At 40.6% G+C, this 72,089-nt stretch overlaps 1 long non-coding RNA gene and 1 other non-coding gene across 2 annotated transcripts; both read left to right on the forward strand.

Annotated features, from left to right (window-relative positions):
- The first annotated feature begins 8,079 nt into the window (after positions 1–8,079).
- LOC127220912 (uncharacterized) lies at positions 8,080–33,259 on the forward strand. The gene is made up of 4 exons (XR_007834411.1): positions 8,080–8,246; positions 25,520–25,641; positions 27,453–27,502; positions 31,006–33,259. It is a non-coding gene; the product is annotated as an uncharacterized LOC127220912 (long non-coding RNA).
- A 15,299-nt stretch (positions 33,260–48,558) lies between these two features.
- On the forward strand, positions 48,559–48,684 carry LOC127220944 (U6atac minor spliceosomal RNA). Its single transcript, XR_007834415.1, has one exon. It is a non-coding gene; the product is annotated as a U6atac minor spliceosomal RNA (small nuclear RNA).
- Positions 48,685–72,089: the final 23,405 nt, after the last annotated feature.

The following is a 72,089-nucleotide window of genomic DNA, read 5'->3' on the forward strand; positions in this document are numbered from 1 at the left end:
CTAGTGACTAATGAATAATTCAAATTCACAACCTTAAGGCCAACCCTGTTGTCACTATTCCCCAAGTCAGAATAAAGAGACAAGTTAGCTACTAAACCACCCCCCCCAGACTGACCTGTCCCTTATAAGCTATTTCTCCAGTGTCTTACTGAAACCTGAAACCAGCTTTCCTTCTCTTCCTTTTACATTCCTTTCTTGATAGCTCCTTGATTTCCAGCAACAAGAGAAGCTCCAAGAATGAACAAATACAAGGTGGGAGGATCAAGGCAATGAGAAAGGGATATGAAAGAGGAAAAGGAATAAAAGAAAGGCCAGCATATGCCCTCTCCAAAGTTAAACGTCCTAAAGGAATTTTTACTCCGTTTCAGAAGTGACTATGGAGTCTCACCAATTAAAACATTTAAAAGAAAAAATCCTTTTAGTTGCTCAATGTTAAGTTCTCAAAGTTTGTGAAATAAATGAGCAAATTAAGAGTACTTAGACAAGGCGATTACGGGAACATTGACTTCAGAAATAATAATTCGCTTTTATATTTTTTACATTTAAATTTGATGTGTATGTGTTTGCCTGAGTGTATATATGTGCAGCACATGTGTGCAAGAGCTTACCGAGGTCAGAAGAGGTCACTTTTGATAGAACTGAAGTTACAGATGCTTGTGAACTTCCATGCTGGGAACTGAACCTAGGTCCTCTGCAAAAGCACAAAGTGCTCTTTACCACTGAACCATCTCTCTGGCTGACTTCAAAAATAATTCTATCTTCTTCATTTGGTTTGGCAATACTATAGAAAATCTTTCCTTTGCTTGGCAATTTGGAAACTTTCTTTAGGAGGCAGACAAAATAAGTCTTTTATTCTTTTAGTATGGCACTATGTCAAATAATACTGAGTATTAAGGGCCGAATGTAGGATTTTTTAATGCTAAGCATGCATCTTACCACGGAACCATATTCTCAGTCAGGTCATATACTTTTCCTCTCATTAGTAAAGAATCGAGAAAACCAAGATACAAGGAAGCTAGGGAAATGAGAAGATAGTTAAAAGAAACAAGAGAAAGGACTAAATGCTCTACAGTTAATTTTCCCTAGATGCAGAAGATTTTTTTTAATTATTCTTTGAAAATCTCATACAGGTATTCAATTTATATTGATCACATCCTAACTCCAGCCCAAAGCTCTCCCACTACACCTGAACACATTTCCCTCTGCACTTCCTGCCCTATTTAAAAAAAAAAAAAAAATCCACTGAATCCAAGTAATGCTGCCCTTGGATATGCATATGGTTCATCTACTAGGGCATGGACCATGTACCATTGGTGTTCACTATATACCCCCCAAAAGAAAAGTGACTCTCCCTGGTAGCCAGCCATCAACTGTCAATCACTCTTCAGCTAGTTGTGGGGGTCTCAGGAACCACTCCCTGCCATGCTGTAATTTTTAACTCTCATGTTCTTATGCAGGTCTTGAGCAGATAACCACAGCTGATGTGATTTCATGTCTGCAACAGGCATGTCATGTGCAGGAAAACAGCATTTCACAGCACATACCCCTCCTCAGGCTCTTACATTATTTCCTTTCTTCCTCCACTGCATTCTCTGAGACTTGAAAAGCATGGTTGATAGAGATGTCACATGTAGGCTCACAGAGAACTCACAGTTGCTTATTTGGGGCAAGTTGAAGAGTCTCTCTAGTCACCTCTTCCCACAGCAATAAGAAGTTTCTCTTGGTAATGGGTGTCTTCTCTAAATAACAACAGACTTGTTGTTCACTCTTGGCCCTGAAGGCTGAATAACAGGTGTGGCTACCAAATGCCTGGAGGATTAAGGGAAGTAAATTTCTTTGCTCCTTTTATGTGATAATAGCAGTCTTCTGCCACATCCCCCCCCCCTTTGGTTGGGGTACTTGAGACTGTTGAAGAATAAACTCAGGCATTCAGTGTTCACTGAATTGCCCTCCTGACTCTGTCCTGTGTTTCTGTTTTCTCTTAATGTCTTTACCTACCCTTTCTCCATCCACACTCCCCCTCTCAGGTACAGCTGGGGCAAGTTGGCTGTACCCCCCAAGCATCCACATAAATGCCAGGTAGCAATGCAACATGCACCTGTAATATTAGTTCTTGTGGTGTATAAACAAGTAGATCCCGTGGGCTTAATGGTCAGCCAACCAGTTACTGAATAAGTGAGCTCCATGTTCATCTTGTCCTCAAAAAACAATGTGGAAAGAGATAGATGAAGACACCCAAGTCACCTTCTGGCTTTCACAGACCCATGTGCACCTCTTGAGCTCAAGCAGAGGAGAGAGAGAGAGCACGTGTGTGTGTGTGTGTGTGTGTGCGTGCACACACACGCGCGCGCGCGCGCACACACACACACACACACGTGATTGCCATGATAAACATATCACAGTAGTGTCTTCAGAATGTTGATTTTGCATATTATGATATCATCTACTTTAACTTGATGATAACTTAATAGTGAATCTACTGTTTTAAAAAGTTGTTAAAAATGAAACGAAAACATAGTTTTCAAGGAAGATCTTCATTGTGGATATATATATATATGTATATATATATATACATACATACATATTACTCTGAATGTTTGATAGGCATGGAAAGTGGTGTTCAAGTTGACATATTGTTCTCAGTTGAAAATATCTCTTGCTGAGCAGTGGTAGCACACACCTTTAATCTTAGCACTCTGGAGGTAGAAGCAGGCAGATCTCTGTGAGTTAAAGGCCAGCCTGATCTACTAGTGAGTTCCAGGACAGCCAGAATTGTTACACATAGAGACACCCTGTCTTGAAAAACATAGAAAAAGAAAGAAAAGTAAAAAGTATGTGAGAGTGAAAAAATGAGGAAGGCACAGAGAAAGAATCCAAATATATTGTTGGAAATGACTTTATTCAAATTAAGTACATAGTAGTCCAGATGAACACTTTGCATATTTCAACACATTTACTTAAAATTTAAAATTTTACTTTATTATCCTGTCATGATGTATAACTAGAGGATAGATTTTTCTTCTTAATGTTCTCTCTTTTGTCTTAAATTTTAAAATCTCCATATAAAAACTAGCCAGATCCATTTTCAAAATGAAATCTTACTAAAATGTTTTTTTAAGACTTGTCTCACTCTTAGTCCAGGCTGGCTTAGAACATGTCTATGCAGCCCGGGCTGCCCTTCAACTTCAAGCTATCCTACTGTGTGTGCTTCTGCAGCCTCCTGACTCAGAGTTATAAGTGTATACCACCACACCCAGCTGCTGCTGTGTTAATATTGTTATTATCACTTATTATTGTTATTACATTCTATGTGTGTGTTGACATAATATAATGGGTGTGCTGTTATTTTAAATATGTGTGTTTGGCAGAATCAATAATTTTGAAGAGAATTTCCCTATAATCTTAAGTTCTGGTATTTAACTTCATTTTTAACACCATTCTAATTTTCCATAATCCTAAAGTTTGATTTTTTAAAAAATGGCAATGAGCATGATGAACTATTAGTTTGGATTTCTTTTGTGGGGGATGGGAGTCAGTGGGTGGAACCTCACTTTATAGTTCTGGCTAACTTGAAACTCACTATGTAGACAAGGTTGGCCTTGAATTCCAGCTGCCTCGTGAGTGCTAGGATTAAAGGTGTGTGCCACCACACTCAGTCTGGATTTCTTCTAAAGGCATAAAAGCATGAAACAGGCATTATTAACAGTATCTCTAGGAACCACTTGACCCCTGTCAAGGTCTTTGGCTTTGGTGCAAATACAAATCTGTGCAAAGGGTTCCATACTGATGGTGAGCTCCATCTAGTGTACTCATAGCATCTGGTTCAGTTTATTAACCAAAGCTTTCTTTTTTTAATGGACAAGTTCATTACATGTACCTGTCCTCGGTTGAGCTTCTACTTAGAAGTGCCATAGAAGTGTTCACTGACTAGCTCTCTGCTCTGCCTTGGGTTTAAAGATGCCAGGATTTGGATTGCAAGAACCATGGTAATGTATATCTGTAACCCTGCCACTCAGGAATTGGAGGCAGGAGGATCAGGAGTTCAAGACTAGCTAGTACCCAAAGAAATGAGGACAGTCGGGACTGCATGTCAAAAAAGGAGAGGCTCATAAATTAGTGTAAAATTTTGTGGAGAAAAAAAAACGCATTTAGTGCAATGCCTAATGCTTAAAGGGTATTGAATAAATAACAAATGCTTTGCCTTCATGAATCAGACACCTTTCCGATGATTTCTTTATATTAAGTGAAATAAAAATAAAGTTCCAGCAGTTTGTCCTAAAAGCAGGAGTATACAGACAGGTGAATACTATCTTATGCACTGTTTTATGGTTCTTTAAAATTAATGCCTACATGAAAAAAAGAAATACTGTGTGTTTTAGAGATTGGGAACAAGATATAAGCGAGGGAAAAATCATCCAGACCAGATGGCCAGCAGGACATTGCCACTCCCTCGGGCTCACAGGAGTGATGCTGACCTTTGCTGCAGACCTCTTTTTGGTCTGGGGCCCTTGGTGAGAAAGAGAGAAAACCCAGGTGACCTAAAGTATGCTCTTCTGGCGGCCAGACCCCAATCTCAGGTCCCCATCCACTTAGGGCGGTGCATTCTAAATATGCCTTGGAAGCTCACAGGGGAGCAACCACTCTTCAAGTGACCCCAGAGATGGTCTGGCTGTCAAAGACAGGGAATACAGCCTAGGAAGTGGGAAGATCGATGTGGCTATACACTGGTACTTTTCTGGGGGGGGGCAGTCCCCCCTCCTCTTACTTCCTCCCTTCTCCTTCACCCCTCTTTCCTCTTCCCTGTCACCTTTCTCTATCTCCCCCTTTTGGTTATTAACGACCGTATGAAGTACTCGACATCCTCTCAGTGAATAGTTTGAAAACCAGAATTGTAGCCAAAGAGAGTTTGACTTCCAAGTCGCACTGGGGAGCAACCAAAGAAAATACTTTGCTCAGATCCTAGTCGCGGATTAAGGTGGAATAAGAATAAAGGACAAAACTGGCTGCAATTTTTTAGGATCTTCGGGCTTGAGTGGAGGACCCACCCCCTTCATCCAGCTAGTTTGAGACAATGTCAGGGGAGGGTGTGTGAGTAAAAGTCCGGAGAAAATATGTATTTGTATGCATATATGTGTATGTATTAACTTAAATAGTCCAAATGTGTTTCTCTACATCTCCCCTCATATAAAATCTGTAACTCAAGCCCAAGATAGCTATTGAAAGAAATCAATGGCTGACAGGTAGAATAGGGTAGTGCCACCCTTCAGAGCAGCTCGCTAAGAGTAGCCTATACCCTTTCCCAAGAGTTGGTGACCCTGAGACTGCCACAGGTCTCCAGGGAAGTTCATCATTCACTATCCTGAACTTCAGATTGATTTTTTTTTTTTTTTCCTATCAAAGTTTCCAACGAGCATGTTTGGGAATTACTGGGTTCTTTTCACAGATAGAGGACCTCCGGAAATAGGTAGGATGGACGGATACCCTGTCGTGAGGCTTTGAAAGTTAAATATGCATGCCTTTCTAAATCGTTCTAGGCTGCCGGGATTCTGAGCACAACTGTTCCGGGAAGGCGGTCCCTTAACCTTCGGCAGTGCCGCTTTGCTGCGTGTTACAAACTGATAGGTAAATTGTCTGGCCTCTACTGTGGCACAGATCACTAATGCCGGGTTATAGCAGCCGGGAACAGAGGGCCACTGGGAAGGAACAGTCATAGTTGACTGCTTTGGGCTATTATTGGTCGGAGCCATCCAGAATGTCTCAAGAAAGGTTTAAAGTGGCGTCAGCACGAGTGGCCTGTTGCAGTTTCAGAAGGGTTTTGGAGTTGGCTAACTCAAGTCCACCCTTGCTAAGTTCTAGTTTATAGAGAAAGGGACACTCAGCCTCGGGTAGAAAGCGTAGAAAAGGCAACCTGATTTGATAAACCCTCAAGCTCTTGAGGGCCCAAGGCCCAGGGGACTCCGTTTTTGCAGTACCTGGGCATAGCTGATTTCCTATGCCTAGTCCCCCAGCCTTAGGTAGGCTGTTTCCAATCCAGCGAGCCCCACCCTATGTGCCCCAAGTGGTGCCAAGAGAGGTTCAGCCCCCTTTCTTCTTTGGGCAGAGGCTGAAACCTGTGGCAGGAACTCTGATCTATCCCGGTTTGAGAGCCTCCGGATTTTTGTTGTCCTTTGATTCTGGAGTCGTGTATGTTTTGTTTACTCTGGGACAGCATAGGACTTCTGGGTACTTTTGGCACTATTACAGGCAGAGAGATATGTCTGTATGTTTTAAAATTGAGTTGTTGATTCGTTAGTTTACTGATGAAATCTTTTTCTTTTTCAATTCAGTTTAATCTGTTGGCACTGTGTTATGTTGTGACGTAGATTTAACCGTGGAACTTTCAAGCCATGTTCCGCTTCAACAGCTCTCAATCCTTCGTTGGTCTTCAAAGAAATACAGCTGTTTTAAAATATTCTGTGTCTGTGGGTTCATCTTTATCCCGCCTTTCTTGTCAGGTAAAGGTTTGCCCTCACAGAGATGTGACACCCAGTCCCTAGAGTTAACTACTCTCCGGCCTTTCACTGGAGCTACCGTCTTCCAGGGTGTGGGAAAGCTTGATCTCCGGAGTTCAGCCCCTCCCCCACCCTTTTTCGTTGAAGATGCTTCAAACACCGACCACCTGGAGGGGTGAATTTTCGCTCGTCTGACCTATGCAACTCGGTCCAAGCAAAGAGAAGTTTAGAGAGAAGCAATGCTGTCCAGCCTCGACCAATCCCGGGCTACTCTCTTCCTTCTCCCACCAAACTGTCTACTCTCTACCAGAGACGCCCCCACCCACGGCCTCTGATTGTCCCCAAAACGGGCCCTAAATACGACTCGGAAGTAGATTCAAGCGCAGCAGGACAAAAGCGCTCCAGCCCCTCTTAGTCCCTGAGGTGTGAAAAACGTTCCCAAGCAGCTTATGTCACCGCCTAGGAAGAGTAAACTCTTCACAGCCTGGTGTCCTGGTCCTATTGAACAGAACTTGAATACCCACGGGACTTTCCAGGCTCCTAGCACCTTGGAATGACCACTAATTCATACTTCAGCCTAGGGGGGAAGAATGGCCAAGAAAGAAGAAAAACTGGGCCATGCTCACAAACTCCCTAAGCGAGGAAGAGAGACTAGCTCAACTGCAAGACCTCAAGTGGGGTCAGAACACCAGTCTGGCTTGGGGGCTTTGAGCTGGAAGAGCCCGGTTTGTTTTCCCCGGGTCGGGTTGGGAGTTCATTTATTTAGATTTGCTTGTTTGTTTGATTTTTTTTTTTTTTTAACAAGAGTTCGACCTGAATTGTCAAGGTTCGTAGTTTGTATTTAACTTGTATGGTGCCAGGACAATCTTTTTCCAAAATGACTTCACCTCTTCACCTCGGCACTAGTTGGCTATAACTGATGAAATAAGCAGACCTGAGAGAGAGAGAGAGAGAGAGAGAGAGAGAGAGAGAGAGAGAGAGAGAGAGAGAGAGAGAGAGATCATTGTGAAAATTATTTTTGAAAAGGCTGTTTGATGTTTCAGTTGCTCCCATCTTGTCCAGCCTTGCTTGATTTAGGGATATGAACTTAGAAAAAACGTCGTTCCTTCTTTTGCTTTTTCTTGTTGAGCCAGTTAAGCTTTTCCGAGAACAACAACAAGAACAGATGTGGTGAACTTTCTCTAACAGGAGCTTTTAAGCTCTGTTTTTCTCTGGGTTCAGCAACCAAAGTTTTTTATACTCACTTTGCAAACCCTTTCTGCATAAATTTGCCTTAAAGAACGGTGAAGGCATGTGTGTGTATGTGTGTGTGTTATTCACTTAAGTTTTAGATGCTTCCGAAGACTTAAGGTCCTTGTTCTACACCCTCTTGCTGGCATGTCTTTGCCCTTAAATCGTGTACTTATGTTGCCCGCTGAAGCTGACGTTAGATTGGGGAAAATTAGGAGCAGCAACTCGGCTTTCTCTTCTATCCAGGCTGGCGCCGCTGGCTCACTCTCGCTGCATATCCCCTCTTGTCCACTAGAGGTCACTGGCCCCTCGCGGCTCGCCTCTCGACCTGCTGCCTCTGGCTTCTAGAGCTCAAATTAGCCTCCCGTTAATTAACACCCAGTCCATCAAGGCGGGTTCCTCCGTACAGTACTTGCAGCAGGGCTTATATAGACAACTCACACCCAGCCAAAGCAAACTTCCCCAAACCCAACACTTCCAGCATTTCCAAATTGGGAGACAGGCGCCAGAATAACCCGGGGCAAGGTATCGTGCCATCATGCTTTAACTTTTGTTGGGTGGGGCTTGCTAAGTTGCTGTGGTGAAGACGGTTTTCTTCGAGAACGAAGGTTCTGCCGGGCCGCTTTACGCCCTACCTCTAGCAGGCTGGGAGTGTGCTTCCTGGCCCCGCCAGCATACTACTTACAGAGACTTTCTCCAGCGCCTGTCGCTATGCAGAAGGTGGTTGCTGGTCTGCACTGTTCTGGGAGCATACAAGTGTACAGGGAGGGCATTTATTTAGACATTCCCAGAGGTCTTTGAAATTGGTAGAAGAAAGAAATTTACATGACGGTGGCTTTTCTCATGTCTTTTGACAGAGAACGGGGAAGAGTCGGGTAATGATGGGGATGCGCGCCACGAATCGACCTGGTTTCAGGGTGTGAGAGGGCCCGAAGTGTCTTGGGAAATTCTCTGGTTCTTGCTGCATGCACACTTTTACTTCTGAAATCTTCAGAAAATCTGAGGTCTAGCTTTAATTTTACAGTATTTTCAACCCAAGTCCCCCAAGGATTCCCCCTACGGCCGGGATGGGGGAGGGGGGACTAAGCCTTATCTCCAGGCCTCAACGAAATCTGAAGAACTGCTTGAAACGAAGCCCGTGTGTATTCCAGCATTAACTCTCCAGCTTGGTCGTACAAATTTGTAAATCTCCATGACATTCTCCTTTGACGTGTTGTTCTAATAGGTGGGTCACGTCTAGTATTCTTAATTCCTTGGGGGAAAATATTAGAAATCGTAATTCAGATCTAAATATTTATCTCACTTGACGTCTTTTGCAGTGATGGGTAGAAGGCATGGGGAGGCAGACTGTGAATGTCCCCTTAGATTAGGGACTGGGCTTTCTTTATCTGGTCCCCCAAAGACCTGGACATTCGACCTGTGAGAGGATGGGATCGCGAGTGGTCACTCACTACACTGCCTTTAGTGCTGAGGCAAGAAGCAACACGCTTTTGTGGTGGGAATAAGACTTCCCTAATGGAGCATTGTCCCTCCTTCCAGAGCAAGGGCAGCCTGGGTCGGGCTACTGACTCCATCTACGCGCTAGGCTGTGAGCACCAACAAACTGAACATCAATAGTAACGAGGAGTAGGCAGGAGGAGGCAGATTAGAGGTCTTGGGAGAAGTCCCGCAGCTAATGCAAAGTCCACTTTTCTTGAAAACGGAAGGGAGCGCTCCCCGAAGCTGGAACACTCAGGGACTTGGAACACCACCTGAGTGAATCCCGGGGCTTATAAACATTGTTTCACAAACCTAAATTTGGAGGTGGAAGGTCCTTGAAACATCCACTCCAGGACCTAGTTCAACCTTAATCACGAAAGAGCACCCACCCACAGCCCAACTTTGTTCAGCCACCACTTGCTTTTGGCGACAATACTATCAGGCCAGTGTCCCAGCACAGGCTCTGCAACTCGACCTCGCTCCAGTGTAGGCACAGGTGTCAGCCTAAGTAGGAATTATGTAATGGATTTGCGGGCCTAGGCTCCTACCAAAGGGAATTAGGGAGCATGAGGAGGCTTTCTCTTTTCTTTTCCTTTTGACTATGTCTGGTATCAGGTGTACGGGATCTGAGGCAGCAGGTGTGATCTGAAGGGAAAGAACAAGCGAAATGGCGGCCAAGGTCACAGTGCTTCGGAAAGCTGCCAGGAGAGGCTGGCATCTCCTCCTCAACCGCTCACCTGAGGATGGCTCACAGCCCAGGTGGCCTGGATTCCAAGGAAGAGAGGCAAAAGCCTGGCTGCCCTCCCTCTTGTAGATGCTGTGTGGGTTCTATCCGGGTGTCTTCTGTTAGTCTTTTGATCCCTTCATGTGTTTGATTGAGTGTGAGTATAGATGCAAAATCATACACACACACACACACACACACACACACACACACGCATATGGCTAGCATACAGTGACAGGGAGCCCCTCCTTTAAAAGAAGTGATAACTTTTGGCACGAGGTGCAGAGGCAGGTCTCTAATCCAAGAGCCCATTCAAGGCCTTTTCTAAGAGGCTAGGCCACGGGAGCACTCCCAATGTGGAATTCATTTCGGGCCAATTTTGGTTAACTGTAGAAGGGAGATTTCAAGCAGCGCCAGCCTGTGTTTCCTTGGGCAGGAAGGAAAGAGACTTTAGGAAGAATGACCTCAGCTCCAGAACTGTCAGTGACCTTTCCGACACCACATTGCTGCCATCCGGACTGGTGACAGCCACAGATATCTGAAACCTTAGATAACTAACTGAATCGTTTGAGCCTTAAAAAGTCACATGCTGATTTTGGGAAGTGGTCTTAATTTTTTAATGATAAAACAGAATAGCTTTTAAGAGATGACTATAAAATCTGAATTTGAAGCTCCCTCTTGATTCCTGAAAGGAGCATTCATTCAAGGTGACCAAAAAGAAAGGTTAAAAATGAGCACAAAGAGAACATAGCAGAAGCTCTCTGCCTGGCACAGAGGTGGGGTACACACTGGTGAGGAGATCACAGATGAGCTGTGGTTCTGGCTCCTTAATTCAGATTGGTGAATGTAGACAAAAACTTACAAGCTAGAAACACTTGAGTCCAAGATACACAAATGAAGCTCCATCCCTGTAAACTATTACCAGTTTACTGAGTTGCTGCCCAGAAAACTGGCAGTCTCTCTATATTGATATTTACATGACCCCAGCATGGCCTCAAGTGTTTGTGTTAATTATTGAAAGAACTAACATCAATGACTACCCGTAAACAACATTTTTACAGGTCTGTGAGAGATAGACAGGAAAAATGCTAACATCTGTGGGGAGGGGTTCAAATGGTCCCATTAAATATGCCATAATCCATATTGTTTGATGGTGAATATTTTTGCCTTCCTGGCTATTGCCAAGACTGTTGTTTTTTACAGGAGATTCACTGAAAAGGATCAAGCAACACCACTCCATAGCTACCCCTGTTTGGGGGACACGTATGAGTTTCTACATGAATCCCTATTTCAGGTCTCCTAGGCCAGCCAAACTGTGTAGCAACACTAGCAGAGAACAGTCCGACATGAATCTGCCTCCTCCCTGACAGAACTTGGAAAGAGAAACCTTTCTCCTCCTTCTCCCCTCCTCCTCCTCATCATCACCTTCCTCTTCTCCCCAGAATCAGCTCACATTTCCATGTCTGCCACTAAAGCCACACTCACAGTGCCAGCAGTACAAAGCCAATTGTGGCTTGGGGCTTTACTGACTGCCTCTTGAAAAGTTCCACACCTTGAAGAAAAGCAGGCTGCGCATCTTTGGGATGTCAGTGGCTATCTGTTATCTAAAGATTCCTGGGCTCATTTTGCAAGTCAGTGTGCCCAAATATGACATTGTGGATAAATTTAAAAGGAAAACCTGGAGGGCAGTTTATGAAGTTATCTGTCTCAAGTATAAAGAGAAGTTTTGTAAGCTGCTGTGATCTTAAACCCAACCACAGATAGCATTGCACTTTCCCTATGTATCAGACAACTGAAATCTAAAACTGTGATAGTCACACCATCTACTTCCTCTGACAGAGTCTCATATTTTAAAACATAGATAGTCAGACATCTAAAAATAATATCCAACAAGCAAAGCTGTTTAATTGTTGTACAGCTGTTAAATGGTGAAAAATAATGGTCTGTCCCCACCTTATCATTGTACTGTAGTCTGAGTGCTGTCCTTATACAAACACTCACTTCAAAATGTGTGGGAGATACAGGGAGGTGGACAACTTTTATCCCCAGATAGCCCCTGTCAGTGCAGGTCTGTGAGTCTGGGAGTACCAGCTTGGCAAAGACATCTGCTCTTGGCACAGTGATCCAATGGTACAGGCTAGCGTCCGGTCTTTGTGCTTTTCATTTGGTTCCCTTTTGCTGTTGTCCGGAAGAATCCTGAAAATTTCAGTCAGGGTGAAATCCTTTCATATAGTTCATAGGCAGCCAGTTCTGCTCAAGGGAAATGATTTTGTTTGCCTTCAACTAACATAGGTTTCCAAAGAACAAGTTCATTTTCCATTTTACTTCCAATCCTTGGTAGTAATAAATTAGCAACATTTTTTATCATTGTTATCCTGAAATAAGATCTGGCAGATAAAGGAGTCCTTATGCCAGATGTTAAAAAAGCTAATGTCCAGGAAATTCTTCCTGCCACAGGAAAGGTACAGTAACAATAGTTTCTCAACCAAGTATGCAAAAATCCTCAGTGCTGGGAACCATTTGGTAGGCTAGCTGCAAAGGACATGGCTGCCGAAACACCATAGCTATTATTGAGATTAAGCAGCTTTAAGAAAATATAATTGCTAATAAAAGGCTTTTCTCCACATCCCTCATACCAAGGCATGGTTTCCCTCACCCCTCTGACACTTTATGGAATGTCATTCACATGAATTGTAAGTAGAATTATGTGGAAGCTAGTGGTCTACTGTACAAGGTTGCATCTACAGGTCAGCAAGGAAGAGAATATGAGGGGTGACCTCACTATACTTAGGGACGGTTGTCTGAGAAAACACGTTCACGTGTTCAGATATCGATGTTGAAACTTTTCCTCTTTAAGAACGCGACACAATTTTTCAAACCTACCACGTCCACCCTCTGCGGTACCCCTGTGTTTGTGCACTAAAGGCGGCCATGAAATCATCGCATGGGGCTGGTTTAATGCATTTAACAGAGAACTAATGGGTTGTCTGTGGCAGAAAGCGTGTTCCCATTTCTAATCCCGTCACGTACTGAAACGGTTTTGTGCCAATCTGTGGCTTCCACCTTTATCCATCCTGCAAGCTCCTACTCAGGAAAACCTTCCCAGTTTCTGACCGCTGCCAAAATGTCCTGCTTTCTGGCTACTCATTTTCGGTCTATTTTCGTCATGTTTAATAATAATAACTGATCCTTGCAGTGCAAGATCTCAGTTGAAATGATCCTGTGAGCTCCTGCCTTGTTTCTTGCTTTGAAATGTAATCTTAACTACTCAATATATTTAATTTGCTCTCCAAGCTGCAGGAGACCAAAGATACTTTTGTGCTGGATTTTACCTTCTTTCCTGCCCAGAACGTGCGTTGTGCGGGTGTATACACACACACACACACACACACACACACACACACACACACACAGGCTCGCGCGCGCACGCACACACACACACACACACACACACACACACGGAGGAAAGAGGGAGGGGGAGAGAGAAAGAGGGAGGGAGGGAGAGAGAGAGAGAGAGAGAGAGAGAGAGAGAGAGAGAGAGAGAGAGAGAGAGAAGGAGAGAGAGAGAGAGAACTCCGCAAGAAAGAGAAAGAAGAGGCAGGGATGCTCTGTGAATAACAGAGACTTGGGGCTCAGGCTTAACCCCTGCTTTAGGGATTGGGGAAGGGGCGGGAGCACTGGCCCACCGACAGCAGCCGCTTTGGCCTGGGAGCCGGCAGTCCCGGTGAGGACGCGAGGATGCCCCGCGGGCCCCTGCACTTGTCTGGCACAAAACAGGCTGCCTAGGCTCCGAAGTAAAAGTTCTGGATGCTCGAAGGCACGGAGTAGCCACCTTGCCCGAGCGTCTCGCTGGCTGAGAGAGAGGCCTCCAGGGCTGGCAGAACTGGGAGGAAGCCCTCGTAGGGGGTCTTGTGGTGCTAGCTTTTGTACCGCCCCGCCTAGGCCAGTCGGGAGCTGACGCACTCGCTCCCCAGAGACGCTGGGGGCGTCGCACTGCAGCTGGGTGGGGAGCAATTTATTCCTGGCGGTCACATCCCACCCCATCTTCTGTTACTCCACCCTACCCCTCCCATCCCTCCACCTCTTCCTCCTCCTCTTCTACCAACGCCCGCACTATCTTCTGATTCTTTTTCTGCTCACCCTCCATTCTTCCTCTCTCCTTTTCTTTTCCACTCTCTCTTTCCCCTCCCCTACTCTCCCATGTCCCTCCCCCCTCCGAATAACCAAGCTTTTGCCTCTAAAAGTCACAGAGATGATGGAGAGAGAGAGAGAGAGAGAGAGAGAGAGAGAGAGAGAGAGAGAGAGAGAGAGGCCTGCGGTGACTGGAATGGAAGACAGGAGGGGACCTGGTACATCTGGGAGTGGAAACTTGATGCGATGCTTCTGGGCCAAGATTTGCCAGGGCCTCGCTTAAGGTGAGTACTCTGGGGGCCCAAGGAGTTCCCACTTGGAAGGCTCCAAATCCCGCCCAAATTTGAGAGACCCGCGGTAGTCAAATAGCGTTTAAATCTGGGATGGGGTGAGGGTCGAGAAAGGTCTACCCCAAAGCGGGTGCTGCAGCCTGCCTCCTAGCTCCTAGCTCCGGCTCCTGCCCAGGGTTGCTTCCCAATCTGCCCAGGCAGCGCCTTCCAGAGTCTCTTCCGACGCCTACTTTCCTGCAGCTCCCCTCCTAACAAACCCGCGTTCAAGGGACACTTAGGCGTCAGGAAGTGGGGAAGTCAGCCTCTCTCAGACCCTGAAAAGTAGTTTGGCAAGGTTGGCACTCTCTGATTCTATGGTTCTCTCGAACCTAACCCAGGATCCCTAGGTAGTGCATAATATTGTTATTTTCCCTTTTAAAACGAATGACTTAAACGAAAATTCGTATGTAGTCAAAAAGATTATTGGATCACTATGACTGATCAGCTGCTGCTGACCTACCAATAAGCGTTTTTAAATATACACGTATATTCATGCGTGCCCCCTGCACGCAAACACACTCGGGGGGCTCTGAGTAATGAATCAGACAGCTCTAAGTTACCAAGAATTAAGAGGGAATCTAAAGGGCTTTTTAAATGTTATGCACGTATGTTCCATTTGTGTGCAGATTGGGGGGGGGGGTTGGTAGCTGAAGGAACATTCGTTAGCTGGGCATTTTCTCCGTGCCTGTGTGTTGCGTGTGTTGTCAGCTGGCTCTGGTTTCTAAGCACCGAGTGTTGCCAAAGGCTGGGGCCAGCATCCACCATCCACCTCGGCACCCTAGTGGCAGAACAGGACTCATTTGTTTGGTGCAGAACGGTGAGGACCTGGAAGAGGCTGGAGTGTAGTTAGGTCGGCCCCCTGCCATCTATTACACCTGCGGCAGATGGCTCAAGTGGTAGAGCGGTTTTGTTTGCCAGGATCAAGAAGGGAGGAGGAGATTCAGCCTCGCCCCACTCAAAAGAAGTACGTAAAGAGCCAGAGAAATGAAAGAAGCCACGTCCATGCCATCAAAAGCAACAATGCTGTCCCCTCCCCTGAGTTATTCTGGGCAGTTAGTGACCTTGATGCCTAGCCCCAACAGATACCATGGCAGAATTTTACGAATGTATTTTTGATCAAATGTTTTCTCTACACACACACACAAACACACACACACACACTCACACACACGTAGATGCACACAGGTGTCCTTGGGGCTGAAGTGAATGACAATCAAAATTCAAAATCCAGGAAGCCCCTTCTCTTCCCAAGAGCTTCATTCACTGGGACTGCCAGCTCACACAGAAAGACACCCCCCCACACACACACACAGACTGCTAGCTGAGATTTAAGCAGGCTTCAAACATATAAATCTCATTTTAACACAGAGTGGCGTTCCTTTCTGATCAATATTCTAATGCTTGCACCCTTTACTTCATGTTACTCAACAAACAGGGGAAGAACTAAGCACACCCTCCCTGGTGACAGTAGGGCATGGACAGATGTGACAAAGAGCGCAGACTCAGTATAGGAAGCTCAGTCTGTTTTCAATTGTTTAATTCTACACTGAAGCTGAGAGTGAAGAGAACTATATCGAGGGACACCAAAACATAGCAGAACCCTGTCTCTACCCTTGCTCTACACCAGTCACTATAATCACAGACATCTATGTTTTATAGCAAATATTTTCATGTTTCTTATGAGGTAAATTATTATGCTGACCTAATTCTCTATCATAAATCAAGTAAATTTCCCTTGCCCGGGGTATAATACGCTAACTTGTTGGGGTTGGTTGGTATGTAGCTGCAGAGAAATTCCACCATTTTGGATCACACTTTTTTTTTTTTCATATTAAAGCCAAATAATGTTTACAGTTCTACAAAAGACAGGGAAACAAGAATGCATTCTAGTTTTGATTTGGGGGTCACAAATAAGACACCCACCAAACAGTTGCCCAAAAAACCCTGTGAATTAGGGTTCTCTGGCTGGGTACTTATCTGCACCATGTAATTTAATTGTTCTGCCTTTCCTAGGAGGGTTTTCATTTTCCAAGGAGAAACTTCAATATGCACAAAGCTATAAGGCTCATTGAGAAGAATATAAAAATAGTGCTGTCTTTCATTCAGAATTAGTGATATTAGTTTATTCACAAATCATACAAATTGTTAAGGGTCTGTTCTAAGGCATGAATCCATGTATTACCAAATCCACTCCTATCCACTTGCAGGAAAATTAGAACAACAACAACAAAAAAAAACCAACCAAACAAAACAACAACAAAAAAAACCATGCAATTGTAAAAATGAGCTGGTTCTTCTTGAACTTTTGATTTTTTTTAATGAAAAAATAAATAGAAAGACAACTGTTTTAAAACCTGCTTTTAGGGAGACTAAGAGCATCCTGTTTTATTTAAAGAAAAAACAAATTAGCTAAGTTTTACCATTCTGAAGAATGAAGACAATAATTTAGCCCAAACAATGTTTCTTCTCTTACCCTTTTCTGATTTAAACATGTTAGACCCTAATTCCAACCAGGTTCTAAAGCTAAGACTAAGAATTCCAATATGGACTTGTGACCTTTGGATTAACAGGTGAACTTATTGGTTTTTATTTATTTTATTTTGCTTCTTTTTAAACCCTGGGGTTTGACAAATATGGCATTTTAAATTGAAACTTCAAAGACTCCAACTAGTTCAAACGCTCCGGTATTTTAAGGGGAAGGGATCTGCCTTAATATTTAAACATGTCAGTCCAGAATCACAATAAGATTTCAGAGGCCCCTGTCTGCTCAGAACTTGGTACAAGTAAAGGAAACATGTAGAGTAAGAAGAGATGCTGCCCCCCCCCTTCCTCCACTCACCGCTGGGACCACCTACATCACATGCTTTCATATAAAATGGCTATTTGGTTTTACAGAAAAGAATCATGAGATAAGATCTAGAATATGCAAACTGTACTCAGACACACTTTAACATATCTACTTTGATATACAGGCTCTATATATGTGAGGGGAGCTTTGGTCTCAAAAACATCAATATCATTCCAAGTTTGTCTTAGCTTAAGGAATTAATAAGATTATAATCCTTTAAAAAAAAAAAGGTACCAAATGTTTTCTGATGCAGTGCAATGAGGTAAAGCCATCCAGCACCCAGAAGGGCTCAACCAATTTACAGGCCTATGGTGGTGCCAGGCGTTTTTTAAAGATGCAGTCTTCAATCGGCACTAAGTAGGTGTGGTGGTGAATGGTGAAGAGGACTATATTATAAGCCCAAGTAAATTAGAATTTCGCCATTTGTTTGCGTCTCATAAAACCAAAGGACTGTGATCAACTGCATTTGCAGGTCCCTAGGGCTCCCAGAAGAAAGGGCCTTCGGCTGGAGGGTATGTGTGTTGTCTGTGTGATCAGGCCCCCTTTGCAGCTCCCTAGATCCCTCTAGAGACTATAGCTTTGCCTTTCCTGGTGCAGAAATGGTTAGAGAGGTCCCAAGAGCCTTAAACACAAAGCTCTTGAAGCTTCTCAAAGTCCAGAGAAATCGGGTTCAGGTCAGGGCCGCCCCGACGGCCCAAGCACGGTGCTCAAGGGGCCAGTAGGTGTCGCTGTTTCCCTGCTGGCAGGAGCCTGGAGCCCGACGTTGGCCCCTAGCACCACTCAGCTTTCGGCCCCGGGTGCTTTCCCAGACTCCTCTGAGCTCCAGGGTTGTGATGGCTCCCACATTGTGTTTCCCCCTAATCCCTACCCTGGCTCACCTGGCCAGGGCCACAGCAACAGTGGTCGGCCTAATAGAACATCTATGGAGAGAAAAAGGAGAGACGAATTTGGTGGGACCAAAAGGCTTTGATAGTGCTTTATCTGCCACCCATGCTCGCTCCTTCTTTCTCTTCATAGGCCGAGGGAGGCAAGGGACTATGGGAAGCACCCTGGTAAAACCCAAAAGTTGGGGAATTCAGACACAGTTTTACTTTGAAGAAAAAGCCAAGAGGTTCAAAACTAGCTTCGAGGGACCTAGTCACAGAAAGAATTTTCATATCCTTGTCTCAAAAGACAAGGAAGGAGGTTAGGGTGTGTTGTGGAGGGGTGGGGAGTGGGGGATGCTAGGCCTGTGCTGTGTTTGCCAATGTGTTTGCCCATAAGCCTGTACCCAAAGTGTGGGGTTAACGCAGTGGCCACCCTTTGCTCTGGCCCAGAAAGGAAAATTTGAAGTATCCTAGTCTCCCCCCACCGCCCTCCCCAAAGCATTGCTTACTAAGCATTAATCTCCGTTGGCTAGGTTTAGCCCATCTTTGCAATCTATATTAAAATTCTAGGTATTGAGAATTCTACTCCTTTCTTTGGCGTCCTGCAGGCCCCTGGCTTTGGCTCTGTATACTGCATAAGCGATTATTAACTAGAGGAGTTCTTTTTGTGTCGGGGAACGGGGGCAGGGAGGATCGGGGGAGCATTTGGCTTGCAGATTCCAAGAGAGGTACTTAACAATGGTTACATCCTATAGATGGCTGGAGATTTTATTACGATCCAGATTTCTTTGCATAGGGACCCCACTTCTCTGGCTGGGGGGAGATGGCATGAAAATGAAACACCCTAAATTCAGTTTTGCACAGTCGCGAGAGGCGCTGTGGAAGTGAAACTACCTTTGTATTTAATGAAAGTCTAAAAATAGTATCTACGGTCAAGAGTTTGCTGTAATTTTTTTAAAGACACCATACTGCTGTGTTTTGTGTAAAAGTAAAACATTCACAAAGAGGAAAACCATAACAAATATAAAACTAGGAAGCACGGGAAAACTTGGCACTTAAAGTGACAAGTATATTGGGATAATTTTCCTGTAATGTCTAGTCTGAGGCATTTCCCTCTCAGGACCGGTAGCGCAAGAGGCTGCGTATTCAAAGAGAGGCTGACTTTTTAGCCAGAGTTGGCAAATATCTTCATTAAGTATCACGCCTTTTGCTGTTTCATAAAATTGACTCCTTCCTTTAAAGTCTTATGTATATTATACAATTTCAAATAATCATTTCTGGTCGAGACAGCAAATTTATCTCTGGGGGTGGGATAGGATGAACACGTGTCTAATTGTAGGTTGTGAAGTTCAGTGAGGTGGTATTTTTAGCTTGAAATGCTCAAATTCATACACTTGGATGTTTCTTCCGGTCTCATTCTTTCTGTTTTTGCCCCCATTCACTCAACCCTTTCTCCTATTTTCTGCTCTTTCTTGCCTCTGTCTTCCTTCTTCCCTCTACAGCGCCTCTCGCCCATTCCCTTCACTTCTTTTCTTTCTCGCCTCTTTTCCTTTCTCGTTCCCGCTCCCTTTCTTGTATAATTTATTGTCTGATTCTATCAGTCAAGTTAAGATGAAACTAGCAAGAGGGAGGCCCATCACCCTTACTGGCCCTCTCCGCGAAGCGCTTAGGAGACTTTAGGGAGCTGTCGGTAGCTGTCAGGTAGGGACCAGCGCGACAGCCCTCGGTGCAGAGCACTCTGTTTGTGGAGGAGTTAGGGTCCGCCTGGGGTGGAGGGGTTTATTCAAATACCGCCCGCTGCCGCCGTGATTCGCAGGGACTCGGCCTCCATATGGTAATGCGGGGCGGGGGTGGGGTGGGGTAGAGGGAGGCGCAGAGGGGAGGAGAGGATGGGGGTGAGGGCGGGAGGGAGGGGGCTCTGACACCGCGCGCTCTGCTGCTGTGCTGGGACAGAGCACCCGGACCCGCGGCAGCGGCGACAGCGGCGCTACCCACCCTCTACCTCTACACCCATCAAGCCAGGAAGCCACCAAGCCACGGGCCCTCCGGGTAAGCCACAGCGTGCACACCTCAGCGATGGTGAAGCCAATGAGGGAGATTAGAAACAGAAAAGATTACAGAGAGATCAGAGATAAGAGGTGTACCTCTCTCTGTCCCTTGTCACACAGAGCGCGTGCACATGCATCTGTACACACATGCATGTTTCAACAGTAAGACATTCCACATTCCTTGCTACATCCATCTAAATGCATGCACCGACACTCTGCCCTGCAACGTGGCCAGTGTGTTTGTCCTGATCCTGCTTAAAGCGGGCAGGTATGTGCTGGAGCCTAGGCAAGAATAAACAGCCACACACAATTGAATAGAAGCCAAAACTCAAGACATTCAGCCTGCTGAATTGATTCATTCGGCTCGGTGCCCCCACCCCCACCCCAACCGGAATTCTGTAACCAGTTATGGAATTCTGCAATTATTCATAAAACGTGCTGAAATTTTACCTCAGGAGATGCAATCTTGCTATATATGGCAAGGTAAGGGTGAACCGGGAGGATGGATGTGTTTCCATTTTTTAATGTTTTACGCATAGCCATCTGACCACTTTTTATTGGGTGACATATCATATGAGCACTCTCATGTAGGCTTGGAAAAACTGTAGCCAGAGGTAAGGCTGAAAAATGCCATAAGAATTAAGCGTACTGAAAATGGATGCTAGAGAGTACAACATGAAAGATGGCATACAGCTGTAGGTTTGAAATGGGAGGAAATGCATGTGAATATTTATACACAAAAGCCATTGGGGAGGGCTGAGTCTTGCCTTGAGTATCTGTGCAGGTAAGTCATTCATAAGAAAACTAATTACCTGTGCATGTACTCGGACTTGTTTAATTGAAAAAGCTGCATGTGTGCACATTTTCTGTTCTTTGTGGTTATGCAATTATGGATTGGGTGCTTTTTTACATGATAGCTTTAGGGAATGCTAATATATAATTTAAATGTACATATATTCAATAGTCATTGTGCTGAATAGCTATACTGCCAAGGAGGAAAAATTCTATCGTATAAACAAGATTACTATAGCTTGAAATCCAACTCAAGGCCTGTATATTTTAAGGCACATCAACTGGGTTAATAGAGTTAACTGTTTTGTTTGTGTGTTTTCACTTCAAAGTCAGAAATTAAGGATGCTTTGCAATCTAGATAATGTCTTTCCATCCATAATGAGATAAAAACTCGGTATATTTTAAATGCTGCAGACAGGACACAACATACAACATGGTTGAAAATGTCTTCCTTGCAGAAGGCTGTCCATTGCTGTGTCTACACACTTTAAAATACATTTTTTACAAGAAATGCTAGAAAGCAATAGGTGGTGAATACCACATTCCCTCAGTTAATCAGCACAATTCTTTAGTATTCTGGAATCCCTTCACTCACACCTACTTTTCTCAAATGTATTGGCTCCAACCTGTGTTTCTACTAATAGGAACTTAATCAGGGAATCAAACTTTGAGCCTCAGAACGGTAGGCATTATAGCCAAGGGAGGGGTATGTAAAGAAAGAAAGAAAGAAAGAAAAAAAAAAGAAATGTGTTCTTTTATGATCAAACTAGGATGTTCTCCAGTTGGCACTGTATACATAACACATATGCATATTTCTAATCTTAAGTAAACAAAAGAAGGGAGGCAACTGTGTACATAATCTAGCTAGAGATAGCAGCAAACACTAGCCAAAAAAAAAAAAAAAAAAAAAAAAAAAAAGGAAAAGAAAAAAAAAAAAAAAAGACTGAAAAGACTGACAGAAAGGACAACAGAGGCAAATAGACTTATAAAATGGGAAGAAAAAGGAGGGGGAGGGGAAATCAACAAAACCGTAGAACCAGAAATTTTCAAGGAATTTTTTTAAAAAATGCAAATATATCTTTACATATGCATCAGTATTAAAAATACTACACGCTGGACCCAAGGGGAGCTGGAGCAGGAGGAGGAGGAAAGGTGGAGGAGTGGAGGAGGAGGAGAAGGAGGAGGAGGAGGAAAGAATGGAGGCGCCGCGGAGCCCTGATTATGCATGGGCCGGAGCTGCCTCTTCTAACCTGTTCTCGGAGCAGGGCAGCCGGCGGTCCTCAGCCGCCCACAGAACAGGAGCCGAAACAACCGTTCCCGAAGGCTACAGCGTTTATTTTTCTCTTTTGGGGGATTTTGGCGGTTGTTTCAGGGGCTAGCCAACTGGCCCCTTTAATTAAAAGCTTCAATAAAAGGCGATCGCTCCAGGAATGCACCCGCTCCACTTCGCGCAGGATTTGCATATTTTTTTAATGCCCTAATTTCCTTGATGTATGTAAATGTAGCCGGACGTAGAGGGAGACAGGGAGCTGACGTCAATGGACGTGACCTCGCAGCTAAACCTTGAACGTGAAGCCGGGATGGGGGAAAACACGGAGCGGCGGCCGGTGGAACCCGAAAGCCTGTATCTATCCGTGGCCGAGCCCGAGCCCGAGCCCGAGCCCGAGGTTCCAAGGGCGCCCTTGCCAGTCCCAGGGGAGGACAAGCCGCTGCCACGTTTCTGCCGGCGGCAGTTGCCAGCCTCGCCAGTCTTCCCGCCACGTACGCAGATTCTCATTTCTGCACCTGCAGCCCCACCAAATACAAGTTCTTGTCTTTCCCCAGGAAAAAGAAAGAAACAAACAGACGCACAAACCTAAAACAACAAACCAAAAGCAACAGATAACAAACAGAACGAATCCCAAGTGTTTTAGAACAAGGCTCGGGTCGCTTGTCAGAAAGAAGACTGACAAAGGAACATTGTTATTTTTTCCCCTTCTCTCCACCAGCAGAGGAGAGGGAGACAGCAGATATCAGCAAAGCAATACCTAAAACACGATCTGCTACACATGTTCCCAGTAGGGAGAGGTAAATTGTCCAGCCAAATGGTGAGGGCTTCTCTTTTTGGTACCTGTTTACCTATCAACAAATTATGCGTGTTAGTTTCATTAACAGCAATGCCAGGAGCGAGAATTTTACTGTATGGGAGTGACGTGTGTGTGTGTGTGTGTGTGTGTGTGTGTGTGTGTGTGTGTGTTGGAAGATGCTTAGCTTACTTAGATTGGTGAGCACAGAGGGAGGCGGCTTGGGATAGAGACCAACCAGTATTTTCATGGCTAGGTCTGGTGACTAATCTGGGGAGTTATCTGGCTAAGGATGGTGGACTGGGGCTCAACCCCCTCACCCCACTTTGAAGAGATAAGCCTAAAAAGCCTTTCCCTGGACAGCTAGGCCCGTGTGATCGCTTTGTCTGAAGTAGGGGGACTTGAGGTGGGAACCATTCCTTTGGCTGCGGCTTGGATCAGGCCTGGTGTTTTCCTCTAAGAGCTCAGCTGCTCCTGCGTGGAGGCAGCGGCGGGCGCTGGGAGATCGGGAGGTCTGCAGGCTGGGCTCGCGTGTGCCCGCGCACCGGGCGGGGGCCGCTGGCACCTCCCAGGGTGCCGCCTGCGATCGCCACCCGCTCTGAGCCGCGAGGGTATGGTCCTCGGCCGCCGCAGCTGAGCTAAGGGCACAAACCTGCCAGCAGGCTAGGAAGAGGCGCTAGAGGCCGCGGTGTCAGCTTCCCAAGGCTGCCGTTTCTGATTGCACCTCGCAGCCCAGCTTTGTTTTCCTGACCTGCTCGCGGCCACTGGGCCGCGTGCCTGAGAGGGGAGTGTGTGAGTGTGCGTGTGCGTGTGCTTGTGCGCGGGGCCGTGCGTGTGCGCGGAGGCCGCGTGCGCGCGCGGCGGGCGGGGACCCTCCCGCCAAGGACATGCTTGGCTGGCTGTCCTCCCGTTGCACTTGGCGGGAAAGCTGGGGGCCCGTAGCGGGGCCGGGCGGCCGCAGCTCTCAGGATAGCCTCTCGTCTCCTCCCCAGGCCACATTTACAGACGGGCGACCGTCGAATTTTTAAAGAGCACCACCCACTCCTCGCCCTGGGTCGTGCAGGCTCCAACTATGGCCCCGGGACTCCTAGGTATCAGCCAGCGCCAAGGCTGCCTTCAGCTCCGGGCGAGCAAATAGGCCCAAGGGGGCAGACTGCCCTCACCGGGACAGATTCCTGCACCGCCTCCCCCCTCCTCCCATGCGCCCGCACCCCTGACCGCCTCCTGCTGGTGTTGCAGGAAACCCACCTTCCCTGAAAGCCCCCACCTTTCTCTACACACTGCCAGCCCCTCCTCCCGCATCTCAGCCTCTCTAGCACACACACACACACACACACACACACACACACACACAGAGAGAGAGAGAGAGAGAGAGAGAGAGAGAGAGAGAGAGAGAGAGAGAGAGAGAGAGAGAGAGAGGGGAGAGAGAGAGAGAGAGAGAGAGAGAGAGAGAGAGAGAGAGAGAGAGAGAGAGAGAGAGAGAGAGAGAGAGAGAGAGAGAGAGAGAGAGAGAGAAGCGTTTTCCTCCTTCGCAACCTTTATCATTCTCGCCTGGTACCCTTTGAATAAAACTGGAGTTTAGAGGAGAAAAATCCTCATAATGTATCCCTTGTCTTTAGCGAAACATACTACCCATCAGAGGGGGAAGGGGACTTGAACCCAAAGACCTTTCTTGAAAAACAAAACAAAACAAAACTCTGCAAGTCAAAAGGTCATTCTCCAAGTTTGTAAATAAAATTGCAAAAGGGAACCCCAAAAGAAAGGAAAGAAAACGAGGAAGGGAGCCAAGAAGGCCCACAAGTTAATAAAATGGTGCACTGGGAAACAAGACAGGGGGATTCTTTTTAAAATGGGTCCAAGAAACCAAGAGGAGAAAAGCTGGGGTGAAGGGGGGAGAAGAAAATACAAGGTGGAAAAGGCAAAATAAGTTTCCAAAGAAATGTGTGCTTTGCATCCTACAATAGGAAAATGTAGCCATTGCCCTCCTTCAGACGAGACATTTCTAATTTGTTCCGTCTGTCAGGAGGGGACTATGAGAGGTTTGGGTGCAAATTCATTATCTCTGGCAACGCAGAACGTAGTGTGGGGACTGAAAAAGACCGTGGCAATGGATGAACAATAGGGCTTCAGTTCATCAGTAACAAAAGCAGTGGGGAAATTGGTTGAGTTTCAGAGCACGTCCTCCTCGGCAGAGGGGGCTGGACTAGACCTTGGACAGCCCCCCCAAAAACTTGCCGAGCCTAGCACACACCACTTCACTCTGCACTCTGAGGCTCAGGGAGCAAGTGCTTGAGTGGGGGGGGAAAGTTGGCTTTTTCCGCCTCCTTGGTCTTTTGCGTTCTCTCTCCCTCAGAAGAGAAGAGAGGTGTAAACTATTTTAGACGCAACCAAGAAAGACTCGCCTACCATGTGGAATTGAGCGGCAGTTTTAAATGTACTAAGAGAAGACTGATCTGAAAAAAAATGTTTTTTCCTTTTTTTTTTTTTTTCCCCTTTTTTTTTTTTTTTTTTTTTGGAGACGCCTAAAGGAGCCTGTTTGTGTGCTGTTGCCGCGTTCAGCTGTGACTGGATCTTGTCTTCTGCCTCGATTTCGGCCCGGCTGGATTTGGGGGACAGCACTGCCTGGCGCGGGGACATCAAGTGAGTATCTTAGCTGCGTGAAGGCTGCAAGCTCCGCGGGGCTGCGCCAGGCCCGCAGTACTGGTAGTTGTCCGGTACCCACACCAGGAGCCAGGCAAGGGCCGCTCCGAGGGCCAGTCCGGGGCTTTGGTTCAGCTAATTGATTGTGTGTCTTTAGTGCCAGACCTGTTGATCGAGTGACTTGTCCGAGCCAGAACGGTTAATTATGCTTCGGGCTGACCCCTAATCGCAGAGAGATGCCAGAAAAAAATCGCATAGAAGGAAATTTTGTATGTAAATTTGTGGTGGTAATAGCGGGACTTCTCTTAGAGGCAGTGCTCAGTACAATTGTGCTGTGCGTTTTTAAATTCTGGGGTCTCAGTTTGAATAATTTGCTTATTTTGGATCGCCCCAAAGTTTCAGTTACCTGGCACTGAAGTCACGGTCTGATTAGACCCTAGTGGAAAACTTGTATACTAGGTAACTGCATCTGGTAAATTTTCTGCTTTCTGGATTTTGGAGGGGAGGGACACAGAGCTATCCCGAGTTTAGCTTTAACCGAACTGCAACCTTCATGGTTAGTGCGGTGCCTTGGAGCTATTCAGCTTCAGACACCTCTGGAATCGGAGTGAAGCTTGTTCTTGGTTTGCTCAGAGCCCCAAATCAACTGAAGGCAAGACCTTCCTTCCGTGGTGAGGGACTATCTGTAGAAAATCCTGGGCGAACAGAACCATAGCAATGTATTTTTGCTTTAGGGTCTGCATTAGGGTTTTTACATTAGGGGTTTTCTCTTGCAAATGTGCTGGCTGTGCTTGAATGGAGTACTGTCTGAAGGGGTCAGGGCAATTCAGTGGAACTGATCAGAAGTTAGACCCCAGGCCCTGTCAAGTCATGGCCACGGCCGTGGGGTGGGGGTGGGGTTTTAGAGCTGTGGCTGCCTTGGGCCCACAAGGATGAAGTCAGACCGTTTTCTTCCTCTCTTGGTACCCACACCTGCCCAACACCTCTATTTCCACCTTGGCACCGGTAACTAGGGCGATGGCAGGAACGAGCCACTGTAGTCAGCATAATTGGACCGGTGCAGTACTTTCATTTTGCAAAAACAACAGCTCCACTCCTCCAGTCCAAAATCATAGTAAGCATCAAAAAATCGTTTTTAAAAACCCAACCTATTTTCTGGAGTATGTAAGGCTTCTTAATATTGGATTGTAGGGGTGGGGTGGGGGAAGGGTATAAAAATCCACCACTTTACAGCAATCAGGGTTTACATTATTCATTGATTTACTGAGGGAAAGAGCCAATCAGGAGCCATAGATATGAATGCATATCTCACTATGCTGTGTGGCCTTACAGTAAACTATTTGCATCTTTCTAATGGATTAGACATTTACCCTGGGATTCCCATTGTTTGAAAGGCCAGGAAATCCAGTCCCTTAAACATTTAGAAAATAAGACTTTGTTCCAGATTTAAAATCCTTGCATGGTGGGGCTGTCTTTTCTCTTTTGTATGGCAGGTTACAAGGTTCAAATCCCTAATGTTTCTTAAGTCTCTCTTCTTTCCAAGCTAAAAATAAAAGGAGAAAGAAAAATTAATTTCCCAAACCCCTCTAGATCCTGCATATTTTGCATTCCCATTATCATGCACGTCTCCATTTAAATGCAAATTAGCATATTTAACCCTGTAGGTGCTAAGGCCCAAGATACACTGTATTGGTGTTTTATATAATCTTTTGGTATTTTAAGGAATCACAGTAATTGTAATACTTTAAACTTAATCTGTATATGATGATATATATAAACGGTGGTCATTTGTTTTATTGCTTATTTTTCAGATGAGACTTCAAAGAAGGATAAAATGAATACACTATTCAATCAAACAAAGGTAATTTAAGATTTTTTATTTGATAAAATATGACTGATGTACAAAACCAAAATAATGTATTGTTTACTGGTGGACAGGTCTGCAATGTCTTACATATTTCTCATTGCAACAGATAGAATTTCAGAAACATCTAAGTTTCAGTGTGTTCAGTTGTTTCTCCTGTAGGAGCCTTTGTGAATATATATATATACATATATATTCATAAGGCATAATATAAATATAGCCTGCAATGGCCTATAAGAAAGAAGTTCATTTTCAGAAGAAAGATACTTTTATTATCATGTAAGCCAGTTAAGTACATTACTTGAGCCATGAACATTGCTGTAAAAAAAATGGATTTTTACAAAGACAATAGTAGTATTGACTTTATTAATAGACTACAGTTTGTGCACCTGTAATTCTTACACATCAAATATTTAAAAAGAGTTGGTGTTAGGCCAATTCATTATGTATTCTGCATTAATGTAGATAGGATTTAGAGATGTTCTCAACATTGGTAATAAACCGAATGTATTTGAATTAATTAAATAGCATAATTCTGACCCAAACATGGTGAAATTCATAACTTTTTACTTTTAACCAGCAGAGATTGTGTATTCCCAAGTGAACCAGGATGCTTGAGTCATGTTTCAGAAATCTGGGGGCCTATAAAAACATCCAAAAATGAGCATGGCAATCACATCCTAGCCTCCCAGCCACTAATGAGAATTTAGTAGGGAACAAACAGGCAGAGCATTTGAATTCGAGATATCCTTCAGTATGCTGACTTCCAAGCAATTATTTTGTAGATTATCCAGATAGCTTTTTAAAAGCAAAAATACCTGACATGAAAGTGAGTTGTAGAGAACTGCTCTTCATATGTGCCATTGTGGACTCCTTGGAGCTGTGTAATTGCAGCATATTGGGGGATGTATATAATAACACATATGATAAACCATGTTGCAAATGTTGGCAATATTATGAATAATCAGGGACTTAATGTTAAATCTTAGTGTATTCCATTTTCTTCTGTGAGCCTGAGAGGTTGATAGAGAAATAAAATATTTAATTGGCTACATGGCTAATGAGCAAGACTGCCCATAATCCTCATCTTGGCTCATTTCACTTATTGGGGTTCCCATAATGAATCTGTTTTTAATACCAAGCATGGAGACCACAGTCTTAGAGTAAATTATCATGGCTACACAGCATTGGCTGAGAAGGTGCTATTTGAAGACAGCATCTTCTGGAGCTTCTAATGTCAGAAGCATCCAAATATTCAAGGTGTTAACTCTCATTGTAGATGCTGTTTCTGAAAATGCATTTTATTGTTAAGTATGGGATACAGCCATAATAATTTTCAAACTACAAAAAAAAATGTGAGGATAATACACACACCACTCACAGGTAAATGTATAGCTTGCTCTCTCACACCTACAAGCACATGAAGCAAAGGGTATGCTAAAAACATTCTTGATTTCTTGGGCTTTGACTTACAGAGTTGAGTAGATTTGATCATTTGCTTGATTTATGCAATACCTGCCAGATCACTAATTACTCTGCTGCCAGTTCTTGGAAAGCAAGGCCATAGTGCTCTTTAATCTTCCAAGCTCCAAAGCTCATTAGGGTTTTACATGATGTCAGAAGTGGCATGTGCCTCAGTGAGTTGTTTATGTTGTGACCATATGGTTTAAGAAGGAACAAAAATTCCATGAATGTGTTTTTAAAATTGAATTGTAGTTTACATGTGCATTTTATATCTGACTTCTTGTTCATGATTTGATAAGAAATATCATGAGTTTTTTCCATATCATAGTCTTTTCTAAGTAACCAGTAAAAGAATACTTACCACAAAAGTAAACAAATTAATCTAAAGACAGATTGGCATCTCTGATACTCTGCCATATCTTAATTGGTGTGATAGTATGTTTAAACTCTTCACTGGAGATATTTCCTAGCATAAAACAAAAACAAAACAAAACAACAACAACAAAACAACTTGTCAGTCTCTTTTACAGGGTTTATATTTGTGTGCTCTGTATGTGGTTGAATAAGCCTGTTTTCATTCACATCTTAAATGAATAAGTTAGTGAATTTCCGAGGAAAATGTATGTTCTAAAAAATGTAAATCTGAAAGTGTTTAGCCCTTGGGGAAAATGGACACATTATGGAATTGAGAGTATAGTGACACCCTGGTGATGTGTGCAATGGATATTAAGAATTATCAATTCTATTTTAGTATGTAATTTAAAGAATAGCAACACCACCAAAAATAATTAGTAATCTTGATTAATACTTTGTGGCATTTACCCACCGAGAAAATGCCTCTTACGTAGATTACCATGGATATTTTGTTGAGAGGCATCTGAATGTTTGATGTTAATAGATGTGCCAGACAGATCATCTATTATAAAGGATGGAAAAGAAAAGGACTCTTGGAAGAGATTTTAAAGTCACACTTTAAAAACTTCTAAGACAATGAATGAAGCTAATGCATTTATTAAATTCTGCTTCTAGATAGAAGAGAAAGATGAGTGGGTGGGGCCAGGGAAGGTGAGGTGGCACCACACTCCACATCCAGGTGTTTTATCTGCATTTTCAGGAGACAATAATTTTGTCATCATTTTATAAGCAAGTCTAGAGCATTTTTTTTTTCTGGTATGAAGGCTGATGTTTAAAACAGTAGACAAAGGCTCAGCATTTTTACCACAGCAGAGTTGTGTACTACATTAGAAACTATTGCTACAATATTTACCTATGCTGCATTCTAACGCACACACACTTTATAAGAAATCATTAAAAAGACAAAAAGATGATAAAAAAGATGAAGCTGGTCTGCTTAGACCGTTCAGTTTGAATTTACAGAACAGAATGCGTTGCCCTATCGCCACGGTACACAGATACAAAACATGCCTGAGCTGTGCAGCCATTAAAAACACAACACCAAAGCAAATTGTCAATGTAATCACACATCGACTCACTGCGTAATAATACAGATCTGATTCCCAGCCCCAGAAAGCGAGGCCCTGCTTTAAGCAATAGTAAAGTGCCTTCCATCTGCCTGCCTATGCAATCTGCCAGAAGAGAAATGCAGGCAAAGACGTTCCCCAGACCTGAAATGCTTTTATCTGTCCTTAGAGAGAGATTTCCTCCAGTCTTTGGATATTAGAACGATCTACACTAGCGCCGAGGAGGTAAAAGGCCGCGGGTTGCTCTTCCAGGAACAGTCGGTAGTGTTAGTGGATGAAATGTTGATTGAGAAAATAGGGCTTGTGGCAGAGCTGCTGCTGCGTCGCCACCAACACTGCTGCAGCCACCGCCACAGCAGCCTCCGCTCCTCCTGGCAGCAGGCGTGGGGCAGTTGGCTGATCACTGATGCATATCAATAACCATGTACTTGAGATTTCTCATGACATCATCATTACCTTGGTCTCCCGCGGTCTCAAACCTTTGACCTTGCCAGGCTGGTCCACAATTTGGCAGTGAAAGCCCCTCCAATGATGGCCCTTTTCTCCTTCTTTCAGACCGGGAGCAGCAGTATTCCAGCAAGACAACATCTTCTCCCCAGCCTAGAAGTTCTGAGAAATCGAGGATCTTCCCCTAAAACATTCTCATACAAGATATGTGCAATCAAGCTGCCAGCACTTGGTAAAAAGCTCATGATGCCTAACCCGATGATCCGGCGCGGATCTTTGAATCAGCTGTCACTTCTATAGAATGGGATTTTCCCCCTCTTCCTTTTTATCCAGCGCTGGAAACTGCCAAGGGCTTTGTACATCTCAGTAGAGGAAGGCTAAAGAATCTTACGTGAGAAGGAAGCAATTTACAATGCAAATAGAGGCCTGTGAAGGGATGGACGCTGCTGCTCACTGGAACAGCTTGCTGCACCTTAGTCGCTGGTTTCATTTTCTGATATTAATAGATGAATTGTTGGCTAACGCTGCTGGAGATTACTTGCTGGAAGGAAAAGAAAGTTTGGAATAAACTCTGAATGCACCAGATCTTATTTGGATGTGTTAGCCGCACTCACTCAGACAGAAACCAGGTCACATTTGCATGAAAAGAGGAATCTTAAACGCGGCAACTATTCTGGAGGACTACACTTGTGTAGATCCAGTGTGGAGAGCGATCTGGAGTGAAACCAGAGGAAGACTTCCTGTGAGGGAAGCGAGTTGTTATCTTTGGTTATCTAGCTGTATGAGTGTATTGGTCTTCATAAAGCTAGATAACCGAAAGTAAAAACTCCTTCAAGATCACCGAGGAGCGGCCCAGAATGAAACCCTACAGCCAAGAGACAGTAAAGACCAGAAAGGTCAGGAATGCTTATTGAATCTAACTTTTTTTTTCTTATGGTTAAAAGTGGGATGCAAGGAAATTAAGTGACACCCATATTGAAATCTAAAGGGGCCAGGTTCTGAGAGGGGCTGTACAACTGGAGAGGAGAATTGTGTAGTTTGTATGGGTGAAGATGCATGGACTTTCTATATTGTTCTGTTTTGGAGCAAACGTTTTACATATAAGAAATACTTTTCTTAGAAAGCTGTTATAGTGATGCCTGATACCTCGTTTAAAAAGGATGCCAGAATTATGTAGATTTGGACAGTTCCCTTCTGAGGCCCCTCCCTCAAGTTTGAAGCTTGTGCTTGGAAACTTTCTATGTATTTGAGGTTGTATATTAAATTCTATGAAGTTAGACTTTCAGTAAAGCTTATATTGGAAGGTTAATAATTTATATCTCCCGAGGACTTAGAGCAAGCAGGGGAAATGGAGGGGGGGGTCTGAATTTTATTCTTCTATTCAAAATACAAGGACAGATGCTTCTCTGTTCCAAGAGGGTTTCCTTGAGGAAGCTACTGAAGCAGAAAGACATGATGGAGACGAGATCGCCTCCCCTCTTGTCAAAGTGTTAAAAAAATGTTCTGTCTTACTCTGCGCCTAGCATTGGAAATGAAAGTGACATTTACGCCACAACCCACGTGTGCGCCTTCTCTCTTTTTGTTTAAGGATGATCAGGTCTATCCAGGAAACAGCTCTGGCATCCCAAACTGAAATAATTAGGACGTATATAGACCTGACAAAAATGGAAACGGGGTGGGGAATCTGAGGGTCTGTCTTGCCTAATTGATTCCGCTAAACGGAAAGCAGGAGATGTGAACGGCAGGACGCTCCGATTCCCACGCTCGGGGGCAAGTGGTAAAGCCTGGCCGGCAGCCTATGACAGACAGCCCTGTTGGGGGGCAGGGGTATGAAAAAAAACATCAAGCACACACACCATACTCATCTCCATCGCTTAAGAAAGTAAAGGCATTTCCCACCCACAGCCATCTGCAGCCTCCCAAATGGCAACACCAACTGGTTGGTAGCTGCTGCGTACTGTTTCAGTTAGTTTTTAAACCACTGTTTAATCTGGCCATGATTAAATTTGGCTTTCTCCTCTGGTTGAAATTTTCATTATTTAAGGAAAGCAAGTGGAAAGGGACGCTAAGAACGTCCCTCCGGAGAAATTCTCAGCCTGTGGTTAGGGCTTGGTGATCACCTTTTGGCTTTTGTTTTGGCTGTGTTGTATTTTAAAGTCACGTCTGGTAACACTCATTCTGACTTAGTTCATCGGACTGTTTACTTCTTTATGTGACACAGGAACTTGGCCTACTTATGCTAATCTACATTCTGGAAATAAAGCTATAAAGTCATCAGTCTGTAGAAAGTTGATTACAATCACAGTGTGTTTAAAACTTGTTTTAGAATAGTCTTAGCAGTATGTGTGCTACAGCTTTTTCTTCTTTTATCTAAAAGTAACTAGTCCTAGCATAAACCTTGAGGTTTTGGAGAAATCCATTGTAAAGCTTTTCTGAAATTCCTTACATTTTGTTACATGTTATTAGGCAAACATTTGTATAGGCACTTGCATATGAACACAACCACTGCAATAAAAAAAAATGACCAACATTGCCTTTCACATGGCCTAAATTACTGACACTCTCAGATATATGATTTTTCTTCAGGGACAGTGCATTTTTCTTTATCACTTCAACTTTTTATAAGATTGAGACTGGGAAGGCCTGGGAAGCCACTGTTAGCGTCACATAGAAAAAGCTGAGAGACTTTAATAAAGTAAATTCTCAATTTGGCTGCTGAACACGTGCCAAAGTTTTACTACTGTAGTGACTGTTGAGAAGACCCGTGTTTATTTACCTTTGAAGCACTGTTTGTGCAAACAAGCTTTCATTGTAAAGTGCCTGTGTTCCTTTCATTTGCCCCATGTCCAGGGGTGCTATTTACCTAGAACCATTGTCTACTACAATTAACATTTACATTACAAAGTGTGTGGTTTTCTTTCTCAAGGAGGTTCAATTAAGGCAATAAGATGTTTGCTGGGGAAACCTATTGTTTACTCAAAGCACTCAATGGAGTCAAATTACTGAAGTTTTTGCCTACATCTTGGTCGTTTATGTAAATATGTTAACTATAACATCTAAGGAAAATAAACAATATTAAAATTATCTGTTTGCCATTGTCATATCAAACTTGCTTTGTATCATACTAATGTTACATAACTTATTGATCAATAAAAATACATTTCAATGTTATTTTCATTTTATTTTTTTGCTGTTCCACTGCTCTTGCTGCAACATGTCCCAAATTTTCTTTTTTTTCTATTACACATCAAACTTCTGACCTTTTGTTACATTTGTGTGTGTTCAAAGAGGTACCGTATCTGAGTAAGAGTCTAAAGGGTGTCCACAATAATCTCTACATCATCAGGTGATAATTTTTTTTTAAATCTGAAATATTCCTAAGGCATGCACATTTAAGCCAAAAGAAGTGTAAATATCAGTTAAGTAGTTCTTTGAAAGCTAGTTTTAGCATTGGCAGAAACCGGATCGAGTTTATTTAGCATACCCCTGCATTGTAAAACAGTTGGAGTGAAGTTGCAGTTTGCGTGAGTATGCATGTTAACTAGTGGGAACCAGTGCAGTCTTTGTGACAGGAAAGCAGCAGATTGCTGTGCAAGGCCAATGTTAAAAAGGCAGCTGAATTTAACACCATCTGGAAGAAAAGATCCCTTCACGACTTTCTCACACCGTCAGACAAAACTAGTGTCTCTTGTTCCGAGCCCTTGTCTATGCAACCATACAATACTGAGTCATTATACTTTTGCTGAGAGAAAATTTGAGAACACAATATGGGTAACCAGTGAATGACCAAGTTTCATTGTGCCCGTCTAAGTCGATTGAAATCTACGTCTAGAGCTATGAATGGATGTATTGTTTTCCTCACCAGGGCTGTACTAAATGTCAGCACAGTGTAAAGAAAAACTTGAAGTCTGCAAATAACTTACCAGATCTCAATTATAATATTTTCCCACACTAGAACTAATATCATTGCAAGGGGCTACATTGCAGAAAATACAAAAAGAGATGAGAAGAAATAAAAGAGCTCATTACTAAGTTATTTTATCTATACAAACATTTTAATTTTCTGATTCAAAGTTTAGGATGCAGGCTTAGTTGAGGAATGGAGTTACAAAAATGCTTCTTGTGCAATTAAAGTAGATTAAAAACAAATCCCCACCTCTACCTGAAACTAATTATGCATAAATGGACTCCACTTGGATTTTATTGCTTTAGTTCTGCTTAGAATTGTTAGTATGACTCTAACTTAAATTTTGCTTTGAGTTTTAGAATCCTACTCTTTCAAAGTTTGCCACTATGATTGAAACTGTACACGAACACCATAGAAGTATATTTGCCATATACACAGAAGCACACTGGTGGATTCTAGTGCCCTCAAAATATGTTTACTGTTTATGGTTTCTAATTTGTTTTTACACATGAATATCAATCAGTTATCTTCATGGTTAATGTTCACGTGTTCTATTTGATTGTAAACAGTTAGAATAGGGTAACAAAACAATTCAGAAAGAGTAAAAGAAGCCAATTGTGTATATTTTATTAAGATGTCTATTTTAAATATAATTGACTTTGCAATTTTGTTATTGTGTCACTAAGTGTCACATAGTTCTTAATGTGTAAGTGCAAAACAATGAGTAATTGCTGTTTTGCTGAATAGTACATCTGAGTTGCCAATGTCAAAGGTATTATTTTGTGTATTCCCAAACAGAAACATTAGCTACTGATTTTGACATTTAGAACCTTTTCAGGAAATTCTGAGAAAGAGGACAATAAAGTGATACCTTTAAAAGTAAATGTAAAGCTATAAGCAATGTATTTTCCTTGTCTTATTTTGTAATACTAGAAATTAGCAATGAAAAGTCAGTCACTCAAAAGTCAAATTATAAAGCATATAACATTAAACACTGATAAAAATCCAACACAGCAACAAAAATTGAAATTGAATAGAAGTTAAAACACAGATACATAGGAAAACTTCTATAATCTCTTCCAAAATATGCATGGGTTTAATATTAGTCTTTCCCTCACTGAAGTTACTATGGATATGCATAATAATGAGGTAGCTACATTATTTACATTCAAAATATAATTTTTTTCAAAATAGCTCTTCAGGTCTTCTCAAAACATTTTGTATTAGTTGTACTCTTCCTGTTTATTTTTAAAATTAAAATGATTTTCTTACTTAGAAAAATGTAAAATTCTAATTTGATTTTGTGTTGTTTGATGAAAATTTAAAAATCATTTAAATAATGAGATGAATGAGTACATTTCAAGTTCAAAACCACTTCCTATTCATAAACTACATAAACATTTTAGGGTAGCTCATCTTTTTAAGAATTTTGATTTTTTATAAAAGTATTTTTTTGTTACAGTGTCTGGACAGGGGCAGAAAGATGACTCACTGGTTAAGAGCACTTGTTGCTCTTCCAGAGGACTCAGGTTCAGTTCCAAGCACCCACATGACAGTTCACAACCTTCTGTAATTCTAGTTCCAGGAAACCTGATGCTTTCTTCTGGCTTCCTTGGGTACCAGGCACAGATGTGGTTCTCAGACAAGCATGCATGCAAAACAGTCATACACATAACATAAAATAAAAATAAATGAGATGCTTGAGAATATTGATATCATACACACACACACACAAATATATATATATATATATATATATATATATATATAGAGAGAGAGAGAGAGAGAGAGAGAGACTGATTCTCTATGTAGCTCTGGCTGCCCTGTAACTCACTCAGTAGAGCAGGCTGGCCTGTAATTTAGAGATCCACCTGCCTCTGTCTCCTGACTACTGGCATTAAAGACATGCACTACCACCCACGGAGTTCATTCTGTATCTTTCTGTAACTTACAGTTTCTTAAATTTGCTAAAGTAAACACACAATGTTATGTTGCATTGGGGTAGGTGAATTCTGGGTGGTGATGGTGAGATGGACAACAAAGAACAAGTCTTCCCTGTGATTAAGAACTGGAGTTAGAGTAGTTGACTAAAAGCTATTTGTAATACTGAGTCAATTGTCTTACCAGTACAGTAGCTTGAGACTCTTAAATAGACCTTACAGCAATGGAGCATGTAAGGCAGTTCTTCAGTGTCTCTGGATTAATGGATGGCTTTGTTATCCTGTTATTCTGCACCCCACCCACCCACCCCCACTCCCACCAAGTTAAACAAGCTATTGCAGAAATTCATTCCCATTTGTCTAGAGAACCCATTTCACCCCTTCTGGGAATTGTTCGATTTTCCTGTGGAATTAATCCTACAATGGTGAATGAAAATGCAAGTGTATAGTTGTGATTGCTGCTAAGGAATATCTGCCTGCTCTCAAACAGGGCCTCAGGTTGGAGTTAGTGAGCTTCCTTAGAAAGGTGATAGCCATCTTTGGAGGTAGAAGCATGTGGCTTTCTGCTTTGCTTCCAAGTGCCAGACCACAGGGGATAGAGTTTAAAAAGTGCAGATAATCGATTTTATTCATAGAAACAGGAACTTCTGAGCCATATCTGTTCAAAGAGAAGCACATCCCTGTGCTTGGTGGTTTGACTTGGTCCTAGCGAGGCGTCGGCACAACGCAGTCTAGAGATCTAAAAATAGCCAGGCTTCTCCTCGCAAGGTGCTCGGTGAGGGCGGTGTGCAGATCTGATGGCAGGCTGTGACTGGCTGCAGAAGTGGCTGGGCCAGGCAGTGGCGGTGGCTGAGGCTGCGGGTCTGCCGCTGGGCATCACAAGGCCCGCCAGCGCGGGCCAACAGCCGGAGTCGTCGCTGAGCTGCTGCGGCTCGCGGCGGGCGACAGAAAGCAGGCGTCTGATTGGTGTTTCCCGGGAGACTGGCTGCCCGAGCTGGGGGAGCTGGTGCGCCGGCGCGCGCGCTCCCGACTGGCGCGCTCGAGAGGCTGGGGACGCGCCGCGGCGCGGGTGGCGGGGTGGGAGGCTGCGGACTCTGCAGGGCTGTGTAGCGTAGGCCGCCCCTCCTCTGCCTGGCGCGCTGAATGCATGCAGGAGGACTGTTGAATGTGATTTGCCTGTCTCTCGACTGGGTACCAGCGACCAGGCCTCTCCAGTCGGCATTTGCTTTGGGATCCTGAACTTGCGGATGGGGTGGCGTTGAGGGTTATTCTGGTTTGGACAAGGGTTTCTGTCAGGCAGGTGTTTTCTATCTCAGAGCCCTTCCTTGTCTGGTCTGCTCTGTTCTCAGTGGTTTAGGATTCTCTTCTGAGCGTTTCTAGCTCTGCCCAGTCTCTCTCTCTCTCTCTCTCTCTCTCTCTCTCTCTCTCTCTCTCTCTCTCTCCTGTCCCCCTCTTTTTTCTCTCTCTCTCTTCCATCCTTCTCTCTTTTTCCAGGTTTAATGATGATGTCCCTTCCACATCATCATACTTTTATTTTCTTTTTTAAGCTAATGAGTTGCTACTAACAGAAAAGGATCCCCCATCCCCCAACAGGAAAATTCCTGGTGCGGGGTGTTCTTGAACTTGGGTCCAAGGGAACATTCATTTAGTCTCTAGAAATCGCACCCACCTCTCCTCCTATGGTCCTCGAGGAGCTCAGTGCGTCTTCACTCCAACAGATTTGCTGGAACTATTAATCTCCTTATCTTCTTGTAGGGTGGATACAGTAGAACTTCTCCCGAGATTACTTAAAAAAAAAAAAAAAAAAGAAAAAAAAAATCTAGGTCTTTAGCACTTACTAAAGCCAGTTAATAACATCATGCATGGACATTTAAACTTGTTGTAAGTTGCAGACAGGATTAAGGGGAAGTCACGCTGTGCGCAGCTAATGATACCATCTTAACTCTAACTGGCCTAAATCCACCACCTCTGGCTCATGTCTGGGTCTTAGGCCTTTCAATGAGCCTAGAGAAGAGGGGGGCTTCGGATGAGTGAACTGGGCAGGAACTTCAGTAGCATCTTTAGTTCGTACTTTAGGTGACAGCCAATTACCCAGGGAGGGTCTGCTGGGTCTTGCTGCTGGAATGGGCATGATCAGTAGGAGGAAGTCCTTGCCATCCGGGTGTGTGCTTACATGTGATAATAAAGACACTCTCTGGAGGGTGTTGGCAGACAGGTAGAGTATTTTTACTCTATTAACCACAGGTGTGAAAGGATGTTGGTTGCTCAGGAGAGTTTTCTAGTTTCCAAAGTTGGTTTCACTCTAGTGGCTGGTCTGCGTGTATTGCCAAGGCCAATCATTTTCTAATCTATTAAAAAAAAAAAATAGTTCAGTACTTCACAGGTAAATATCTCAGAGTATTACTAACAACCTCTTGTCACAAGTTTCAAACTGATTGCTGTTTTAAAGTAGTTTGTGACTATTTTATGACAGGCCAATTAGAAGTAACCCTTGGGAAAATGTTTTACAAATGGTGTGTTATTAAAACACCTAATGATATCTATCTGGTTCTATCACTAAGTAGCTGTCTGGCAGATTTCTTGTGTTTATGAGTTTCTTTTCATAGTCATTTGCCTTGGGAAGAAAACAAGTTATCAGGATAATGTTAACTGTAGCTTAGTTCTGAACTTCTTTTAAAATTTAAACCCCTACATGGCAAGGTTAAATGTTTACATCTTTTATCATTGACAGCTAGCATGAGATTGAAAATAACTTTACTTACTGATCACTGTAAAAACTGGTGAAAACCTGCAAATTGATGGCTAAGGAATCACTGGAGATGAAGGTTGTATGGAAAAAGATCAAAACAGCAAACTAACAATACTTCTACTAATTAGCTTACAAGAAACAAAATGCAAAATATGAACCATAATGTTTCTCAAGTCTTTGTGTTTTAAAGAAAAAAATTTCCACCAACATGTATGTGAATAAAATTTATTAGAATATATGAATTACTGACATATATGATAAATATTTTCACTGAATAAGTATCTCAGTTTACATGTTTATCAAGGCCATTCTAATGAAAAAACCAGTCTATAATATATTTGAAATTAATGTCTCCATGAAGACAGATTTAATATCATTGAAATTCAGATTCAACCAACTAGCTCCTTGTGAAGGCTAAATTTCTTGTATAGTAATAATAAAAGTGTACTTAGTTCTTATTGTTAATTCAGTGAGTATTATGAAGGAATGTGAAACATTTGCACGGTTATGACAGTACTGAGGAGGAACAGTACTGAAGAAAATATAAGGAGGCCTTATATTTTCAAAAGCAGGTATTTTATGGAGAGTAGTTGCTTAAAATTTTTGAATTTATTATATTATCCTTAAATGCATGCTGTACATACAATGTTAAATTATCACTGGCTGGTACTACTCATCTGAAGTTGACAGTATAAAGCAGTATATGGGATAGCTTGAAAATTGTTTAAGAGTTTTAAATATGAAGCTAAAGCCATGACTAATTGATGGAAGGTTGCTTTGAAAAGAATAAGAAAAAATATTTTTTTTTTGTTTTTTGTTTTTTAAATCAAGATCTCACTTTGTAGTTCATGATGGCCTGGAATTCAATATGGAGCCTATCTTGTTGGCCTCAAACAGAAATCCTCCTGTTTCAGCCTCTGACGTGATGGAATTACATGTGTAAGCCACCATTCCAAAATAACAACAGACAAAAAACAAGTCTTTATCCTTATAGTGTTTGTGGTTGATGCCTCTTGAATGATTTTAATAGAGAAAATATCTAAACAGCAAGGAAATAGGAGTTAATAAATTAACATTTGTATTGCTTTATAAAACGACTCTTCACAATTTGTGCACATTTAGGTTAATATAAGAAATAAATAGCTCAGTTTATTTCAGAATCATATTAGAAATTGCTGTGTAGCTGAAGTTTTCTACTGAAGCCTTACACTCAGTAATAGCCTGAAGTCTCAGCTTGCAGATATGACATGGGATTGGAGTGGCTCAAACAGTAGGGTACAAATACTGTATCTTTCTACCAATTTGTTTCAGATGAACTAGCTGCTAAGGAAGACTGTATCAGGACTGAGTTAACTGAAAGAGTGCTTCCTCTCTAGTAGGTAACCCTGTCTCCATTAGGATGCCATGCTTATGGGCAAAAAAAGAAAGAGTTCTTGAATTTTGGCCCTTCAAGACTTTAGTCTTATGATCTATATTATCATGTTAGAATATATGAAGTGAAAAATATTTGTGTTAACCAATTACTATTATCTACATTATTTTCTTACCACTGGAAATAGGAATTTGACTTTGTTTATTAAAAGTTAATACTCAACTAGCTCTATTTCATTACAGATTGTCTAATTCAATTTTGATTTTTCAAACTGCGTTTTATATAATAAAAAGCTCTTCTGCAGAAAATGCAACTTGAAATGGGAAAATATTTATGCTTTTGTTGTTACGAGTGATCAAATGCTGCAGTGCTAGATATTAGACTATCCTGTGTGCCACCGCATTATTAACTTAATGTAATGCTCAGAGTCATTACCACATTCATGGGTGTCTTTCTGATATCTCTCCAGTCCACTGGATTTTGAAGTGTGATTATGTAAATTTTCTACTGATAAATAAATGACTATAATTGTACTTGAAATACCACTCAAATTCTTAAGACCATGGATTCTAAATAATATATTATGCATTCCTTAATTATTTATCAAGACTAATTCAAAATAACTGTAGGGCAAAGCATACATTTATTTTTAAATAGCCATCCCCTTCCCCAATTTTTTCAGATTAAAAGGTATACCAGATGGTGAAAACATAGGGGATGAGAAAAAGGTTGATGAGTAGAGTAAGTTCATTCTTCAAGGAGCATACATGTTTGGCTTGCCCAATAATACTCCTACCTTGATGCAATTTTTATAGCATGTGACCATTTTAATAAGGGTATTTTGGTGATAAGAAGAAAAAACATTTTTAAATGGGAGTGCTGAAAACTTCTCATCATTATATGACAAAAAGGGGGGGTTAGGAAATAAAATATTTTTTTAACCCATGATTATTTCTGAATGTTCTTTTATTATCATTACGAAGAAATTGTAAAATTTGAGTAAGGGTTCTATCAATCAAAAGGTACTAAATTTCAAGTATGACTTTCTTTAATTTTGCATACAGAAAATCACAGTAATTGAACAGTGTCTTTTCATTGTTCAACATTGCTAGGCTGTTTTCAGAGCTCTGGGTGCACTGTGCCTTTAAAGGAAGCATGTGTGTGTGTGTGTGTGTGTGTTACCTACATAAATCCTAATTGCAGAGTCTACTCTAATCACCATGTAGAAATCATCTGAAGCCTTAAGTTCATGAGCTACACACTTTTCCTTTTTATTCTGCAGACCACACCTTATCTGGTTGCTAATGAAATACAGGAGATTGATTGCAGAAAATCTTCAAGGGAATATTTGCTGTAGCACATATAGTAAGCTCCATTTGGTGCATTAGCATTTAGCCATTTTATGCAAATTTAGAGAAAATGACTCATGTATATGATTTAATATGCATCAGCGATAACTCATACCACCCTTATAAGAAAAAAGAAATTAAAAATTCATTAGAAAACTAGACTAGTGTCACTACATGGTTAAAACATTATTAAAGCATATTTCAATGTTTTGCTTACACTGGTGTTCTCATCATGGTGCCACCATTTCATGACAAAGGCCGTAGAGGAGAAAACATTCAACTTAAAATGTCTGCTGGCACACATCGCTGGATTTGTGTGTCACTAAACAATGAGCGAGCATAGCCTTGAATACCAACTATTTAATTAGCACTTTTGGAAGCCATGCATAGAAAATAGCTCATTTACGTGCATCTGCTTAGCGATTAGTCCCATAAAAAGCCACCAATTTTTTTTTTGGTTGTTGTTTAATATTGTGAGCATTTTACCATTCGGCCATGAGGAAAAAAAAAATCAAAACATATGTTATTATTTTCAAATCCTGAAATTCAGATATTTAATTAAAATAGGCAAAACTCTTCATATTTCTTTTCAAGACATATTTAAATTACTTAACCTTAAGTGTACCATAAAAGGCTGGATACAAGTAATAATTAAGAACTTCAAAGGACAACAGAAAGCCTCTAAGAGTCAGTGCTTGGTTTAATTAAAGGCTATTATTGGAAAGCTCTCAAATACACAGTTATGTTTAATGACAAATAATGACTAGTAAAAGCAGTATTTGAAAGTTATGAGTATCTTATTTTAAATATTACTGATGTACTCTGCAAAGTATTTTTTTTATTATTCAATTTGAAAATGAATGACAGACATTTTCTGCAAAATCAAACCGACAACACTAAGAGCCTGTGTGTTTAAGATGCTTTTCATTAATTCTTGAGTCTTCGTGTATCTGTCATTATCACAAACTAATTAGATGCTTCTTTAAAATAATTTCTGCCAACTTAGATGCCTTTAAGAGGGCATGGTTTTCTGATACAGAGGGGTATTTATGAAGGCACATATACAAATGTGCAAGGATGCATTAATAACAAGACGAGCTTTCTTCAGCTGTTTTGGAAAATGGCATTCTCTTTTGAATGCAAATTGATATTTAATATTATCATAATATATTATTTGCTTTAGATTTTTGTATTATTTACCACATTTTTGTCAGATACAGACAATCAAAGGAAATGATTCTAAATAAATTATGCATAAACTATGAATGCAGATTTATGTAAATTTTATTTTATTGTAAGCATTTATACTTATATACTTATTGGACTACTTAGCTTTATGTATGTTATTTTGTACAGAAAATTTAGTTGAATTTGTATAGATACAATTCAGGGATGATGAATGAGTGGTGTATACATAATATTTTTGTTGTTGTTGTTGTGTTTTTAAGACGGTATCTCACTGTGTAGCCTTGCTTGAACTTCACTATATATACCAGGCTGGCCTTGGTATATATACCTCTACCTTCTGAGTGCTGGAGCTGAGGGCTTATGACATCAGGCCTGGTTGTATACACACATTCTTAAGTGAACTTTAAAGGTTATGTTTCACTGATCCTGTTTGTTAATTATCTTTCACAATTAAATTGTAAGAACATTTCTAATTTAAAAATCACCTATTTTACTTTTATGGGTAATTTGTTCTTTTGCAAATATGACACTATTTCCTCTGCTCACTCTTGGGCCAATGAATACCATGGAATGTATGCACTTGAAAGAAAGATCGCTTATATTAATTAATATGTGAATATGAGTTTATCTAGAATACTGTTGCATTTTATTTCATTTCAGTTCTCCTCAAAACCAGCACCCCCTTTTTCTGAGACAAGGCCTCCCAGGTCAGCTTGGGATTTACTATGTATTTCAGAGTGACATTAAGCTTGCAGTTGTCCTACCTCAGCCTCTCAAGTGCTAGAGCTCCAGCTGTGTACCCACCACAGCCAGCTTAAACCAGTGTTACCTTTTATTTCCTGATTATTCTCCCTACAGTCCTTCCCATGACATAAATGCTCAGAATAATAATAATAATAATAATAATAATAATAATAATAATAAAGCTTGTAAGGGTGTGGAACCTACTTGTCTTGCATAGTGCCAAATATTTGTACCTGCAACAGCAACGACAAATAGTGCATGTTACTTGTTGATGAATGAATTTAATTTTAGTAAGAAACTACTCTCGCTGAAATAGCTCCTGCCATATTGGCTAAGGGTTTGGAGAGAATGGCTCCTCACTCAGGAAGAGTTCTCATGAAGCTGCCCAGGTACTGAGATTCTATTTCTTAGAGAAAATGGTTCTTTGGCTTAACTTTCAAATGTTTCTGTAGGATATGTTTTGAGATCCCTTGTTGCAGATGAGGAACAGTCAGTGGTTATAGGGTGAGGCCAATCTAATTAACTGAACACCTTGGGACTGAATTCTAAAAATCCAAAAATAAGCCAGGTATGGGTGGCAAACACCCTGAAAGCCAGCACTCAGGAGGCAGAGGCAGGAGGATCTGAGTATGAAGCCAGCCTGGTCTACAAAGTGAGTTCCAGGACAGAGAAACAGTGTCTCAGAAAAACAAAAACTAAAATTAAAACAATTATATAAACACACAACAAAATATTTTGGAGGTAATTTTGTTTTATTTCACTTTAAAATATCTAATTTATTGAAGTACACCTCTCATGAAATTGACTGGAATACTTATAATTTCTGAGCAAAGAAATAAATGAAGGTCAGTATGTTTCAAGATCCCACTTCCTTGACTAAATTAGTATTTTGTTTTAGTAGTGCTGGAATCAAATTCAAGAGATTTTTTGACACACTGGGCAAGTGCCTTACCAATGAGCTACTCTTCCAGGCCCTAGGCCTGAGTGTGTGTGTGTGTGTTCTTAGGTGTGGGTTCAGGTACCTGAGGTACCTGGGGTACAGGTGGAGACCAGAATCTGACACTTACTCTGACACTCTTTACCTCATTACTGAGGTGAGGTCTCTCAACACCACTCTCACAAATTCAGCTGGTCTAGCTAAACAGGTTGCTTGGAAAGTCTCTTTCTCAAACTCTGAGATTACAGGCAGGCCTCCATGCCTACCCAGCCTTTACTTAGGCTCGGAAGGTCTGATGTGAACTCCTGTTCCCGCAGATGTGTGACAAATGCTGTGTCCACTGAGCTGTGTCCCAAGCTCCTAGGGTCAGTTTTGAAAGGCTCATTGGTTACCTTGGAGTACTAGGGATTGTGATTAAAGACGCACTAGTAAATGGTACTCCTGTGAGTTCACGATTAGTCTTCCTGAGTATCTAACCTGCAGTCAAAGAGCTACATGGAGAGTTTAAGCCACTGATCATGTTCTCATGCAGAAATATTTCATATAGAGACAGGAAAGGCTAACTTCTCACATTTTTACGGAACAGGGCTTCCATTTTACGGAAATATGGCTCCGAAGTTTAGAGTTCTGGCTGCTCTTCCAGAGTACAGGAATTCAATTCTGAGTGTACATGCAGTGGCTAAAAACCATTTGTAAACCCATTTCCAGGGGATCTTCCAGAAGTTCCCGGAGACCTTGTCTGGTTTCCGAAGGAACCAGGCACATATGTGATGCACAGACATAGCAAACACAAATGCCAATGCAATAAAGTACTTAAAAAATTAAAACAAAATTCAAGAGAAAGATGGGAAATTCAATCCAGTGAAATGCTAATTGGGCTTATGCTCCAACAACAAAGTTCTATGGTTCTTAGAAAACAAGCAGTGTTTTGTTGTGTTAAGAAGCAATACTTAGGGGGCTGGAGAATGGCTCAGTGTTTAGGAGCACTGGCTGTTCTTCCAGAGGACCTAGGTTCAATTCCCAGTACTGACATGGCGGCTTACAACTGTCTATAACTTTAATTCCAGGAAATCCAAGACTTTCACACAGACATACATGTAAGCAAAACACCAATAAAATAAACAAATACTTTAAAAATAGTTTTCAAAAGAAGCAACACCCTTATATGTTTGCAAGACTCAGAAAGTACAGCCCATTCTCACTTACGTACCACTAAGAATGAATGTTCTTGACTTGGGTTAAATATTTGGCGACTCATTTTTTCAATGCTTCACCATACTATTTTATCCTATTAATGACATTTTTAAAAATGCAATCATTTCTGCTTTTGGGCTAAAAGAGAGAAGATGATAACCTGGAGGATAGAATGAGATTTCTAATTTATCTGTTTTGACCATCATGACTAACTTTGAACTCTGGTAAAATTTGGACTTATATTGTCATTGGTTTATTTTTAAATTGTACTTATTTATTTGTAGACATAACCTCATCATATAGCCCTTGCTAGCCTGAAATTCACTATGCAGAACAGGTTGATCTCCAACTTACAGAGATCTTCCACCCATTGCTTTTTGATGCTTCTGACTTTTAATGAGAAAAAAAATAAAAAAATAAAAATCTCCAGTGTACAGGTAGTCATATAGCACCTTTTTTTTGTTAAAGGTAAAGATAAATCTATTAACTGGCAAGTATTTGTGAAGTAGTTTATAAGCATATACAATGCTGGAGGATGTTTATGTGGTTGTGAATATATGGTTGGGAGACAGAAAGGTTTGAATGAGGGGGACCACAGGGGAAGTACAAGAAGTGAATAGAATAAATGAACTATAAGAATTTAAGTTCTGGTTGAAGAAAGTAGATTGACAAATAAGAGAAAAACATAAACACATGCTTAAAATTAGTAAAACTCATTATTAATATTAGAGAAATTCATAGTAATTATAAATGAATATAGAAATGTGATGTCAGCAGCTCTGGGCTGGAGTTGTGAAAGAGTTATGGAATTAAGAGAGATAGACATAGGAGCACCATGGGCCAGGAAAAAAAATGATTGATGATGACCTAGATGCATGAATAAGCAAGGCATGTTTTTAAGAGTGGAAAGAGTGGATGGCTTTATATTCAGAAATGGTGATTAATATTTGTAGACAGGTAGGATAAGCAAAATTATTAAAATTCTTGAAACGTGTCATTGGACATAGACATGATAGAAATTATCTTTTGCTATTTCAAATTGTTTTTTCTTTTATTCAGTGCTAGAGACTGAACCCATGGTCTCAGTTATGCTAGACAATTATTCTACCATTTCTTTCCCCACCTTTTCCCAGTGGGTTTTTTGTTTGTTTGTTTCATGTATTCAACAAATATTTAGGGTATACTATGTGTCAAACACTTAGCCACCTCTGGAACTACAATGAGACCAAATTAATTCATGGTTAACATTATGAAGTTGGTATTACAGTGGGCCTGTTAGACTTAAGTAATTGCTCAATTGACTTGACTGTATTAGTCAGTTCTATAATGGAGAAATACAGAGACAAGTCTGGGAAAAGAGGTGTGATTAGAAAGCTTCCCTATAGAAATAATGCTTCATAGGATGGAATGCAGGAGGAGAAGATGACTTAGTGAAAGAGAGGAGGTCATGTAGACTTTACAGAAAGGTAAACAACACATGCCAAGGTCCCCATGTGGGAGGATTCCTACTATGTTTGAGAAAATTCAAAGTTAGGGTAAAGAAATAGACGGGAGTCACAGTAAGACACCATAAAAAAGGTTTGGTGTCAAGCACAGATGTTGTTGGTAATTTTTGTCTTTGACAAAATTGTGGTTGAATAGCACTGAGTGGTTTGAAACTAAAATGAAGACAGCATATTTGGATTTACATTTCCAAGAATTTCTGTCGCTGTGAATAGGTGAGGTATGATTAAGAGGGGAGTATTGTCTGAGCTAGAGAAGTTTGTGTGAGAATTAGGGAGGACAGATGTATCTGAAAGGAGTTTAATGTAGCAAAATATAACCCACTACATAAAATGAGAAAAATAACACTTTTTAGAAGAAGGCTCCTTTTGTCAGTGGATCATAGTGAATCCCCCGTTGGAGACATAACATTCTGAAAAGATGATGAAACCTAAAATTGGGTAGAAGACAAGTTATGTGTTAAATACATTTAAAGAGGAACAACATTATTGCGGTAAATAAGGGTCAGGATAAACAAATAGGCCGAATAGATGTTTATTCAGGGAGAAATAACTTACAACCTAGACAGATGAACACCAGGAAATTCAACCCGATCCTCTCCTGTCCGAGTCACGCCAGAAAGAGAGCGCCTTCCTGGCCCCCTCCGACCTCCTTCCTCAGGTCACCTCCGCCCATAGCTCCACCCCCCAATGTGTAGCCCAGGCTGGCCTCGAACTCGTGATCCTCCTGCCTCTGCCTCCTTCAGCAAATCCTACCGGCGTGCGCCACCACAACCGGCGTGTTGTATAAAAGGAGAGAAGGTTAACACTCCCCTTAACAAGGATAAAAGAGGCCCTTGGGCCTAACAACACGCATACGGTTAAGGCATTGCCACTTACTTCGTGGCATCTAACCACTGTTTTTGACCACTGATTTGGACATACAGTCCTATGTGCTTACAGGAGACAAATATAGAAGACTGCTTGACCTTGCCAAGTCAGGGTAAGACAGCCATTCTATTTCCCTGCTGTTGTTGTGGTCTGTCAAGTTCTCTTGGCCTTAGCCAAATCTGGGTGTACCAACGTCGCTGTGAGACCTAGGGTGACTGTTCAGGTGGCTTGCTGTTTCTGTCCTTGCTGCACCGTTTTGGAAGTTGTCCATCCGCATTTCCTGTCTACTCTAGTATTGTTATTTTCCTTCTCAGGTCTTGATGAGGTTGAAGATTAAACTATCACAACTATTATTCTCTCTTCCTAGTTAGATATATTAGGTACTAGACTTACGTTTTCCAGCTTAGGACAACTCTATTGTAAACTCCATTATGCCCTCACCCTAGGACTAGATATGTAGGTCATTTTGTTCTCGATTTTCCTTTTCTTAGAGCACACTTGTTATTCACTGTTTTGTATATAGTTTTGTATTAAGCCTAAATCTTTTCTTTAGACTAAAAGGGGAATTGTAGTGAGGTAGTCCTTCTGTAGCACTGACCACGCCCATTGGGGGGGTGGAGCTATGGGCGGAGGTGACCTGAGGAAGGAGGTCGGAGGGGGCCAGGAAGGTGCTCTCTTTCTGGCGTGACTCGGACAGGAGAGGATCGGGTTGAATTTCCTGGTGTTCATCTGTCTAGGTTGTAAGTTATTTCTCCCTGAATAAACATCTATTCGGCCTATTTGTTTATCCTGACCCTTATTTACCGCAATACAACATAGATTTTTTTAAACTAAATGCTTTACTGAAAAATGCATATTTTTATTACCCTATGGAGATTTTAGATTTCAATGTGTGTACACACACACATATATATGTATACATATATATACACATACACACATATATATGAAACTAGAATGGAGTCTATGAGAGGGGAAAAAGAAGCTTAAAGAGAAGGCGGGGAGAGAACAAGTAGTCAAATAGAATACACATGGCAGGGACACAAAGGGACACACTGCAGGGGTGAAGCGGAGTAACAGGAGGGAACAGGGGAACAGAAGAGAGGAATGGGCAAGAGGACCAACAAAAAATACATATGACATGCCACAATGAAACCTATTACTTGATACACTAATTTAAAGAGCTACTGATAACATTTTGCCTTAGTATGTTAGCATGTCAGTACTGCAACAGATACTTGGGACTCATAAACTTAGAAACAGGAAAGATTAGTTGGCTCATGGTTTTAGAGGGTTCAGTCTGTGGCAAGGCAGCACTGGGCAGTAGAGCAAGCTACTTGGTGATACAGATGTTGGAGAGTGAGAGGAAACTCATGTCTCTCAGCCCCCTTAGGGGCATGCCCCCATAATCTAAAGCCTCTCAACGTATCACATTTCCTAAGATTTCCACATTGTGAGATTTCCTCTGCCTTACAATGGCACCATGCTGAAGACCACAAATACCTACAACACTTGGGAGGCCATGTCAAATCTGAATCACAGCACTTCGCTACTTTAGTGGCTACAAGAAGTAAGTAGACTAGAGAGGAAAACTGACTCATTTGAGAAGTTTTGAGTTTGCAGTATTTAATAAGAAAGATACGGGGAGATAGTTCCACTGGTCAAGTGCTTGCTGTGCAAACCTGAGGACCTGAGTTCAGATCCCTAGAACATACATGCTTATAAGTACAGCATTGAGAAGGCAGAGACAGGAGGATCCTCAATACTTAGTGGCCCGAAAGTCTCACTAAATCTGTTATTTGGGGGTTCAGTGAGAGACTCTGTCATGGGGCAATAAGATAGGGAGCAGTAGAAGAAGGTACCTGATCGCCTTCTCTGGCTTCTGCATTCACACCCAGGCACTCCTATACTCACAAGCATGCACTGTACTCATACACTCCCCCACATACAAATAAAGCAGAGAAGCAACTATAGAAGACACCCAAGTTAACCTCCAGGCTCCATACACATGTATACACACATGTATGTGTATTTGCATAAACATGCGCTCCCTGTGAATATGCACACACATACTACACATATAAACCACATGAACCACCAACACTTGAAGGCAAAAAGCTGATAAGAAAGTGACTGTTTGGGTGTGTAAAAATAGAGATTAGTGACTGGGTTCATGCAATTAAGTAGGGGGATTTTGCCAAGGAAGCAGAGAAGATAGCAAACAGTAGCAAAGGCTGGAGTCTGGAAGTTTTAGAAGGAATAGCAGGTGTTACCCATGAACTAACTGACATTTGGAAACCCAGTCACTCTCAGTAACTCCCTCTTAAAGGCAACTTAAATTTTAGCAGTTTCATTTCACTTACTGAATCAAGTAAGTCTTAAAAAAAATGGCTACACTTAGAATTTGTAATGAGCTGAACATCATGTAGCAACTCAATAAACCTAGCTCTCAAAGCCAATGCAGGGAGATCACAAGTTTGAGAATACTGGACTACATGGTGAGATTATGTCCCCAAAAATAGAAAGTGAGAAAAGATTATGCACATGTTCATATGTTCATATAATTCCAAAAACAATTAGAAGCAAAACAATGTTCCATGAATAACAATTAAAATGATTATCAAGTTATCCAAATATGCTCAAATGCATAGAAATTTCTCTTGGGGGGGGAGAAAGAAGCTAATTTTTGCATCCCATGAATATTCAGGGAATTTTTTTCCAGAACATACACAATTGTCACTGGTTTGGGTCTATAACTTTTAGTCCTTATTAGGAATTTAATTAAAAAGAGGAAAAATTGACATTAGACAAATAGATAAAAGAAAGTGTTAAGATAGTTTGTTAGGTCAAGTAAAACACACATGGGACTTATGACACTTGAGAAGTCAGACAAGATTAACTTGGAGAGCTGGGGTTCCTAGTGGCACCTCAAAACATGAACCCAAAAGAACTGCTTTTGTTTGTGTCAACTTGTAGATCATGCTGATCTCAAAATGGTATCATCTTACCTCAGCCCCAAGTCCCGTGTTTACTAACATGTGCCATTTTGTTCAGCTATGACTTAAATATCTGAAAGTTCTAGAAAGTACATATACTTATGTGAGTGTACTGAACCCTTGGGTTTAATAGAAACCAGCATTTCTTTATTAGGATGCAGAGAAAACCATGGCAGAAACTCAATACTTACACTTGTGTTTCACTTCTATAATTATGCATTCAAGTTCCCAGGAAAAAAATACAGGAACCAGTCTCTCACTTGCCTATCTTGCCCATAACCTGAGCATCCAGTTATTTTCAAAGGATTTTAAAAATAGGATGATAGTTTGGCAAATGCTCTTGTGTTGTATGTACCATGATAAAATATTTAAGCAAACAAAACTCCCAATAATTTTAGGTACCTATTCAGAGAGATATATTCACATATTTAAAAAATTGAAATTGTTGAGTTATCATAGGATGCATGGATGGGTGTGTTCATGGTGTATTGTAAATGTGGAGGTCAGAATACAACTCTGTGGTGTCTCTTCTCTCCTTTCACCCTTGTGTGGGCTCTGCAGATTAAACTCACACTGTTAGGCTTGTGGAGAAACTACTTCTCCATTGAGCCATTTTGTCGACCTCAAGAATTTAGTGTTTTGAAATACTAGTGTTAAGATTGATAGGCAGTAGAGTATGTGCAAGCAACAATTAATATCAGAAATAAAGAAATTTTTTGAAAGTAATAAATCAGAAAGCAAAAGATTAGGGTTATTATTAGTGACAGCAGTTTATATTTAGATATAAAAATTGACAGAGATTGTTCTCTATAACTACTTCATGTTGATATTTTTATGTTGATGGTTATAAAAATCTTATCCTATTAAGTACATTTTGATTTTCTAGACTTTTATTAATTGTCATAGTTTTCAGAAATACTGACTTTTTTCCTGGTCACATGTTCTCACTGTACCTTTTATAACTGACATTCAGAGATATAATGCTATTGTTTAACAATTTTTTTGTTTGGTTTTTCGAGACAGGGTTTCTCTGCATTGCTTTGGAGCCTGTCCTGGCCTGTAGACCAGGGATGTTTAACAAATTTAATTCATCAATTAAAATGGGGACACAAAAATATGCTATTTGAAGCTCAAAGTTGGACAGAGATAATTAACAAAAAATAAATTGGCAGTTCCATTAGCTTCTCTTTCCAGAGATGTCTTAGTTACTGTCTATTGTTGTGAAAAGACACCATGACCAAGGAAACTTATTTAAAAAATATTTAATTGAGGGCTTGCTTACTTTCAGAGGGTTATTCCATTACCATCATGGCAGGGACATGGCAGAAGGCAAGAAGGCCTGGCCCTGGGACAATAGCTAGCTAAGAGCTTACATCTGATCCACAAGGAGGTGTGTGTGTGTGTGTGTGATAGAGAGGGGGGAGAAAAAGGGGGGAAGAGGGGAGAGAGAGTGAGTGAGATGGAGAAAAAGAGAGCCACAGAGAGAGAAGGGACATAGGACAGAGAGAGAGAGAGAGAGAGAGAGAGAGAGAGAGAGAGAGAGAGAGAGAGAGAGAGACTGGGCCTGGCTTGGGCTTTTGAAATCTTAAGGCACACCCCCAGTGATACACTTCCTCTAACAGTCCACAAACCAATTAACAAGCAAACGTATGACTATGATGACTATGGGGGCTGTTCTCATTCAAATCACCATGAAGAGTAACTGAATTTTTTTTTTTTTTTTTATCGGCTTTCTCAGTTCCCCTCTTCAGGATTAACTGCATTTTCTTGAGTGTTGGAAACGGTTCTAATGTTGAAGTTGAAATTGCTTTACTTATGTGAAGGGTTCTCAATTTATAGCTGTATGGGGCCTTGAAACATTTTTTAGCTACTTCATATCTTTATGTAACTGTGATGCCAAAGGCACACTAAGACCGAATTGAAATATAAACCATGATACTTCAGAATCTTGGGAGCTACCTTTGGTGAAAACTAGGCACAAATTAATATTGTTAGTTTGTACGAAATTCATATTAGGAGACTTAAAGGATAGTTTTTGCGTGGTTTCTCTCACAGAGAATTCATATTTATGGGTTAGCTCATAAGCCTCTTTCCTCTGAAAACCTCATGTGCTTCATCAACTTTCAAAATGTCAAGCTAACTAGTTGTTTCCTACTCTAAATTAGGTGACAACCAAATCTTAGCTTCTCCTTTAATCAACAACCTTAAAAAACAAAACAACAAAACCAAATGTGCAAACTGATCAGTGAGATGCTCAGAACAGCAGGGCGTGGCTCACGCCTGCCTTTAACTTCAGCACTCTGGGAGGCAGAGGCAGGATCTTGTATAGTGAGATCCAGGTCAGGCAGGACTACACAGAGAGATACTGTATGACACATCTTATGAGCATAACATGCTCATAGAATGGAGGTGGAGCATTATGAAGTTAGGTACCTAGTTAAATGTCTTGGGTTTTCACAAAATCATTATTTTAAAAAAAATCTGAAAATCAAATAGTGTTCATCAATGCTGAGCGTGCCAGAAGGCAAGAAGGCCTGGCCCTGGGACAATAGCTAAGAGCAGATACACATCCTATGCACAAGGCAGCGTGTGTATGTGTGTGTGTGTGTGTGTGTGTGTGTGTGTGTGTGTGTGTAAGAGAGAGGCAGAGAGAGACACCGAGAAACAGAGAGAGACAGAGACTTGATCACACATGTGATGTGCCAGACATTCCTTCTTCAAAAATGCCAACTCCCGGGACTGTTCCACAGCTGACAAGGAATTTCACTTAATCCCAGTGAAATTTTGTGTTTATCTTGGCCTCATTTCTCAGAGGTGCAAATAGAGGCAAGGAGAGGCACTGCGTACATAGTAGAAGCAGACAAAAGAAAGGGCGATGGAGAAATGCTTAGCTATCAGAGTATCCGATTCAGAGTAAGCTTATGTCCAAGTCAACAGACAAGAATATTATGGTTTATTTGGCTACCTCGTTATCTAAGAAAACCTTCAAGCCATTAAAAACCCAGCCTCCTTAAATCACACATTATCAAGTTAGCAGATTATTTAAGGGGAAAACTGGATATCATTGAATGAGGAGGTATGGAGAGAAGTTTATGTCTATAAAATAAACAGACTATTTCCTTTTAGGATCACATGCTGTGGTATTTTTAGGTATAATTTATAAGCACACATTTGATATTTCAAATTTACATATTTAGAAATTTACATTTATAACTATTTCAACACTCACTTGAATATCTTAACAAAAAGAATCATTTTTATATGTCAAATTTTATCTCTAACTGCATGGAAAGGAAAAATGCATTGAAATAATGTTTATTGTCTGATATTATGGCTATCTAAACATATTAATTCTAGTGTAAATAAATGACAATTTTCTTTACCTTATGTTTAAGTGTGTGTGTGGAGAAGTGTCTTTGATGATAAAAAGAAAGTTAAAATTAACATAACCCATGTTTGGTATGCAAGCATTACTTCAATCAAATATACATTACCATTTTCCCCCTTTAAGCCTCTGAATTTAAACACAAAAATAAATTATTGGTTCTGCATGCTCTGCGGAATAACTGAAGAGGCTGTGGGGCTGCAGCTTGACATTGCCTAATTGCATGGAAGGCAAATTGACTCTGGGAAGAATTGTGAATGAAGGGATGTTTCTATCTTGTATTAGGTAATAAATTCTCCACCCTCCTGAGCTTTCTACCTTCACAGTAGTTTCTCTTCCGACATCCATTCCTTTTTGAGCAGTTTCTACTTGTCCTCTCCTCCTTGACTCTGTTAATTCTGTTTCTGGGGACAGAATTGAAAGTAACCAATTCCCGAGGTGAAACTGGTTCTATGGTCAATGTCTGTCTCAGTTTATTCCCATCGCTGTTACCAAATACTTTATATTGGCTATTATAAGTAAAAACCCCCACCCAAAATTATGGAAGGTGAAATGTCCAAGCCTAAGGGGCCATCATATTCTCTGTGTGATAAGGGTCATTGTTTATTCCAGGTGTGGGATGTCTCTGGTGTCTGTGTAGAGTGCAGCTTGTGGAAAGGCACCTCTAAGAATCATTTTCTATATGACCATTGTTCTCACTCATGATGGCAGAGCTCTTATAACTTAATTGTTTCTCTCAATACTCCTTCTCCTTACACTGTTGCATTAGGGATTAAATTCCATCCTGAATTTTGAGGGTGTTCACTGTAACCACAGCAGTATCTTATTTCTTAAAACATAATGTAGCTTCAAAGAATAGAATTGTTTCATTTAACACATATAGACTCACTGTTATGTACCCTCTATAGACACTAACGAGTTTAATCCTCAGTAACCTATGAAGTAGACTTGCAATTGTGGAATTTCAGGACAGTCGAAGGCAAGATTCAGTTAGAACCTCACAACAGGAGTTTGGCTGACATATTCAAATAGAAATGTTTACATGGAAGTGTGAAGAAATGGGTAATTCTTGAGTTTTTAATCTGTTCCTGTAGTTGAAATATTACCATTTCTGTAATAAGAAACGTCAAAAATTTAGATCTAACATTTAAATATAAGTTTTCTTATTTTTGGAAGAACACAGTGATTCCACTTTTATCATCTCCTTTAGTCTCCTTTAATGGATGCTCTTTTCCATTGTAAACAATGCTTTTACAGAAGTGCTGTTTTGCTTTTTTTCCTTTTTTTTTATTTAAGTTTGAAACAAGGTTGGTTTACATGTCAATCCCAGTTCCCTCATCCTTCCATCCTTCCCCATCACCCCCACCAAACCCCAGCCCAACCCCTTTCTGATCCCCAGGGAGGGTGAGGCATCCATGGGGAGTCCTCAAAGTCTGTCATATCATGTAGGGCAGGGCCTAGGCCCTCCCCCATGTGTTTAGGCTGAGAAAGTATCCCTCCATGTAAAATGGGCTCCCAAAGTCTATTTGTACACTAGGGATAAATATTGATCCACAACTAGAAGCCCCATATACTGCCCAGTCATCCTAACTAACATCCACATTCAGGGGGTCTGGGTCAGTCCTATGCTGGTTTCCCAGCTCTCAGACTGGGGTACATGAGCTTCCCCTTGTTCAGGTCAGCTGTTTCTGTGGGTTTCTCCAGCCTGGTCTTGATCCCTTTGCTCATCACTCTCCCTCTCTGAAACTGAATTCCAGGAGTTCCACTAGTGTTTAGCTGTGGGTGTCTGTGTCTGCTTCCATCAGCTACTAGATGAAGACTCTAGGATGGCATTTCAGGTAGTCACCAATCTCATCATCTGGGAAGGGCATTTAAGGTAGCCTCTCCACTATTGTTCAGATTTCTAGATTTTGGGCATTTCCCTAGTGCCAGATTTTCCCTTAAATCTACAATAGCTCCCTCCATTATGGTATCTGTTTTCTTGATCTTCCCTATTCTTTCCCTGCCTCAATCTTCCTGTTCCTTCATGCCCACTTCTCCCCTCCCCCTTCTCCCTCCCTTTCCCTTAACTCCCTCTCTCCTTCCTACATGCCCCCAATTTGCTTAGTAGATCCTGTTCCTTTCCCACTCTCCAGGGGACCACACATGTCTCTCTTAAGGTCCTCCATGCTTCCTAGCTTCTCTGGTGGTGTAAAATGTAGGCTGGTAATCCTTTGTTCTACATCTAAAATCCATGTCTGAGTGAGTACATACAGTATTTGTCTTTCTGTGACTGGGTTATCTCACTCAGGATGGTTTCTTCTAGTTGCATCCAATTCCCTATGAATTTCAGGATTCCATTGTGTTTTTCCACTGAGTAATACTCCATTATGTAAATGTACCACATTTTCTCCATCCATTCTTCAGTTGAGGACATCTAGGTTTCTTCCAGGTTCTGGCTATTACAAATGCTGCTACGACCATAGTTGAACAGATGTCCTTGTGGTATGAATGTGAATCTTCTGGGTATGTCTGAATGGAATTACTGGATCTTGAGATAGACTGATTCCCATTTCCCTGAGGAACCACCATATTGATTTCCAAAATGGCTGTATGAGTTTTCACTCCTACCATCAATGGAGGAGTATGCCATTTTCTCCACATCCTCTCCAGCATGAACTGTCTTTGGTGTTTTAGGTTTTAGCTATTCTGACAGGAGTAAGATGGCATCTCAGAGTTGTTTTGATTTGCATTTCTCTGATGGCTAAGGATGTTGAACACTTTCTTAAGTGTCTTTCAGCCATTTTAGATTCCTCCAGTGAGAAGTCTTTATTTAGTTCTGTACCCCAATTTTAATTGGATTATTTGGTATTTTGGTGACTAGCTTCTTGAGTTTTTTTTTATATATTTTGGAGATGAGCCTCTGTCAGATGTGGGGTTGGTGAATATCTTTTTCCATTCTGTGGGCTACCGTTTTGTCTTGTTGACTGTGTCCTTTGCTCTACAGAAGCTTCTCAGTTTGAGAAAGTCCAATTTATTAACTGTCAATCTCAGTGTCTGTGCTACTGGTGTTATGCTCAGGAAGTGATCTCCTGTACCAATTCGTTCAAGGGTACCCCCATTTTCTCTTCTAAGAGGTCCAGTGTGGCTGGGTTTATGCTGTGGTCTTTGATCCATTTTGACTTAAGTTTTGTCTATGGCAATAGTCATGAGTCTATCTGCAGTCTAATTGTGCTAGCACCATTTGTTGATGATGCTTTCTTTTTTTTCCATCATATAAATTTAGGTTCTTTGTCATAAATCAGGTGATTGTAGGTGTGTGGGTTAATATCAAGGTTTTCAATTCTATTCCATTGGTCTACCTGTCTATTTTTATGCCAATACCAAGCTGTTTTCAGGACTATAGCACTATAATAGAGTTTGAAGTCAGGGATGGTGATGCCCCTGGACGTTGCTTTATTGTACAGGGTTGTTTTGTCTATCTTGAGTCTTTTGTTTTTCCATATAAAGTTGAAGATTGTTCTTTCAATGTCTGTGAAGAATTGTGCTGGGATTTTGATGGGGATTGCATTGAATCTGTAGATTGCTTTTGGCAAAATTGCCATTTTTACTATGTTGATGCTACCTATCCAAGGGCATGGGAGATCTTTCTGTTTTCTAGTATCTTCTTTAATTTCTTTCTTTAAATACTCAAAGTTCTTATTGTATAGGTCTTTCATTTGTTTTGTAAGTGTAACTCCATGATATTTTATTTTGTTTGTGGATATTATAAAAGGTAATATTTCTCTGATTTCTTTCTCAGCCCCTTTATTGTCTGTATATAGTAGGGCTACTGATTTGTTTGAGTTAATCTTGTATCCTGCCACTTTGCTGAAGGTGTTTGTCATCTGTAGGAATTCCTTGGTATAGTTTTTCGGGTCACTTATGTGTAAACTATCATATCATCTTCAAATAGGGAAAGTTTGACTTCTTCCTTTCCAATTTGTATCCCCTTGATCTCCTTTTATTGTCTTATTGCTCTAGCTAGTATTTGAAGTACAATATTGAAGAGATATGGAGAGAGTGGGCAGCCGTGTCTTTTTCCTGATTTTAGAGAGATCACATTGAGTTTCTTTCCATTTAGTTTGATGTTGGCTGTTGGTTTGTTGTATATTGCTTTTATTATGTTTAGGTATGTTCCTGTTATCCCTGATCTCTTCAAGACCTTTGTCATGAAGGAGTGTTGGATTTTGTTAAAGGCTTTTTCAGCATCTAGGGAGATGATCATGTGGTTTTCTATTTCAGTTTGTTTATATGCTGGATTACTTTGATGTATTTCCATATGTTGAACCATCTCTACATCCCTGGGATGAAGCCTACTTGGTCATGGTGAATGAATTTTCTGATGTGTTCTTGGGTTTGATTTGCCAGTATTTTATTGATTATTTTTATATCAATATTTATGAGGGATATTGGTCTATAGTTCTCTTTTTTAGTTGTGTCCCAGGGTAATTGTAGCCTCATAAAAAGAGTTTAACCATGCCCTTTCTGTTTCTATTGTATGGAACACTTTTGAGGAATATTGGTATTAGCTCTTCCTTGAATTTCTGGTAGAATTCTGGTAGAAATCTGGCCCTGCGTTTGTTTGTTTGTTTTTTGCTTGGCAGACTTTTGATGACTGCTTCAATTTCATTAGGGGTTATAGGTCAATTTAAATTGCTTATTTGGTCTTGATTTAATTTTGGTTAGTGATATCTATCCAGAAAATTATCCATTTCTGTTAAACTTTCTAATATTGTGGGGTACAGATTTTCAGAGTATGACCTCAAGATTCTCTGTGTCCATTGTTATGTCACCATTTTCATTTCTGGTTTTGTTAATTTGCATGTTCTCTCTCTATCTTTTGGTTAGTTTGGATAAAAATTGCTCTATCTTGTTGAATTTCTCGAAGAACCAACTGTTTGTTACATTGATTCTTTGTGTTGTTTTCTGATGAGAGATGTCATTCTGTAAATATGTTTCTAGTATTGGTTAATGAATAAAGCACTGTTGGCTAATAGGAAAGCAAGATACGTGGGAGCAGGAGACAAGGAGTATTCCGGAGTAGTAAGGAGGAGTCGACATGTAGAGACCAGAGAGAACAGAAGTCTGTGCCCTTTCTCTGGTAAGATGAGATTAATAGAAATGGTTTAATATTTAAGACAGAGCTAGCCAATAAGAAATGCTAGTAACAGGCCAACAGCATTATATCAAATACAGAATCTCTGTGTATTATTTGGAGCTGGTGGAAAAACCTTATAACACGTTTCCTAGTTTCTACCTTAATGATTTCAGCCCTCAAATTGAGTATTTCCTGGTGTCTACTCTTCCAGGATGCGTTTGCTTCTTTTTGTTCTAGAGCTTTTGATTGTGCTGTTAATTCTTCAGAGTGACTATTCTCCAGTTTCTTCATGTGGTCACTTAGGGCTATGAACTTTCCCCTTAGCACTGTTTACAAAGTGCCCCATAAGTTTGGGTATGTTGTGTCTTCACTCTCATTGAATTCTAGGAAATTTTAAATTTCTTTCTTTATTTCTTCCTTGACCCAGGAATGGTACAATTGTTCAATTTCCATGAGTTTGTAGGTTTTCTGTAATTTGTGTTGTTGTTGAATTCTAACTTTAAAGCATGGTTGTCTGATAAGATACAGGGGGTTATTTCAATTTTTTTTGTACCTATTGAGGTTTACAATATTGCTGAGTATGTGGTCGATTTTAGAGAAGGTTTTGTGTTTGAATGGAATGTTCTATAAATGTCTGTTAAACCCAATTGAGTCACAAATTCTGTTCCTTTGTTTCTTTTTTGTTAAGTGTCTGGTGGACCTGTCTAGTGTTGAGAGTGGGGTGTTGAAATCTCCCACTATAATTGTGTGAGGTTTTATGTGAGATTTGAGTTTTAGTAATGTTTCTTTTATGAATGTGAGTGCCTTTGTATTTGGGGCATAGATGTTCAGAATTGAGACTTCATCTTGATGAATTTCTCTTTTGATGAATAAGAAATGACCTTCTTTGCCTCTTTTGATTGATTTTTGTTTAAAGTCTAATTTATTAGATATAAGTATTGCTACACCTGTTTGTTTCTTGGGTCCATTTGATTGGAAAGTCACTTCCCAAAGCTTAACTCTTAGGTGATGTCTGTCTTTGAAGTTGAGGTGTGTTTTTTGTATGCAGCAGAAGGATAGATTCTGTCTTTCTGTCCATTCTGTTAGCCTGTGCCTGTTTATAGGTCAGTTAAGACCATTAATATTGAGGCATATTAATGACCATTGGTTGTTAACTCTTAATTGTTTTGGATTTGTTGTTGCTGGTGGTATTGTGTGTGGATTCCCCCCTCCATTTTTCTTTTGGCTGTTGGTAAAGTGCCTATGTTTTTGTGGGTATAGTTAATTTTTTTGGGGGTTGGAGTTTTCCTTCCAGAATTTTTTTGTAGGACTAAATTAGTTCATGTGTATTGTTTAAATATGGTTTTGTCATGGATGATATCTTGGTTTCTCCATCAATAGAAATTTAAAGCTTTTCTGGGTGTAGTAGTCTGGGCTGGCATCTGTGATCTCTTAGTGTTGGCAAAATATCTATCCAGGACCTTCTGGCCTTCAGGATTTCCTTGGAGAAGTCAGGAACAATTCTGATAGGTTTGCTTTAATATGTTACTTGGCCTTTTTCCTTTGCTGCTCTTAGTATTCTTTCTTTATTCTGTATGCTTGGTGTTTTGATTATGTGGCGAGGGACTTTCTTTGTGGTCCACTCTATTTGGTGTTCTGTAAGCTTCTTGTACTTTCATTGGAGTCTTTCTTTAGGTTGGGAAAGTTTTCTTCTATGAGTTTGTTGAATATATTTTCTGCACCATTGAATTGGGTTTCCTCACCTTCTTCTATACCTATTATTCTTAGGTTTGGCATTTTCATGCTGTCCCATATGTCCTGGATATTTTGTGTCAGGGATTTTCTTTGGTGGATGAATCTATTTCTTCTAGTGTATCTTCAATGCCTGAGATTCTCTCTCCATCTTTTGTATTCAGCTGGTTATGCTTGCATCTGTAGTTCCTGATCGTTTGCCTAACTTTTCTATTTCCAGCATTCCCTCCTCAGACTGTGATTGTTTTATTGTTTCTATTTCAGCTTTCAAATCTTGTACTGTTTGAACTGTTTCTTGTAATTTCTGGCTTGTTTTCTTCTATTTCTTGATTTTTTTCTTCCATTCCTTTGAGGGGTTTTCTCATTTCCTCTTTTTGGGTCTCTATCATCTTCATGAAGTTGTTTTTAGGGTTATTCTCTTCTGCTTCATCTGTGTTGGGATGTTCAGATCTTGCTGGTGTGCAGTCCCTAGACTCTGGTGGCGTCATATGGCTCTTTCTGTTGTTGACTGCATGGCATCATGTGGCTCTTTATATTGTTGACTGTGTCCTTATACTGTTGTATACCAATCTCTTCTTCCAGTGCATACTGGTAGTCTCTCCCTCTTCTGGTGGGTATGGGACCAAGGTTCTCTTCCGGTGGGTGCAAGCAGTTCCTATACTCTGTTGGATTTCCTACTCCAGTGGTTGGAGGTGGGACCAGGATGCTGGCAGCCTCCTGGTGGGCCTGACTGCTAAGGTGGACTCCTCTGCATGCAGTGTTCAGTCCTCAGCACTCTCTGGGCAGGGTACCAGAAGGGAGGCCCAAGTGCTTTTTTTCTAAGAATAAAACAAACTGTGTTCATTCTTTTTAATGGTGCTATGAAGCAGTGAGTATATTTCAAGGATATCATGAATTGTTTTTATTTTATATTTATTTAATTTTTGAATATATATACTTATGTGAAATAAGTTATCTTTATGAATAATGAGTAATACTCTATCAGAATCTCTAAAAATACTTCTACACATAAAGAATTAGAAGACTATAATTTACAGAGTACATAATTTAAGAAAATTTCTATCAAACTTTCTTACAGTGAAAATAATGAAAACAACAAGGAGTGGAAAGTGGTAACAAGAGTAGACTAATTTTAATTAGGAAATGTCAAATTTGAAAGTAAATTGCAACAATTGTTTATACTTCTCAAATCTCACATGACAAATTGGCTGACAAGAAATATGGCATCTCTGAAGCTTCTTACTATACAAGAACTCCAACTGTCAGCTGATTTCTCAAAGAAACGTGTGCAAATGGTTCCACTATTTTTCTTAAATCATGAACAACAGAGATAGGCCTAAAACAGTAATTTTCAGTCCTGGCTCTGAATTAGAATCAGTTAAGAAACTTCTAGAAATAATCAGTGTGACAATATACTGTTTATGATTTATTAATTGCCTGAGAATTCAGAAAGCAAAGTCAGCTACAAGCTATAGAGGTCAGGCAATGGTGATACACACCTTTAATTCCAGCATCCATACTAACTAGCCAGGCAGTGGTGGCACATACTTTTAATCCCAGGACTCAGGAGACAGACAGATGGATCTCTGTGAGTTCAAGACCACTCTGGCCTACAAAAGAGTGAAGAATAATGGAGTTTACAATTTTGAACCAGCATTTGGGGTCACACACCTTTAATTCCAGCACTAGGGAGATAGAGACAGGAGGATATGGCTGGATGGACAAAGGAATATGAGGAGAAGGAGACAAGAATTCAGAGCTTTTACCTCTGAGGATTTTTGGAGACAGGATTGCCATTTCAGCTGGGTAGAGATAAATCTACTCGCTTTGTTTTACTGATGCTTTGTTTTACTGATCTTCAGCTTGAAGCTTGAAGCCCAATATCAGTATCTGGGTCATTTATTTTTCATATTACAAATCAGCATTTGAGTTCATGCCCCATAGTTTCTGATTTAGATGGGGCCTAGGCAATAAAAAAACAAAGGGAAGCAGAGAAAACCAAACACACATGTAAAACATCTGTGTGTACAAGCAGAGTTCAACCAACAACTGATGCCGTTCAGCCATGCATTAGAAAATGTTCATACTACTATTTCTACCACACAATTGTGTTTTCTAAATGAGTTTTCTGCCCTTAGACATCAAAAGTTTAATGTTTCATAAAGTTTAAACTTGGATGTTGTAGTCAATCTGTGTTTGATTCAATATACTTAAAACTAAAATGCTTCATAAAATGTATTACACTAAACTTGTTAAAGTATACATCTTTATACAATGAAAGAAATTTATGAATTAGAGGTTAGACATTGCTTTTTTACTCTAGTAATAATTAAAATAAGTCAGACTTAAAAATTGTGCAACTAATCTGTCATTATTAACTTAAACGACAGAATCATATTCAAGGAGACATTTTACTAATTTATTGGTGTTATATCATTAATGTATGATAGCCAATTGGACCTAGAACAGGTCTAGATTCCAGAACAAATTCTACACAGATGACTTCAGCTTCTCCCTGAACATAGTTTAAACTCAGAAATACCACCATCTGTTCTGCTACCTCACTTTGCCATTTCTAGGTCTAGTTTTAGCATTCTATTTTACTACTCTGATGCTTGCCAACTTATTATTTAACAAAAGTCAAATTCTATTTACTTTCCTCCTTTAGCCCCACTTACCATGAAACATCATGGATAAGAAAAACAAAACTTAAAAACCTGTTATTGTAAGTTGGTAGTTAGGAAAAGCTTATAGGCCCATTTAGCTCTTCTAAAGTAGCTCTAAATTGGTGGCCAAGAAGATAGTGCAGAGATTAAAATGTTTCCTGCACAAGAATAAGGACTTGAATTAAGACCCCCCAGAACTTATGTAAAAGCTGGACACAGGAACATCTTTTACCCAAGTGCCTGGAAATAAGTAATGGAGACAAGAAATCCCAGAAGCTCATGGAGCAGATAGTCTAATCATGATGGTAAGCTCTAGGCTCATTAAAAATCTTGTCTCAAAAAATATAGTAGAGAGTGGTACAGATGCCCATTGTTGACTCTGGACTCCGAATGAGCACAGGCGCACCACATCCCTCAATGCATGTACCACACACATGCATGCATGCTATAAATTTAGAACATTTAAAATAATTTATGCAAAATCAAGCTTGAAATAATGGTTTATTTTTCTAAAGAAGTTTAGAAAATAAAACAGAAAGCTACCTTTAGCACATCTAAAATTCAAAAGAAGCAAATCTGTAGCTTTTCTACCTAGAAGTGCCTTGAGAGGCATCACTGAACCCTTGGTTTTAAATATACATTAGAGTATTACCTATAGGTTGGAACACATTCCAGGAATGGAGTCTTGTGAGGTTTCTGAGCGCCTGTGAGAAAACTCTAAGAAAACAAGAGTCTTGTGACTCTAGTTTCTTCAAAACACAGTTTTCTTGGAATGGTTCCATGCTCCTCCCAGATGTAGTGGACAGGAGCGAGTTCACTTCAGCCATTGTTTTTCATATGCCTCTATGGAAAACACATTTATACCATGTGTGGCTTGTGCTTGTGATCAAACACCTTACACTGAGTGATTCTTCTTAACCCTTGCAGTACAAATTGTCTGATGCTCTGAGTAAAGTTGGCTAGTGCATGAAACTTCAGTCCGCTTCATTTTTAGGGCCTGCTCTCCCAGGTTCATGCTGCTAACTAGAGTAATAAACACCTAATCACTCTGATAGATTTATTACAATGCAAAGACGTCACCTTTCAAGTGATTGACAAAACAGTTTACGGTATTTCAAAATTATTTTTGTGATTTATAATAAGTTTATCCTTCCCTAAACAGTTGGGTGCCAACCAATCACATTTTAAATATCATAAAATAATTTGGATGCATACCAAATAAAATCTAGGCAGAATGGAATGGTCACTGATTTATTGACAAAGATGAGATATAGGTTTTGATATGGGCTTGCTCTTCAGCTTAGATAAAATACAGAACTCTGTGCCAACAGAATTTGAGACGGGAGTAATCCACAGCATAAAATAGCATTAGAAATAATGTCTTCTCTATCACTCACTGTTTTGTGTCTTCTGAAATAACTGCTTTAATAACCTGAGCATATTGTGAGTTTGATACCAGCCTGGTCTACAAGAGCTAGTTCCAGGAAAGCACCCAAAGCCACAGAGAAACCCTGTTTCAAAAAAAAAAAAAAAAAAAAAAAAAAGAACCTCCTGAGTATAGTCAGATGTGGTGGCACACACCTGTAATCCCAGCACTCAAGAGGGAGAGGCAGGTGGCTCTTAAGTTTGAGACTAGCCTGGTGTACATATTACAGCAAGAACTACATAGAGAAATCCTGTTCAGGAAAAAGAAAAATGAATCTGAACACTGTCTATACTTGACCATCAGAGTTGTATTAATGACTCAAAAAGACTTGATATGGGAGTGAGTTTTCCCCCCAAATCAGGACATACACAGAAATCAAATAAGAAGCATGGTTTTAACTTTCAGTTTAAAATATGGCTAAGGAAGCTGAGCACTTCTATAGTAGCCTTAAAATGATCTCTTGTTTCTCATAGAGATAGTTTTAGTATTGTGGAGATTTGACATCGAATTGAATTGTGCAAATTATGAAATTCTAGCATGACTTTCATTTACAGACTAGCCAAGTCTGTTTCTGGTAAATGAGTGTCACTTGGAAGATATGGGACTGTGTACATTTAACATGGCCACTGTTGATGGAAATAGCTTATCTTTTCAAGTCTCAGGAAACTATTCTTCCCTGTGTTTGAAAATGTTCAAATACCTTTACCAAGTATAGGTCCTTGCACAGGAAGAACTGTGCTCCTCAAGTTGCACTCCAACCACTGGTTTTTTGTTTGTTTGTCTTTTGTTTTTTGTAACTAGCCCCAATAGGTCCTATCTTTGTACTAAACACAAAGTCTCACTTAGAAGAAATAATTCGTGTGCAAAACATCTGGATCTTGACAATGCATGACAGAATGAATTCTAAGGATATTGGACCATAAAGGGTATAATGTAACATCAGCTCAGTTCATATTCACTTACAGATATGGGAGCACTAACCAGAGAGTCTGTGTTTAAAGCCATTAGCGGTGCAAATAGAAGGGAAGGGAAGAGTTTTCTTGTTTGGTTGAATGAAGGTTAGATTCAGTGATAGCCTATATATGCTGAGAGCAGATGCCAGAGCTCCTTGGAGCAGTGGAAGCCTGGAGCTATGGAGTTGGGATCTTGGAGCATATTTTTCATAGGTGTCATGTGTGACCACTCCCTAACTACATGTCTTGTGACAGCCCAGACATGCTTCATGAGCTCTGTTCTGACTGCCCTCTTTAGGGCAAATGGCAGCACTTATTTCCCAAAGCAGGAAGGGCATATTTACACATGCAACAGAGACATAGTGTTAATTGAAATATTTTGACCTTCAGGGATATTTGAGGAAAGGCAATCCAGTTCATGCACACAATTTCAAGCTATATATATATTCAAATATATTTGTATGACTGTCTATTATTTCTGATTTGAGAGATGAATAGACATTTGTTGTCCTAGGTCATTAGGGCTAGTATAATAAAGTAGTACTGATTATATTTTTAAAAAAATAACACCTTATGTCTTTCCAGTTCTGGGAATTAGAAGTTCAAAGTCAAGGTGTGGGAAAGTTGGTTTCTTCTCAGGTTCCTCTCTAGCTTTTATAGGCCCATCTCTCCATTTTCCTTCATACAACTTATTTTTTTAAAAAACTCTCTGCTTGACTGTTTTATTCTCATTTTATAAGGACTGGATTAAGGCCTACACATGGTTCTAACCACCTTTTTGAAAAACCCTATCTTTTTTTTCCTTTTTATTTTACATATCGATCCCAGTTCCCTATCCCTCCCTCCCTCTTTACCTCTCTCCTACCCTCTTATGCCCCCCCGACCACCCTCCCTCCCATCCTCCCCACTCCACATGTAGGGTGATGCCTTCCAGGAGGGGTCATCTAAATCTGTCAAGTCTTTTGGAGTAGGGACTTGGCCTTCTCTCCTGTCTCTAGGTTAAGGGAGTATCTCTCCATGGGGGGTTGTGCTCCCAAAGTCCTTTTGTGCACCAGGGATACATCCTGGTTCCACATTCCGAGGTCCCTTAGACTGCCCAGGCCTTCTAGCTGAGACCCATATTTAGGGGATCTGAGTCAGTCCCATGCTGGATTCCCAGCTACCAGTCTGGGGACCCATTAGCTCCTCCTTGTTCAGGTCAGCTGTTTCTATGTGTTTCTATAACTTGGTCTTGCCCTCCCTCTCTGCATCTGGATTCCAGTTCAGCTCAGTGTTTACTTGTGGGTGTCTGCTTCTGAAAAACCCTATCTTAAAATACAGGTGTATTGTGAAGTACTAGAACTTCATACATGCATCTGAGGTGATACAAACCTGTAATATCTATGCTGACTTATGAGAAGTTGATCACGGTTTTATCAAATGATGAAAGACTTTGGATAAGTTGGAATTGGAAAATAATGAAGAGGTACATGACTGTTCAATTCAGAATAGGCACAAATTATAAAGATAATTGTGTCCCTCCTAAATGCTCATGAAAAATCATTTGGTGCAGGGGACATTCAATAGTTAGGTGGGTAAGTGCATACACCCCTTGTGTGGATGCCAAAAGGCCTCATTCCTTAGTTATTGCAGTGCATGCAATAACTAAAAAATTAATTACATGATAAAATAATAAATATTATAAACATAAAATTCAAATATCATAAAAATAAAATAAATACATTATAAAAATCAAATAAATGATGACAAATAAAAATCAGTTGAAAGAGGCCATGTAACAGTGGTCAGCTCAGCTGCTGACCACTGATATCCCTTGCTTCGAGTGCCAACATCAGATAACACCGGGAGTCCATAGAAAGCCAGTAAGCCTTGCTCTATTGGCAAATGACTGAATACTTCTTCTAGGATAAGGACAAAGTTTAGTATTCAATGGATTGGAAACATATTCTGGAAGTAGATTTACTTCCCCTGTCAGTACCAATGTTCTTTATTTCATTGGATACTTTCATTGTATTCATGATTGTAATATTCTGCTCATTTCACTTTTTAAGATATATTTATTTTATCTTATGCATATGAGTGCTTTATTTGCACATATGAACGTGCATTACATGCATTCTAGTGCTTCAGGGGGTGACAAGAGGGCACCAAATTCTCTGGAACTGGAGTTAATGGATTGTTTAGAGCCACCATGTTGGATGCCTGGAATTTAATCCAGGTCCTCTGTAAGAGCACTGAGCTACCTCTAGTCTTACCAAGCATGCTATCATGTAGAAATAACTGGCTTCCTAAACTCTCAGCTCAGACATGGCACAGTGGCACATGGCTTTAAACACAGCTCTTGGGAGGCAGAGGCAAGTGGATCTCCATAAGTTTCAGGCCAGCCTGAAACTCTGTCTACAAGTGAGCATCAGGCTAGCCAGAGTTACATAGTAAGACCCCCCCCATCACAAAATAAAACAACAAAACAAAACTAACCTGAAGGAAAACTCAGCTCAGGCTTCAGTAAAAACAGCATCCTGAAGGGCTGATGCTTTACTGCGGAGGACATAGTACATGCTTTCAAGCAGAGATTAAAAATAAGGTGCTCCTCTCTTTTTAAATAAGTGGCTCCTCTCTTTTTAAAAATATTTTATTAATTCTTTGAAGATTTCATACACATTATATTGTGATCATATTCACTTCCCATTTTTCCCCTTGACTCCCCCCAACTTCAGACCCTTCTTCACCCTTTTGGAAATCCTGTTCTTTTTCTTTTTCTTTTGGCAATAACTCACCAAGTCCCTTTATACTGCTTGTACTACTCTCAAGTGTCTAAGCTTACTTGAGGGAGATCACAGTCCACCAGGAGCCATACCCTTAAAGGAAACTGATTCGTCCTATCCCAGAAACCAACACCCGCTCATAGCTCCTCAGTCACGGGCAGGGGCTCATGAGACCGCCCCCCCACTCCACTAGGATGCTGATTGGCTTGTTGTACAGGTTTTGTGCGAGCAACCACAGCTGCTTTGAGTTTATGAATGCAAGATGGCCCACCATTTTTTGTCATTCTTTTAAGTGTAGCTATATCTCATTGTGGTTTTCATTTGTGATTTCTTTAATGATTAATGAGACCACAAGCACAAGCTAATGACACATCTATCACTTTAGAAAAAATCCTTTTGTGTTTCTTTTCCATCTATCTTTTCCAATTCTTTGGAAAAGTGATTATTAAAACATTTTCCTTATTTTTTTTTAAATTAGATTGTTCTGCTAAGGAATTTTGAGTAATGTATTCTAAATGCAAGTTCTTAACCAGATGTATCATTTTAAAGCTTTTCTCTTAGTTTGTGGCTTTTATTTTCATTATCTCAACCATAACTTAACATTTTTATATTTAGTTGTTTTAGTTTATATGTATTAGTTCAGTTTATGTTTTGTTTACATGTAAGTCTGTGCATCATGTGTATACAGTACTTGTGGGGGGCCAGAAAAAGATGTTACATCCCCTGGAATGGGACTTATAGAATGTTGTAAGCCACCATGTTTGTACCGAGAACCCACCTTGTGTCTTCCGCAAGAGCAGTATTCATGATGTCTGATCCATCTCTTCAGTTCCTCAACCACATCTTTTGAAGAATGAAGTCCTACTATGGAGATATCCAGATCATAAACTCATTCATTATTGCATCATTTTTTCATATATAAAATAACTCTGTAGAAAATGAAAAGATGTGGATTCCTTCCAGACTAATGTGGTTTGATCAAGCCAGACTGCTTGAAACAGAGTACGAGGTGATCCTACATTCAAAACAGCTGGACAAAGCAACTTTACAGACTACAGCCAGGATTTCTGAATCTTCTTTGAATCCCCCCATGACAGCACCTCTTACCAGCAGGAAGTAGTTTGGAAAGAACAATGCCCAATTCCCAAATATTGTCTATAAATGTTTGTTTTCATTTAAATGGACTTTGTTATATAAAATAAATTAAAAAAAATTAAAAAAAATAACTGTGTAACTCAATGTTAGAATATGTCTTAAAGTTTTTATAGCTTTAATCTTATATTCAGGCTTGTCTATGTTTGTTTTTCTTTCATAATTTGTATATGGCATAAGGTATGAATCAAAGTTTATATTCTTTCTTGTACTAAGCAATCAATATTCTCAGTATTATTTATTGATATGTAACCCTTCTTCATATTGAATTTTGTTTTTCAATCATGTAGTTCCTGTTAGTTGACTGGAACAACCCGATTGTTTATTGAATTATGATCTTGATATCTAAAATTTGTTAATACTTTTGCCCAGAGAGTCATAGCCTATTGCATAAATAGTATCCAAATGGGACCATCAAAGCAAACATATTATTATTAGTAATAATATTAACTTTGTAGAAATATATGACAGTTTTGCTTCAATACTAGAAGATGTAATATTTTAGAAGCAAATACATTTTTACCCAATGTGATTGTATAGTAAATACTTAATTCTAAGTGCATTCAAGAAAATTAAGTGGGATTTTTTTTGGGGGAGAGTTGTTTCATATTATATTTAAGTAGTAAGATATTTAAATATTAAAAATAGCTATTGACTTGTGATTTTAAAAAAGAGCTTTATTTTATTACGTGTGTGTTTGCCTGTATGTATTTGTATGTGTGCTCTATGTGTACCAGGTACTTAAAGAAGCCAGAAGAGGGCATACTATCCCCTAGAATTCGAGTAGTGAATCATCATGTAGGTGCTGGGAACATGAATAGCCTTGTGGTCTTAATCATAGAGTCATCTCTCCAACCTTGATTTGTGTTCTTATAAGTAGCTCTAAGTATAGAGGCTTGAGTGATACACAGCTTACTGGATAAAAACCAGCCAAGAATGTAAACTTTTATAAATTAAGGTAGAAACCTGTTACGAGCAGGTTTTCCCGCTAGCCTGGTCCCTAAGCCATGCCAGCCCCAAGTAACACAGAGAGACACTGTATTAGATATAAAGCTGTTAGCCTATTACTAGCTCTGTCTTAAATATTGTCCCATTTCTATTAATCTAAGAATTTCCAAGTGGTCTTATCTTACGGGAGAGAGGGCCTGGCATTCTTCTCTCTAGGTCCTAATTCTTTCTCTCTCCTCCTACTCTCTTAGTCCCATCTATCTTGCTTTGTTATTGGCCAGCAGTGCTTTATTCATTAA

The sequence above is a fragment of the Phodopus roborovskii genome, unplaced genomic scaffold (genome assembly GCF_943737965.1).
Source record: "Phodopus roborovskii unplaced genomic scaffold, PHOROB, whole genome shotgun sequence".
NCBI lineage: Eukaryota > Metazoa > Chordata > Mammalia > Rodentia > Cricetidae > Phodopus > Phodopus roborovskii.